The sequence below is a fragment of the Heterocephalus glaber genome, unplaced genomic scaffold (genome assembly GCF_053883595.1).
Source record: "Heterocephalus glaber isolate CG9 unplaced genomic scaffold, H.glaber_assembly_v1.0 deba00000331, whole genome shotgun sequence".
NCBI classification, from domain to species: Eukaryota; Metazoa; Chordata; class Mammalia; order Rodentia; family Bathyergidae; genus Heterocephalus; species Heterocephalus glaber.
The window spans coordinates 50,516,842-50,588,930 of NW_028258142.1; the positions used below are offsets into that span (position 1 = coordinate 50,516,842).

General features: G+C 33.3%; 1 pseudogene; it reads left to right on the forward strand.

The window, feature by feature from the left end:
• Positions 1-5,939: 5,939 nt before the first annotated feature.
• Positions 5,940-34,104, forward strand: LOC101705552 (ribosome biogenesis protein BRX1 homolog pseudogene; annotated as a pseudogene).
• The last annotated feature ends 37,985 nt before the right edge of the window (positions 34,105-72,089 follow it).

Here is a 72,089-nt window from a genome sequence, read left to right on the forward strand (position 1 = left end):
CTTTTAGTTTTATCTAAAATTTAGAGATTACATTAAAAGAGTAAAGACAAAAACACATTAGAGTTAGAGGGAAAGAAGAAATATTATGTCTGCTCTGTCATTACTCAAGAACAAATTAGACAATGATAGTTTAGTGAAATATCAATCTTAAATTTTAGAATAATAACATTTGTTCTGATCTGATATATGATCTCATAACATTAGTTTCCTACCTTTATGACTTTAAAAGGCATTACAGTCCACCTACAAGAGCCACATAGCACTCTGAATTCTCAGGATGCTGTTTTCAAAACATAAAAATAAATATATTTCTTAAAAGAAACTAATCATTTCTTGAAAATTTAACGACATTGTCTTTTGACAAGTCATTTTCAGTGGTGTGACTGCAGATTTCACTCAGGGGGCTGAAAAGCACTGTAATTGGAGGCTTTACATGGGACATCTTCATACACTTGGTGTTAATGAGACATTATGTTGCTAATTCATCACTAATCCCCTTACTGAAATATGTAAAGGAATTTGGATGGATGACAGAAAGCTAACAAAGGGTTTGTACGTAGACTTGAAATCCAGAAATAAGACCAATTTAGAAATGAGACAATTTAGAAAAATCGAACAGATTAAATAGAATCATTCAAATGGAAAATTATGAGAGAACAGGAAAATTACAATGGAGGAGTCTGAAGTCACTTGTTGAGAAAATTTTTAGAAATAGAATATCCATTTTGCAAAAAATGAATCTTAGGAGAATTATTTCAGTCATAAAATATTCACATAAGAGTATATGTTCACATTGAACATATATTCTGTGTGGTATCCTGAACTTTTAATAATTGAGGGAATACTGTGAGTGGCAAATATACGGGTGACTATTTTTTTAGCTCAGATTTGTTAAAAAATCAGAGTCATTCTGTTCATAAAATATATAAATGTAGTACATCTAGGCATGCCTTTAGTCTACAAGTAAAACTAATTTATCATTGAATAATGCAAAATGCTGACTAAGTGAAGTTTAAGAAATGTATTTAGGCTTTGAATAGTAGATAATGTTTTCATAATATCTAAGAATTCATCCAGGTGAAAAAGCTAACAAATAAAAGGAAGTCCTTCTGCATTGCTCCTGAGTTACTCAGTGTCAGGGAGGTTGCAATGGTCAGAGATCTGAGGGAATGCAGCAACGGATGAGGAAGAGTTCCTATCTTGCTAGGTATCCCATGAGCTATGCTGGAGAGAAGCCTCTCAGATGGGAGCACTGTGGTTATTAGGAAGGAAATTCAAGGAATCTGAAAGAAAAATTCTCTTATAATTCAATAATTACATTTCATTGACGAAATCACTCCAGTGAAAAACTGTTAAGTGAATGCAGTGGTTCTTCCAAATTCCTTTTTATTTTTTTAAGCAAGTGACCTTTAACTCTCTGCCTTGAACTCCAAAGCAATTGTCTTTCATCATCCTTTTGAGGGCTGGGATTATAGGAATAAGCCACCTTTTGGTTATCAAATATTAATCTATAATCTTCCCTATGAATTAAAGCTCAGTAGAAAGGAAGGCTTTTCTTTTTATTGTTGGCTAACAGAGCAACCTGAAAAAAAAACCCCACAACAACAGAGAAACATCTCACAAACAAATTCTCATGGAATGTTTTTATCAAAGGTACTTACCTTTCTCAATAAGAGCACTTTTATCATCTTTTGCCAATGGAAAAAAATATATATGTGACAGTAACTCAGTACATTTCACTATTTCTAAAATTCATTCTGTCAGTTACATACAGCACTGTCAGAGCTCACATTTCTTACTTTCTTCAGTGGACATTTGAATGTACCCTGATTAATGTCAACAATTTTTTTGTCACATCACATCTTCCATAGTTCTTTCCTGTCTCATCTTTTCTTTTTCTTGACTTGATATGTCTATAATTCTGTTAATTGAATTTTGACTATAACTGCTTTGCACTTTTGATTAAACACCTATGACTATTTCTGGGTTATACTATAAATATTATTTTAGAAGTTAAACTTTTAAATAAATACACCACTATTCATTTAAAAGGAAGGTATGTGTGTTCCCCTTTACTCTTCTTCTTGCTTGGCATTTTAAAAATCAGTCTGTTGAAGCATTAACTTGCATATAACAAATTGCATAATTCTAAAGGTACAAATCAAGAATTTATGACAAAGACATGCAATCACATAAGGATTACTATGGTCATTAGATAGAACTTTTCTGACACCTTGAAAAGAGCTCATCCTTTCTCAGTCTGTGTCCTATCACTCTTAACTCAAGCAATCACAAATATAGTCTGTCATTAAATCTCTGCTTTATCTAGATTTACTTATAAATGGAACAAAAATATAGTTTTTCTTAGCTTCTTTTATTAGCTTTTCTCACTTAGCATTTTTACTTTGTTTTGTTTTTAATGTTCCCATTTGATTTTGCATGTATCACCAGTTGTTCTATAATACTGAGTAGTACTCTATTTTGAGGTGACAGCATTTTCAAAATGCACTGACCAGTTGATGGATATTTGTATTCATTCCACATGTTAGTAGTTGCAAATAAAGCAGCCATAAACAATTGGTGCAAGTTTTGATTGGTATATATTTTTATTTCTGTTTGGTAAATATCTAGAAAATGTATTTCTGTTTTGTATGGAAAGTGGATGTGCACCTTTGTAAAAAATGCCAATTGTTTCCCCCACAGTATATCCACCTCTTCAGATACATCACAAGGTGGTATAACTCTACTGTATGTTAGGTTGCATTGACCCACTTATTTGTAATGATATCTCACGCATGTGAATTTGCATGTCACCTTTAAGGACTAATACTGAGTGTCTACTATAGTTTGGATATCAAGTGTCTCTCAGATGCCCATGTGTTAAACTTTGATTATCAAGATGGCACTTTTGAGTAGTGGTGGAATCTTTTAAGAGTTGTGGCCAAGTAGGAGGTCTTTTGGGTACTGGATATGTACTCTTAAAGGAGGCAATGTACACTGGACCCTCCTCACCCTAGCTTCCCTCCTGGCCATGAGGTGAGCAGTTTTGCTTTGGCATGGGTTCCCAACCATGATTAACTGCCTCACCATAGTTCTAAAAGCAACAAGGCTAATCAGTCATGAAGTGGAACTTCTAAAACTAGGAACCAAAATCAACCTTTTCTCTTTATAAGATGACTCCATCAGATATTTGTAATAGTAATGGGAAACTGGCTGATACACCATCAATTCAAATGTGCATTTTTCATCTATAGTTTTTCAAGTGCTCAAATTTTAGCACAATTTTTTAACCAGTTTCATTATTTTTTATCATTTAGTTATGAACTCTACTTCTTCTATTCAGGATATATATATATATATATATATATATATATATATATATATAAATGTATATATATTCAGGGTTTATATATAGAGAGAGAGAGAAAGAGAGAGGAGAGAGGGGAGTATATATAGAGGGGAGGAGTCAGAAAATGCATACATCAGAGAAAGAGAATAAATATTTTAATACTAAATTTATTGAGACATTTTGAGATTCTAATTGATCTCTACAATTACAAGAGGTACTCAAAGTGATAGACATTGGCTTCCAGACATTTGTTAGTATGGCAAGTTGTTGAAGTGTGTATACAATTTGGGGGGGATTATATATATATATATATATATCCTTTTAACTTTTTAGTTTGAAATATGAAAAGACAAATACTTGCAAAAACAGTAAAAAAATTCCCATATCTCTCATTTAATCTCCTGGTACCTTACTCAACTATACAGTAATTACAAAAAACACAAAATTCACCTTGATAGAATAATAGTAACTAATCTTCACTGGACCTTTGTCAGTTTTTCAATTAATGCATTTTTGATGTAGATAATTGTTCTAGTTTTTGTCCTAACAGTGTTCATGATATATTATTTTCCTCTTTTTCACTTTTAACCTATCTGTATTTCTATTTTTAACATAGGTTCCTTTTTAAATATAAAATGGGTCATAGTTTTGTTTTTTTTTTTTTCATCCAGTCTGTCAGGTATTGCCTCTTATTTACAGTGTTCATAATAGCTACCTTATATTAAATATAAATATTTATATGTTTAGGTTTAAATAGATCATTTTTCATTTTGTGATTTTTCATTTATGGAAAGACTCATTTTTTCTTGCTCGTCCTTTCTTGAATTGTTTCTTTTTGTGATTATATATGTCATCTTCACTATGGACTACTTTATCATGTTTTAGAGGTTGTTCTAGGACTTTCAATATATATCTTCAACATATCACCTTCTATTTTTCAGTAATATTAAGCCAATCTACATATCATTTAATGGTCTTAAAACAGGATATTCCTATTTCTTGCCTCACATATTTGTGCTGTCATTATCTTCTTTGACAGTAAGGTTTAATTCTGTTTACTTAATTAATTAATTTTTGGTACCTGAAGATAACTCAGGATTTTCACATTGTGGAAAATCACAGCCCTTTTTAACTATATATATATGTATATATATTTTAAATTTTAAGATAGACTAAATCCCTAAGTTGCCCAGCCTAGGCTGGCATTTGTAATTCTCTCAGAATGCTGGAATTAGAAGTGCATGCCACCATGTTTAGCTAAATATGTTTGCTTTAATACAGATATTTTAAAATGACAAAACTTTAAAAGTAACTTATGTATGAATGACAAATAGCTGTGCATATTTGAGGTATACAACTTGGTAAGTTAAGAGTAAGTTTATATAAATAAAACCATCACTATCAAATTCATAAACATTTCTCAATTCCCCCAATTTCCTCCCACCTGTTTTACATTTTTTTGATTAAGAATATAATATAAAGTCTACCTTTTACCAAGTTTAAAATGTATTATGCATTAGTTAGCCACACTCACTATGCTGTATATTCATAGATCAAGCATTTATTTATTTTGCATGACTAAAATTTTCAGCCATTCATTATCATCTCTCCATTTCCTCTCCTTTACATTCCCTGGCAAACACCACTCTACTCCATTTATATAAATCTGTTTATTTCACAGGAAAATCTATTTTAATTTTATCTACCTGTTTCTCCTTACCAGTTCTATTCATGCCTTTGTTTAAATTCAAATTTCTATGTTGTCTTTTTTCCCAACTGTTCAAATTATTATTTTAATAATTCTTATAATGGAAATGCTTTTTGTACTAATTTTTTGTATTATAACTATTTTAAACATAAGAAAATTGAAGTTTAATTGGATCAAGTAATTTCCTTGACATCCATAGTTGCTGAGCAATGTTCTCTTACTCAGAAACTATGGTTGTTAAGGATATTAAATGACAAAGAGGAAGGAGGAGGAGGAGGAAGATGTGAAAGAGGAGGAGGCTATGTTGCAAAGTATTGTCTGAAAATATTTCTTTGTTTGGGATTTGTTTTTTATCGCTTTTGCAAGGCTTATATTATGAATCTTTTCCATAAGGAATATGAATGATGCCAACAGTGGTGAAACTGTCTCCAATTTTGAATTGAATCGGGAAGAAAAACAAAGACATTTTTGGTAATAATATTCACATTAGCTATTATGTTGCTGTATTCCAGATTGCTAGAAAAGCTAAAAATTGAAATCTATATATAAAGAAAGTAGATTACTCAAATAGCTTTATAAAGAACACAATAAAGAACATTGAGTTATAACATTATGTTATTGACCCAGCCAGTGTTAAAAATATTCAGTTTTCTTTAAGAAGGAAAATTTAATAAACTTGTTACTCATTCCACTTTTTAACTTTGCATATATTTGTATTTTTATTTTGAATTAGTCATATAAGCAACTTTTAAAAATTCTGTCAAGAGGGTTAGTGATAATATGATTTAATATCACCTATAATTTTCAAGCTGGTGCCATCAGCAAAGGCATGCTTGTGGGTCAGGGAGAAATTTTCATTCATAAAAAAGCTTGTAAGGCAAGATGGTGGCAACCAAGAAGAAGCGGCATGGGGACTTGGAAGTTTCAGCAAAGAAGCCAAAAAGAAACAAAAAAGATGCCGAGCCTCCAGCCATGTCTTCAGCTGTGCCAGAGGAGATGGAGGAAGCAGAGATGGACCATATCCCAGGTCCCATTTACAAGGGCAAGTGAAAAAATATGGAACGGATTCTTATCTTTTCTTCCAGAGGAATAAATTTCAAAACAAGACATTTAATGCAAGACTTGAGAACGTTGATGCCTCATTCTAAAGCAGATACTAAAATGGATCTTAAAGATAAATTATTGGTGATTAATGAGGTCTGTGCAATGAAAAACTGCAATAAATGCATCTACTTTGAGGCTAAGAAAAAACAAGATCTTTATATGTGGATTTCGAATTCACCGCATGGGCCCTCTGCCAAATTCCTTGTTCAAAATATTCATACTCTAGCAGAACTGAAGATGACTGGAAACTATTTGAAAGGTTCTCGGCCAATTTTGTCTTTTGACCCTGCTTTTGATGAATTGTCACATTATGCTTTGTTAAAAGAACTCTTAATTCAGATTTTTAGTACTCCACGATATCATCCCAAAAGCCAGCCATTTGTGGACCATGTATTTACTTTCACCATTTTGGATAATAGAATATGGTTTCGGAACTTTCAGGTCATAGATGAAGATGCTCAACTTGTAGAAATAGGACCTCGTTTTGTCTTAAATCTGATAAAGATTTTTCAGGGAGGTTTTGGAGGACCAACTTTATATGAAAATCCTCACTACCAGTCACCAAACATGCATCGGCATATCATAAGATCCATCGCAGCTGCAAAATACAAAGAGAAACATCAAGTAAAAGATGTGCAGAAACTGAGAAAGAAAGAGCCAAAGACTGTTCTTCCACAGGATCCCACTGATGATGTTTTTGTTACGCCAGCTGAGGAAAAACCAATAGAAACACCGTGGGTAAAACCAGAGCCAAAAGTTGATTTGAAAGCAAGGAAAAAAAGGATTTACAAAAGGCAAAGAAAATTGAAACAGAAGATGAACAATGGAAATGGCAAAATGAATCAATGGATAACTAAGTTTTCCAAATATTGTATATTTATTTTGTATTCAGTGTGTAAATATATCTATTATCCTGGACTACTTTGTCTAATTAAAGTGCCATTTCAAAGAAAAAAATATCTTAAAATCAGTGGTGTTTATCTTTTTCTAAATAAAGCACTGTATCACCTAAAAAAAACGAAAAAAATCTTGTAGCTAGGCAGGGTGGTGCATGACTGTAATCCCCACACTCAGGAGGATGAGGCAGGAGATTGCTGTGAGTTGGAGACCAGCCTAGACTACCCAGTGAGTTCAAGGCTGGCCTGAACTACATAGTGAGTCTCTCTCAAAAAAAGATTTAAAATTTAAAAAAGATTAATGAATTACACCACGTAGGAGAGTTCTTTAGGCTTTAAGCAGCGTTTTATATAAATGTCTAAGTAGAGCTTAAAAGTGTACTATTGTACAGCTTATAGATAGTATAGTAAATTTGAGACCAGGCAACAAGAAACTGAAGTATATAGGATAATTTTCAGAGACATATAAGAACAATCAATTTAGCACCCTGGGGCAGCATGGGAATAAACAGTATCCAGAATAAAAATAGATGACATTGGATAAGCATTAATTTACTCAGAAATTAAACTTGGTGTTACAGAAAAATCAAACATAGCTAACACTAGCCAAGTCCTTATCATTACACAGTCACTGAATCATTACATCAGGGCCACACCATCCAAACTCATGAGGGGAAAATCATTATTACTGTATTTGAAAAGTGAATAAACTGAAACTAATATTAGTAAACTTGACTAAGACACTCACATAATAGTGGCATTCTTAGTATTGGAGTGTCATTGATCAAACACCAGAGACAGACTAACAGAAGTTCTAGGCCACGAAACAATGTAGTCCAGTTTCAAAGTTTCACAGTCAAACAGGTCCTGAGTGTTTAAATGAAGGCTGAGCATGGTGGTTCAAACCTGTAATCCCAGGATTTAGGAGAATAAGGCAGGAGGATTACAGTGAGTTCAAGGCCAGCATTGGCTACATAATGAGTCCAAGGCCAGCCTGAACTACATAGGGAGACCCTATCTCAAATAACCAAAAAAAAGAATAAAGAAAAACAAAGTAAATTAATTGTACCAATTAGGCCATTTGTTTAGGTTTTAAGCAGCACTTGATATAAATGTCTAAGTACTAGTTTAAAAGTGTACCATTATTAATGTTACTTAAATTAGTATTGATTTTATTATGAGCTACATATACATTCATCCTAAATATAAAATTATACATTTAAATAGAATATCTAAATAAATATAATTATATATTACATATTTATATTATAAAATATAAACACATGATATTATAAATATACAATTATAGTTATAAATATAATTATATGATATAAATATGTTATAATTAAATAAATTATATTTAAACATATGAGTCGATATATAGAATTGGTACATATTTGAATATATAATCCAGTTCTTTATTCAGATTTTGATCCATTAATGAGATGTACAAGTGGATAAATGGTTGACTTTGAAATTTTGATAGATTATAATAAATTCTAGTACTAGTTAGAATTGAGATTACCTAAGTTATTATTTCATGAGTATTTGCATACTAACTTTTAAACGTAGAATTGTTGAGAAATACAAAAATTTCAAAATAAGATCTAAAGCTTATTATAATTTGATTTCTCTAACACTTTTACATTTGGCTGGATAGTTACTCAAAGGATTTCAAGAGTCTTTCTGAGTTGTTAAAATAGAAAATTATAATTTGAAATTTGATAACTTAGTGTTTAAGGAATTTCTGTTTATAAAAGTTGAGTATTTAAAATTTGTCATAATGTTATGAATTATAGACATTATTTATCCCAATATGTTCTGTATTTCAGAATTATTTTCACCAACTAGAATGGTGTGGCTATTTATGATCCTTCACTACCTACCCAGCATGTTATACTTAGCTTATTGCTGAGCAGCATCTTGCAGTCTGTTTTAATACTGGATGTGGTCAAATGAACCAGATGCCTTAGAGATCTCTAGTTCTGCTTACTAACCAAGCCAAATAAACATTCACTGGCTCAGCATACTCCTATTGTGGTGTTTTTCGTAATTTTTCACATTCTTAAAGTTCTAGTTGAATGATGGTTTCTGAACATCCTTGATTTCAGTGTCATAGCTCCTATGTTAAAAAACAAAACTTGGTTTTGTACCACATAAGTTCTCAAACTAATAAGCTTGCAGACTTCACTAAGGAGTGTGATTTTAACCAAAATATAATCTGAATAAATTTATATAACCAATTGTTTGAATACAAATTGATTCTACATTTTTCTAAAAGACAATAGAGCATCTCATTATTTTTCAGCATTTAGTAGAACAAGTGTAATGTAGATTTATGTTAATTGAAATGATTTTCTATCAAGGAGTTGAACAGTTTTCAATATATGATGCACCAGTCTTTCATTAGTAATTAGTCTGTATGAGTTGTTCAAATGAACTACTTCCTAAAAAAGTAGAAACAATGAAACTTTTCTCTGATCATATAAACTGGAAGAGAGTACAGTGTATTGTTTGCTGGTAATGGCAGTTTCCAGAGGAAGTTGTTAGCTCCCAATACGAATGTTGCACTATTGTGCTTAGACAAGATGACCTCAGACTCTTACTAGAATGTGCCTGAGGGAATTCACTATTGTACAATATAGTAGCAAAATCTTTTCAGGCTTGTCATGAAATACCTTCTGTGTATACTGCAAGTTACATAACAAACTAAAACCCATGTCTTATTCAGGTGAAATCAAAGGCAGTCAGATGGTCAGGAGAATACAAGACATGTTTTATCACCCATGGAAGATATATCTTTTTAGAACATTTTTGTTTGATACAAAATGGAATCTTATAGTGAATAACTCAATTTAAAGAGGAATCAGTCATTACAAAAGGAACAACCCATCCATCTGTTATTAGAATATGATAGAAGTGATTCCTGGAAATGACTTACTTCTTGTTTAGAGAAAGGTTATTTAATTTCCTAGCTGGAGTATATTCATTTTTGAAGACAGTATGTCTGTGATGTCAATTTGCTATACTTTGGCTTTTAACCAACAACATACATTTTTTTTTGTCATTTTAATGTTCAAAAACTTTGATTCTTTTAAACCAGTATTATAGGAGACCAGAACATATTGATCAGAATCTGCATTTTCTCCCTGCTCACAGATGGAGTATCTAAACTTCTCTACTAAGTACCCATGGGCAATGCAGAATGGACTCCTCACAGTTTGATACACCACCCAGTAGCTTTTGGTCAGGAAAAGGTAATGATTTTCTGTGCTACAGTGGAACTTATTTAACAAGATATAAGCAGTAGATACAAATTCTCTATAATGAGCAGAGAAAGAGAAAATAAAATCATGTCATCATTTCAAAGGAAATGAAACTAACAATTTGGTACTGCTTTTTGAATATGTTAAATAGCAAAGGATAAAGGGGTAAAATGAGTGATAAACTCAAGTATGAAGAAAACTGTTTCTGTCACTAGAAACTATTTCACCCTTTCCAAGTGTAGTTTTATTATACCTACCCCATAGTGAGAAAAATTCTAGTAGTAGTTAAATATACAGTGATTATGCACACAACTAGTGCATAACTGAACCAGAGGTTAAACATGGGAAACCCACACATATTGAACCTTGTCACTACCCCTGTAGTAGAGTGCCCAATCTGAGTATTGGTATCATTTGCCATAAAGGAGATTTACTCCAGTGTATGAAAACAGGAATATCAAACATGAGATAAGTATCTCTCTATACATCAGTATCATACCAATTCTGTCATAAATGTGAGGGGAGAGTAACATGACTAGGACAGTGATCAGCAGACAAGAGAGCATTATGAGGTTGAATGACCAGGAAAGTAAGCCCTGCCTGGCATGACCCCAGAAAGTAGCCTACTTCCTTCCTCCCAGGACTCTGAGTCTGCCTTCGTGGCACTGCTGACAATTATAAACATTTGTAAAGCTATGTGTGTAATAATACCGAATCGTACGACAAATTTTACTTCCAGGTAGAAAACGATGGCTTCAATGTCAGTATTTGATAAATATTTTTAACAAAACTATAAGTTGAATATTCAGGAAAAAGGATTTTATAAGAAACCTAAACAACTACACAAACTCACTAGAAAGATGTTTTTCCTAAGAAAGTTTCAAATCTTAATGAGGACATCTTATCTGATAAACTTTCACTATGATTTATAATCTAGTCGAGGTCAGTAGTCTGTAAGTGATATTCATAAAGGAATCATTCTCTTTTCGAAGTAAACTTCAAGTTAGCTTTCCCTTAGTATCCATGGGAGATCGGTTCCAGGAACACTTTACTTACCAGAATGTGCAGATGCTCATTTCCCTTCTTTATAATTTGCATATAACATATTTGCATATGAAATTTGCATAATCTATTCACAACCTTTAAATCTTTAGATCATTTATATCTATTACAATGTCATGCCATGTAGCTATTTGTGAAACTGTATTGTTATGGAATAATGACAAGAGTAAGAATTCTGTACATGTTCATATGGAAGGAATTTTTTTTCCAAATATTTTCAGTTCACATTTTATTGAATCAACAAATGTATAACTCAGGGATGTGGAGGGCTTGTTTTGAGTCTTTAGAGTACCTTTAACTTTAATTAGAAACTCATTACTCTACTTTATATTATGAATAAACTGTGAACACCCAGATTAAATATGTAATGGTTTATTTAACCAAATCATTAAATTATTCAAAAACTACTGTTTTGGGGAAAACACTTTCCTCTTCTTTAAGAATTTAATTTTATTTATTAATAAATGAATGAATAGATAAAATCTCACTATGTTACTTAGTGATGAAAAAGAAAATATTCTGACGTGCTAAAATATGAATGAAACTTAAAGACATTATGCTAAATGAACAAGTGCATAATAAAAGAAACAATGGTGAATGATACCACTTATATAAGGCATCTTAAAAATCAAATTCATAACAAGAGAGCAAAAGTATAGTTGCTTGGGGCTGCGGAAAGAATGAATAGGGAAATAATATTTACTGGATAGAGTTTCATTTGGGGAAATTGAAAAAGTTCTGGACACAGATGGTGAACACAGTTGCCCATTAAATATATAACTATACTCAGTGTCACAAAAATGTACATTGAAAAATAACTGAAATAGTAAACTTTCTCTATACTTTTTCACAATAAAAGTAAAGGAATAAAAACAGTTTCACTCAACATCTTATCAGAAATTTTGATCATCTATTCATGTTCATTACTGAGTCAGAAAATTTGAGATTTTCTCTTATAAAGGCAATCTCACTTGAGATTTAATACAAATATTAACACAATTTAATATAAGTCACACATGCATTTCTATTTGAAACTAATTTATCAAGTATTTGAGATAACAACTCTAATTTATTTTTTATGAACATCAATGTTATGTCATCCACATAAAATAAATTTTAATAACAAAATGAGGAAACTTCTGTCTTTCCAAACTGTAAGTACTTGGCATATACGTCAACTCCCCCAGCTTCAGTTTTCATTTTTATAATACAGAAAAGGAATAATTTTTCCTCATATATATGCTTAAGTAAGTTGTGTATGTTAAATACCTATATACTCACCTTATACATACTTAAACCAAAGTAAATGATAGATACAGTATTATCATTCAGATGCATATTTGACATCATACTGAAATTATAAAGTTCAAAGCTTTTTTAAATAAATGCATATTATTGAGTCATGTAGCAGTTCCCAGCCATCTTCAGTTTTACCTAATAGAAATAATTTCAAACAATTCACATTTTTAAGATGATAATGATAGTTTCAGAGTAATGTCCTTTAAGCCACTCAAAAGCACCATGATGAAGTGGGAGGGGTAGGGGAAAGGAAAGAAGGGAAAGGAATAAATATGAGAAAAGGAAAAATTGGAAACAAAGTCTTTGTAAATAAGGAAGGGTGGAGGGGTTGAAAGGAAGGGCAGGTGAATGGGGAAAACTAAGAGCCAAGATACATCATATAAAGGTATAAATTCCCAGTGATGAATGTCATCATATTGTATACCTAAAATGTACCAATAAACTTAATGAATAAAAAATAAAAAAGCACTATGATATCAAAGAGAGTTATTGAAAAATGGCATTCTCTATTCAACAATGTTACAAACAAATTAATCTCATTTTATGCTGCTGTTTTACCTATAAGAAAAAAGGAGGCCCTATTAGAGTTGACTGACAAAATATTTCACATTTTATGATTCCACCGAGAACAAGGAGAATCAGTCAATTCTACTCTTACTTTACCTGATAGATTCATGAATTATGACCTTTAAAAATCAAATTAAGAAGTTATTAAATAACTAATCATATCAACTTTAAATCTTTCTACCTGTATTCTCAAAAAGAAGATATGCTAATAAGGAAAAAGAAAAACTTTGGATATATCAGAAAAGCAAAGAATGATGTAATTTAACTTTATAGCTTATTATCCCTCTATTTATCTAGCAATAGATTATATAAATAGAGAAAAAGTGGAATGTCAGTAAGACAGTAGTTATATAAAAATATAAGTGAGCATATCCAAGATACTCTGGAGTATGGTACATAGTTAGGACACAGATAGATTGTGCTGATGGCCATTCACAAGACATGTACATTTGAATTCATGGGACGTCAAATTGAAGCTTCTTGTGAGAAAATAATTTAAAAGTAAATTCCAGGAAACATCAACTAATGTTCTTATATATTCCTTAAAAACTTTCTAATATTTTTATTTTTGTGAAGTAAATATGTTGCACTGATAATCAGGAAGCAATTTAAGAAGAAATTTAAACTCAGTGTCAAAATTTAGCTGCTTTAGGGAAAAAATTTTTTATTGAAAATATACTAGATATAATGTAATATTGAGATAATTGTATATAATTATTAAATCAGGTAATTAGCATATCCAGCACATGAAAAAATTTTTATTTTTTGTGTTAAGAACATTTAAATCTGTTATTCTATATCATTTTCAAATATAAAGTAAATTATTGTTATCTGCATTCATCATACTTTATTACAGAAGACAAGAAATTATTTTCCCTGTTAATTTTGTAATCATTTTCAACTTTGTTTTATTTCTATCTCCCTCACCTCCTTCCCAAACTCTGTTTACTATTATTCTACTGTTTTTTTAGCTTCAATGTATAGGTGAGAACATTTGATGTTTGTCCTTGTGTGCTTGTATTTTGCTTAACACAATGTCATTAGGGGAATTTCTATTGTTAAGGAATATTCTTGGTATGGTGTGCAAAACATTAAAATAAATTCTTCTTTCAATAAACTATGAATTTCTGCTTTATTCAAGTCACTGTTAATAACTTTGACTCATATTTTTTAAGTGTTTCAAATATAACCATGGAGCCACTATTTATAACATTAGCATAAAAGAAAGAGAGCAATACAAAACTCACAAAAAAATGTCTAGGCACAAACATACTGCTGTAAAATACTATTTCATGCTCATACATACATAGCAACTGTAAAGATAAATAAAACACAAAGGAGAATGCAAAGAAATTAAATAGCTCTACTAATAAAATGTTTCGAAATACAGGAATGAGTCTTCTCATTTATATGAACCAAACAAATAACACTGGTTTAATCTCAAGATCTAAATGGAAAGAATGATTATTATCTTTAAACTGAAATGAAACCTGGTTAAAATACACTGGAGCATAAAAGTTTATATCTACCTATTTAAATGTAACTTACATGGTGTTCCTTTTTATTCAAGTATTTTCCCTCACTTAAAATTTTTGCCTTACAAAGATGTTACACAATTCTGCAAAGTAAAATAATACAAAAATACAAAAGAGACTGGCTCAGTGGGAAATAATTGAAGGAAAATGAGATAATAAGATTTTGGCAAGTATAAGGATAGGAAGCAAGCCTTAGACAGTGTATTCTGTGCATTGCGAGACTTGGGCACATATTTAGATGCTAAACACAACAACAGAGTCATTACCAGCACTGTCAATGTTTCAGTCACAGATAAATTATCTCTGTGAGTCATCTGAAAGTAGAGAAAATCCATTTTTAAGGCAGTATTTTCTAATGATTTTTATAACAACTTTTTAAAATATTCCACACAGACATACGATCAAAATGGTGTATGATAAACACATCTGGAAAATTTAACATGTCTACCACCCAATTCCATCCTCCAACTTCCAGATACTCATGGCAAGTGTGGGCATATTAAAACATATTCATTTCAAACTAACTTCATGTTTTCCAAACTGGTTTAATCAAAATTATTTTTAAAACCCATTTTCCCTGCATCTCAAAGTTTGTCCCGAGTCTTACCATTTTGTGTGTAGTAGAGTTTAGAGAGAGTGTGAAGGCAATTCCCACGAGTATAAGGAAAAGCATCCCATGCAGTCGCATTGAAATACGCTGGTAGAGCTTTGTTACTTCCATTATCATCCGCTGTGGTTTTCCAGGGGTCAGCTCTAGGACTCCGGAGTCAGCAAGACAGGTAATGCTAATACAGCTTTTGCAAAGACTCAGGTCATACATAGAAATCAAGTCCACTGTGCAGTGAAGGGACTCAGTTATGTTTGCTATTAAAAGGAAGTGGTCACAAAGTAAAACCAATGCACAGGGGTCTATAGGTTCCTTGTTGGGGCTTGCTGATAGGAGTGTTTAGCAATCTGATATCACAAGCTGTATATACTTCTCTTGGGCCCCTTCCAGTGGATTTTCTCATTGTGAGCCCATAATCTGGTTCTGTCACATCAACTATCTCTCCTCTCATCTCAGCCTAGTGAACTCCTTAAGATTGTGGAGAAAAAGAGCCATTTTTTCTCCTATATATTTAATCCTCTCGCTTTGCTGGTTGAGCCAGGATCTTTCCTGTACTTCCAAAAAATATTACAAGGAAAGTTGGGGCATTTTTTCTTTAAAGAAACTGAAAAAATGCTTCATGAAGACCTGCAGAGAATATTTTTCTCTGATGGAATTATTAGCAGTAGTGGTAACAATCTTGGTTTTGTGTTTCATACATATACCATAAAACATAAATATGAATATGTAGTAGACTATGTACTAGTAGATCCACAGAGTTTATGGCATGGTGCTTCCATCCTAATTGACACTTGGTAAAGTATTACTGTATTTCTCTACCATAGTTTTCCATTTGGATAAGGATTTTATCCCTAAAAATCATAACATTATTTGCTTTCTGCTAAGTTATAACCTAACTTTGTAGGATGTAAGAGCCTAATTGTCTTGGAATTTAAATAGAAAGAGAAAATAGTTAAAAGGAAAAAATGAAATAACTCATAATGTGAGAGAGGCATAGATACAAATTGTGGATAATGTCAAAAAATAATTTGGGTCATATATAATAATTTGGAATTATTCCTCATATGTCTGCTCAACAAAATTAAATTCATTGTAACTTTTTGATAATGTCCTTTAATATATGCTTTCCCCATTGAGCCACAATTTTAAAAAAATAGCTCAGGAATATGAACATCATCTGGCCATATAGACCTTTGTTAGTGAGACAGGAAAAGATAATTTTTCTAGAATATTAATGAATAAATTGATTTTATATGTTCTAGGTAGCGTTCCACATGCAGAAGTAAATGAAGACAATTATCAAAATATGGTAAATATATTTCTTATTCATTTAATTTTGCTTTATGTGGTTATGTATTTAATTATTATTTTATCTCTTTACTTCATTGATATATCTGTCTTTATGTAGGAGGAATTTGATGTATTATAAAATGGTATCACGCTGCCTAACATCTTCTCTAATCTTACATTAACAAAAACAAAAATGAACATTTTACTTTTCATAAAATCTGATATGATGTGACTCAATTTTCCATCTCAAATATTCTTATAAGACATGTAATTTTTGCCATTAAAAATGTCTTCAACTTGAGCCATTTGTTAAGCAGAAATCCAGATATTTCCATAAATTAAAAGAAAGAAAAGTATTATTCATGGGAGTTGGTAAGACTTCACATTAACTTTAGTATGACCTTAAAATGAAATGCTCTTTTCTTACCACACTGAATTAAAATAATTTAAAGGTTTGATTGATAACATCTTTCCAGAAATATAATAGTTATTAAACTTCATAGATTAATAATCTTGGTTTTAGGTCTCTATTCTTCATCTCATTTTTTTTCAAAATTATTAAATTAAATCATTAAGATATTAAGCATTAATTTCAAAAGTATTTTGGTTTTCTTTTTCAATTTAGTACAAGAGTTTTATAAGCATTTTCTCATATGGTAACTTTAATGTCTGCTTATTAAATAAAGAATATAAGTTGAAAAATATCATACATAGAGATGTATAATGTTTCTAATGAACCAAGTACAGCAAACAACAAGCTAAAGGGGGAGAATGTTAAAAATTAGGGTAGAATACATACAAAATATGAAGCTACAGGTCATTGAGCAATGGTAGAGATGAGAGAAATTGTTGCAGAAAATAAATGATATAAAGAAGGGACTTTAAAGTCTCTTGAGAAAAACTCAGTGGATTTTTTCTTAGTAAAGTGGTAAAATTCATTAGTATTACACAGAAGTTTCAATTCCTTGAATTTGTTCAAATTTAGAATAGCATCAGAGCTGTTAACTAATCAGAAGGTAGTATTTCCACAGTGACACTTGATAAGATCTATTTTATTCTTTGCTACTCCTAAAAATTAGATTACACACATTTAGCAACTTTCTAAGTGATTTAAAAATATCATCTTCTCAGCTTGTTATTTGAAATTTTATTTTTCACAATGCACAAAAAGTTAAGAGAAGAGAGAAGTAACGTGAAAGAGAAAAGATACTAGAAATGAGATTTTATTGTGCTATAAGATTAATAGTAATAAAATGAGACCTCTGTTTTAGTTTAGTCTAAATTTGTTTTATTTCTTTTTTTGTTGTTATACTATAATACTGATTTGCCTCAGATTCATTCTAGAGAATCCAGAAAGGAATATTTAAGGAGAAAATTGATTTTCTTGTTTTGCTTTGGTATTAATGGAAGGCTAAACACTTACCAGAAGATTTGAGCCTTCATACTCTCCAGATTTGCAGTCCTGGAGGCTTCCTGTCAGTCTTAGTTTAAAGCAGTGCTATCTAAAGAGTTATTCCTCAAGAAATTGTTTATCAGGCCCGGGGATTTAACTCAGTGGTTCCACCCCCTGGCCCGCAAGTGCAAGGACCTGAATTCAACCCCTGGTACCAAAAAAATAAATAAATAAACAAAAAGAAAGAAAAGAAAGAAAGAAATTGTTTACCTGAGAATGAAATACGAACTACTTCTTCCTTCCTTAAGAAATATTTTCCTAATAAATTTTCAGTTGAGTAACATAGGAATTGAGATAGTTGATTTGCACTGTAATTACTTCGCATCTTTACTACTTAAGTATTTTAGGGATAGATGGTCAATCTGAAAAGGACATGTTGAGTAGCAAAGCACTGCATAGACCACATATTGATCCTAAAAGCATCTGTTTGGTTGAATTATAGAACATATACAGTGATGACTAAAAGACTCAGGTTCTCATAGGAAACATAGAAAGTAAAACCAGTTATTAAAACCTGTTTCAATAGTCCATATAAGAAATATTGATGGAGGTTGTACTTGAAGAGATTAAACAGGGGACATGACATTCTTGATCAATAAAAAGCCAAAAACAAGTTGTAATACTTTATGTGACCAAGAATAAACTGGTTGTTGAAGGACTGGAGACAAAGGTAAAAGTGATTACAAAGTCAAGAAGTGGTAAGAAGTTTTGATGATGGAGGAAAGGGACTCAAGAATAAATGAAGTTGTAGAAGTAGATAAGAACAAGAAAAACAGTGCCAAAGAAACATTCAGTATTCACGTCTGAGGCATTTAGAAGACTCTATTATGAAAACTCTAAAATTTTAGTAATTGTACAATAATTGATGTGCAGTTATGCTACTTTACCATTGGTTTTATCTTTGAATTGGAGAAAAAATCACCACAACCCCATACCTACACACACAAACACAAGCCCATACATGCACATGCATGGCTTCTACTGCAACCCATTGTAGTAACAAGACCCAACATTACTTTCCCAACTGAACAACCACTTGGACTTCTAGTTTCATCCCTAACATAAAAAACCCTGGAAGCCTTCACACCCATCTTCACCAAAAGAAAAAAAAATCAAAATCAAATCAAAACAAAGAACTCAACAGAGGGAAACAATGACATTTCATGAACCAATTAAAAAAACCTGAGGTAACAGGGACACTGTAGCTGTATATGAATTCAGAGAGTCACAGCTGAGATTGACTTACCTGGAGCCGAAATCACTGGGACTATACATGTAGATGACCACTTAAAGGTAATTCTGGTAAGTTGCTAGAATGTGAGTATGGCCTACAATGAGAATGAGAAATTCCTGGGTGCTGCATTCTTAGTTTCCTAAAAGTCTCCTACCTTTAAAGTTGTTTCCTCAGAGGTACTACGATATTCTCATGGGATCATACAAGAAATTTTCTTCTCTGGTTCTAATCAAGTGTGGGGAAGAGTAATCACTGTGTGGTACTGCTGGAACATTCTCCATTATAGGACTAGTCTCCAGGGGAAATATAACCAAAACAAATTCTCAAAAAATAATCTACGGAGATCAACAAGATGATACTAAAGTTGATATGGTCAGACAAGGACCAAAAATAGCTCACACGATATTAAGAGGGAATAAAGGAGAAGGTTTGACTGACATTAAAAAACTCTAAAACTTACTCTAAAGACAGTGCAATTAGGACAACATTATGTTAATAAAAAATAGACATGTAGATTAATGGACTAGAAGAAAACTCATATATAGATCAATGCAAGTATAGTTGGGTGACTTTTGACAAAAGAGAGAAGGCAATTCAGTGGAAAAGGATATTATCTTTAACAAATGATGCTCAATATTTGGACATTAATTTTTTTTAAAATGAGGAAAAAAAATACCTAGAGGGACGGGAGTTTAGGTCCATGGCAGGGAGTCTACCTCGCAAGCCCAAGGTCCTGAGTTCCATTCCCGGTACCAAACAAACAAACAAAAAAGTAAACAAAACTACCTACACCTAGACCTCACATATTTTGTGAAATTAACCCCAAAATGAACCACAGAGCTCCAGACAAAACACAAAACAACAAATTTCTGGAGAAAATTTCTATAACCTTGGGATTGGCAATGAGGTTTTATACACCACACCAAAAACAATCTATGGGAGGAAAAAAAAATGAGTAATGAAGGTTGGCCATCATTAAAATTTTAAAAGCTGCTCTGTGAAGGATGCATTAAGAAAATGGAAAGACCAACCAGAAAAATGTAAGAAAATATTCTCAAAATAAATATTTGACAATTATACCCAATATCCAAGAAACTCAAAATCAATAATAAGAAAAATAGCATAAATTCAGTGCTTCCATTTTTGCAGGCTGAGAATTCCAAGATGAAGTTAGGAGAAGATTCGTGGTCTGGTGAGGCCTCTGCTTGGCAGGTGGCACCTTGAAGCCACATCTTCATTTGGCGGAAATGGCAAACAGACAAATAATCAAACACTTCCTAAGGAGATGAACTCCATTCATGAATGAAGACAGAGCCCCCATGACCTAGTCACTTCCTAAAAGATCTTATCTGTGAACTTTGGAGTTTGACCATTTAGACAATAGCATATACTTTTTTTACACAGCTGAAAATAGTCTTACTATATGACCTATATAAGTTATACCCCTAGTTATTTATTCATCTGGTACGAAAGCATTGTCCACATAAAAAGTTGTAAGTGAATGTTAGTAGTTTCCTTCTTAATTTATAAGGACGACTAATTTTAATATTTATTCATATTGTTGATATTCTGAGTGAATATTCACAGTTTATTTAATTGTACTCTAAATTAGATCCAACAAATTGGTTACTCATAGGTGCAAATAAATGTGGATACATTATGCAATGTAACATTAGTGAAAAAAAGGAATGAGCTCATGATTCATAACAAGTAATAAATTTTAAATGTATATGACTAAGTAAAGGAACCAATGCAAATAAGTTACATAGTGTATAATTATATTTTACAGTAATCTATAAAAGGCAAAATGTGAAGACAGTAGTACATAATTATACTTGCATACTAATGTATAAAAGGGAAAAGTATGACAGCAGTAAAAATACATCCATAGTTGCCAGAGGTGTGAAGGTGGGATACAGAGGTTGAGTAGGTGAACATAGGGAGATTTCATGAGTGCAAACCTATTTGTATTATACTGTAACTTTGGATACAGTTTTTCGTTTGACAAAACTAACTGATCTTTACTCATGACATAAAAATTAATTTGTCATAAAAAGTCATATATATATATGTATATATATATTTTTAATAAGACTTACTCAGGTAGCCAGGAGACTCTCATGATGGAATGCAATAGGTGACTATGCAGTCTAACTGTGGTACAAATGGTAGAAATGACCTCAATGAAGGGGATGGGGAAATATGGTGACTTGAGCAAGTTTAGTAATGAGTCTGGAAGACTAAAAGTAAAAGAGTACGGTACATTAATCATTGTACTATATTGCTAAAACTGTTTCACCGAGGGTTAAAGTTAAGCAATTTGGATGCTGCTACACAAATATACTGAAGTGGAACAACTAAGCAAACAGATGGTGGATGGTAGGAGCCAGATATACTCTCATTGGAGAAGGGACTTACAGATAAGCAAAAGGCAAAGGCTAGAATGATGCATGTGGTAATGCAACACGGTTGGCAACATCTACATGTACTCATAATGAACTCACACACACACACACACACACACACACACATATATATATATATATACATAGCTGAGTACATACACATATACTTCTTTGATTTTTGGTTGAGAGGGCTTAGAAGCAACCTTAAAAAAATAGTAATCAGCACACCTAGGGCCCAGTCACCAGTTTCTAGTAGTACTGAAAAGAAATAGTTTCCTTGGAGAAACGCCTGATTGTAAGACTGGGGCAGAAAATAGATGAGCTGAGCTTGGAATACTTTGTAGTTATAGAAAATAAGGATCTTTAAAAAAAACTCCATGGTGATAAAGTTATAAAAATAGGGGGAAAGAAAACAACAGAACAAGGCACCAGTGAAGTGATGAAAGCTGAGACAATATCACCAAGAAAATAAAGAATGTAGTGCTGGATAACAACTCAAATCATAAAATAAATGCACATGAGTTCATATATTGTAAATAACTCAATAAGGTAACAAAGAAATAGATTCCATTTGAAAATGCTGAGAACTTTATGCGTAAAAGGGCAAATGAGTTGCCCAAGAACACATGGGAAACCTTTAAATAATTTTGGCTTAGAGGGTTCAAGGCAACAGTAAAAATTGTCCCATTTATTTCTTCCTCTTACAAGATACATTTTTACTTTTTGTATGAATGAATGAATGAATGCCAACCAAGAATGTATGTTTCAATGTCTGGTAACCCAGTGATTTTTTGCTAAGTGATTCCATATGGCATTGATAGCATGATGCAGACACAGAGACCCAGATAAAGAGCATAGAGAATGAAAGAGGACAAGATTTTACTCATTTCTGTATGTAAAACATGACAGTTGAGCACCAGCCTAGATTACTCTGGCCACGTAAATTGAAGAAACAAGAGAATCACATTCTGAAAAATAGCAAATTGATTTTTTCATCTTAAATGACAGCAAAATGGTTTGACTTTAGAGGAGAAGATGAATAAGAATTAGATAGAAGGGCCGGCGATTTACCTCAGTGGCACCGCACCTGCCTCACAAGCTCATGGTCCTGAATTCAATCCCCAGTACCAAAAAAAAAAAAAAAAGAAGAAAGAATTAGATAGAAATCAGAAGTCTCCAGAATTTTATTCTAGAGAAAACTAAAATATAAAAATGGGGAAATTGATAATTTCAAATGTGCATGTATTTTATTTTGGCAATAAATTGTATTATATATCTGTCACATGTTGATGTAGGTTACTATTTTATAAAGCCTTATAACCATTTAATTGCAAATATTTAATCTGAAGCCTATTGCATTTAGCTGTTAATTTTGTGGGGGAAAATTAAACTGTACGTTCAATTAAATAAAAAGTAAAACAGTTAGTAAATGATAACTGATGGAAATATAGTACCTATAGCTCCTTTATCCTTTGTAGTTTTTTTGATTTTGTACTCTTTTGATAACTCATTCTTTGTCTAATAGATTCTGCCTCAAATCTATTATTTTTGAAAAGCTGTGTTCTTGAAATTTATATATTTTTAAAGATCTTACCTGGTTGAATGTCTGTGGCCATGTTTGATAAAGAGTTTACTTCCAATTCTTGGTTAAATTAAGTGCAAGAAATCTTGATTTATATAGAACATGAGATGAGATAGAGAACATCAGTAAAAGTCACAGCGATACCATATCTGAACACCAAATCTGCCAAAGAGGATGGAAAATTAACAGGTTTTATCAACTTAGAAAATTTGAATATTTCAAATCAAAATTTAAAACCTCTTTGGATTATCTTCTGTGTTTTATATTGTATGGGATGAAATACTTAAAGAAATAGTAAAAATATTTTACCTAAAAACCTAAATGAAATATCTGACAGAGAGGAAAGTGAAAAAGATACAGGCACACACATTGTGTTAAGTTACCATTACTGAAGAGTCTTACAAAGAGAAAAAGGTTATCGTGGCAAATCCTTTTGGAGATTTCAGTTCATATCAATTGCTTTGGGGCATTAGAAAGGCTGCATCATGGTGGGAGCACATGCAAGAGGAAACTGCTTGCTTCATGGAGGCCAGGAAGCCAGGGACAGAGAAAGAGCACCTTGTGTTCCATAGCCCTTCTTTGAGGTGTTATTCTCAGGGCCCTAAGAGCCCCACTAGGCCCCAACTCCACAAGGCTCGGTCACCTCCAGATAGTGCCCAGCAGGGATGAACGCATTAACAGGTGGGCCTTTGAGGGACATTTCAGATCTAAACTAAAGATATCTTAAAAGAAATAAAATTGGACTAACTTAAGTATCATTTTATGTATTTATTTGATTTAATCTTAAATTAGTTATCATGAGAAATTTGATGGGAAGCCATATGAAGAATTTCAATGCTAGTAAAAAATTAATAAGTAGCATGATTGTAAAAGAAATTTTAATTCATCATTAAGTACAGAATAATAGCTGACCCATGTTGAACTTTTCCTTAACCGTCAATTTAAATTGTAAAAATATTCACCACCATCAGGCAAAATAATCTTTGGTAGTATTTTCCTTAGAAAATCACCTCTGTGTAGATAGTATGTGAACTCTACTTTACTTTTATGCATATTGTCAGTTTCTTGCTTTTAAAAGCTCACTGGGTTTGTTTCTGTTTTGTTTTGTTTTTTATATTTTTTGAGACAGGGACTTGCATGTAGCCCAAGCTGGCTTCAAACTCATGATGATCCTCCTGCCTCACCCTCCCAAGGGCTGTGACTACAGGCATGTGCCACCACCCCTTGATAAAGCTCCTCAGTTTTATACTCTGATCCAATAAGTCAGACATTAGCCAAGGATTATAGGCACATTAAATTTAGAAAATAACAGCTCTTACATTTCACGAAGGGGAAGTATTACATTTGGAAATTTCAGGACTGTCCAGGTCACAACTGTCTAAAAAATACATAATGTGATAACTGGGTCTAATATTAAATATTCTAACACCTACTCTTAGAAAGAGTGAACAGGAAATATGAAATAATTTTAATAATATATTTTATTTACCTTATTTCATAAGAAATCATTTGTGCATGTGAGGATATTCTAAATAACTTTATAAATTTCTGTTCTAAAATTCTACAAAGTCCCTTATCTACTCTACATTTAAAGTACAATTAATTTTTGATGATACATTTCATCAAAAAACTTGATCTGAATTTCGCTTTTATAACATTCAGAAAGTAGAGTTATACTTATTCTAAATATATTTAAAATTTTCCACTAAAAACTGAAATGTGGTTTTCAAACGTTAAATAATGGCAAATAAACACTATGAAGGTGTCTGTTTCTCAGTTGCACCAACCACATCACAGTCACTCGGAGGCCGACTCTAACACTACTTATGCTTCCAGAGAAGCTTCTACACCAAGGCAGGGAAGAAAGTCAGCATATAAGGTGATTTATTTTGGAATTAAGTGGAAGAATCAGACAAGAAAATAACCAAGTACTCATGCTGTGAACAGCGTCCAGGATTGTGTTCACACTGGGTACTGTGAGAGAATGGGAAATCAGATCGGAGGCAATGGCACTTAAAGAATAATGACAGAGAAGTGATGTCAGACAGATGACATAATCAGAAGTTGCAGGCTCTATTCTCAAATGGAAACATTAAATAATCAGCTAGTAGCTGACTAATATAATTTTGTGAGGTTTCCAGAAATTACTCAAAAACTGCAGCAACTAAGTGAGTATACAATGAAGAAGAAGCCACATTTTAAAACATAGGACATTACCTGACACTTTTACTCACCTTTGATCTCACCTTCTTTGTCATGGTTTCCTGACCTTTGAACAGTGCAGTAGCCAAGCCCTTATTCCCTCCAGCAAAGGCAAGAAAGCAGAAAGGGATGGATTAGTATTGTTCCAGCCTGTAAACAGACTGCTTGAGAGCCTGGTCTTTGGCAAGCCTCAGTCAGAGCTGAGAGGGCCCGGAGAGGGAAGCCAGGGAAATCACCTTAGCCTGGCTTATGAAAACTGAAGGGGATCACAGAACCACTTATATTTGGCACAGTACATTTCTGATCGAGAAATACAAAGAACAGAGGCCTCGAAAAGCAGTGGTAAGACTTGGGAAATTAAGACTCCTAAAAGCAGGCATAATTCAAGAGAATGACACACATACATATGGAAGATATGCATTCAGAAAGGGCCTGAAAATACCTTAGACATGACACAAGAATGACTAAGATTCAAGATAGTAGACCTTTGTCTGAGGAACAGCAGGTGGAGATTTTTTTCCCACATTGTGGGTTGTCTCTTCACACTGCTGGTGGTTTCTCTTGCTATGCAGAAGCTTTTCAGTAAGAAGAGATCCCACTTGTTGATTGTTTGTGCTAGTTCACGGGCAACTGAGGTTTTGTTCATAAATCTTTTCCTACACCAATGTCTTCAAGAATTCTACTAACCTCTATCCCAGCTGATTCAGTGTTTCCATTTTAATATTTAGATCCTTAATCTATTTCAATTTTAGTTTCATCCATGGTGAGAGAGACAGGTCTAGTTTTAATCTTTGGCAAGATGAAACCCAGTTTTTCCAGCACCATTTATTAAAGAGGCTCTCTTTCCTCCAGTGAGGGTGTTTGGCTCCTTTATCGAAGATGTGGTGACTGTGTCTGGAGTTGTTTCTGCATCTTCTAATCAGTTCCACTGGTCCTCAGGTCTGTTTCTTTGCCAGGACCATGCTGTTTTTATCACAGTAGCTTTGTAGTATAATTTCAAGTTGGGGATTATGATACCCCCTACCATGTCTCTGTTGTCTAGAATTGCTTTTGCTACTCTGGGTCTCTTCTCATCCCAAATGAATTTTTGGATTGTTTTCTCAAGGTCCATGAAGTATGCTGCTGGGATTTCAATTGGGATTGCATTGAATCTATGTAGCAGTTTTGGAAGTATGGCCATTTTCACTATATTAATCCTTCCTACCAGGAGCATGGGATCTCTTTCCATTTTCTGATATCATCTTCAATCTGTCTTTTCAGAGTGCTATAGTTTGCAAAGAAGAGGTCTTTGATTTCTTTTGTTAGGTTGATTCCTAGGTATTTGTTTTTTGAATGCTATTGTGAAAGGAATTGCTTGCCCTCTTTCTGTCTCAGTGAGTCTATTTTTCATGTAAAGGAGAGCTATTCATTTTTTGTGTTGACCTGTATGCAGCTACTGAGCTAAATTTGGTTATTAAGTCTAGAAGACTTTTGGTGGAATTCTTGGGGTCTTCTATATAGAGTAACATGTCATCTGCAAATAATGACAATTTGACTTCTTCATTTCCTATCTTTATTCCTTTTATTTCTTTCTCTTGTCTAATTGTTCTGACTAATTTTTCCAGACTATATTGAACAGGAGTGGTAATAGTGGACATCCTTCTCTTGTTCCTGAGTTTAGTGTGAAAGATTTCAGTTTTTGACCATTTAGTATGATATTGGCTATTGGTTTTTCATAGATGAGTTTTATCAGATTGAGGTAGAGACCATCTATTCCAATTTTTTTTAGTGTTTTTATCATAAAAGCATGTTGGATTTTGTCAAATGCTTTTTCTGCTTCTATGGAGATAATCATATGTTTTTTGTCCTTGGCTCTATTGATATAGTGTAATACATTGATTGATTTGCATATGTTAAACCATTCCTGTATCCCTAGGATGAATCCCACTTGGTCAGGGTATATGATCTTGATGATCTTCTGCATTCTATTTGCCAGTATCTTTTTAAGGATTTTTGCATCTATGTTCATTAGTGAGATTGCCCTGTAGTTCTCTTAAAAAAATCAGGCCTCCCAAATTTAAAGACCCAGTCTGAAATGGGCATCTGAAATGAACACATATTTCTCATACAAAGAAGTAGGAATAGCAAATAAACATATGAAAAAGTGTTCAACATCACTGGTCATTCAAGATATGCAAATGAAAACAGCACTGAGATTCTACCTCACTCCAGAAAGAATGGCTGCTATCATGAAATCAACCAGTAACAAATGCTGCTAGGGCTGTGGGGAAAGAGGAACCCTGCTCCACTGCTGGTGGGAGTGTAGACTGGTGCAACCACTGTAGAAATCAGTATGGGGATATCTCAAAGAACTAGGACTGGAAGTCCCATTTGACCCTGCTTTTCCACTGCTAGGGATCTTCCCCAAAGAACTAAATCACACCACAGTGATATATGTGTACCCATGTTCATAGCAGCACAATTTGTAATAGCTAAAACTTGGAAGCAGTCCAAATGCCCATCAACTGCAGACTGGATAAAGAAAATGTGTGTGTGTTTTTTTTTAAATAAAATAGAGTACTATTCAGCCATAAAAATTAGAAATTAGAGACATATATAGCTAGGTGGATGCACATTGAGGGGGATACTCTTCAGTGAAATAAACAGGACACACATGTGTGACTACTGAGTAGATTCTCTAGTGTGAGAAACTGAAAGTGTAAATAAGGACTAAAAGGTATAACAGATAATATGAAATAGGAAGAAAAGGGACAAAGGGGAAAGGGAAGTGGGAGGGGTAAAGGAAAGGAAAGAATGGAATGGAATTAATATGAGAAAATGAAAAAATGGAAACAAAGTCTTTTTAAATAGATAGGGATGGAGGAGTTGAAGGGAGGGCAGGGGAAGGGGAAAAAATAAGAACCAAGAGAGATTATGTAAAGATGCAAGTTTCCAATGATGAATGTCATTATATTATATACCTAAAATGTACCAATATATATAATTTTAAAAAATGAATGAATGAATGGATAGGAGATAAAAAAAATTTACCTTATAATTGCAAAAAAAAAAAAAAAGAATGACTAAGAAATTTGCTGGAGAATTTAGTAAATTTAAAAAGGAAATAAAATCAATCTTTCACAAATTCTTTCAAAAATGGAGGCTCATGATACAAGGTCAACATTACTCTCATAACCAAATGTTGTCAAAGACACATTTATGGAATTAAGGGAAACTTATGATTTTATGAACTGATGCAGATAAAGCATTTGACAAAGTGTGTATACTTTTGTGATAAAAACACTGAGCAACCTAGGAAAAGAAGGAAACTATCACAAAAAAATAGAATCCACGCATCAAATCCTCAGTGCTAACATCAGACTCAGTGGTGAAAAACTGAAAGATTTTAAGATAATGAAGAAATTATGATGTATAGTTTTGTTACTAATTTAGACCTAATATATTCACCAAGATTTTAAGATAGAAAATTTACATGCAAAAATCAATTGTATGTCTACAAGTTGTAAATAAATAAAATGGAGAGTAAATTTAGAAAACATTTCTGGTAAAAATAGTATGAAACAAAGTAAAATAACTATGAGTAAAATTAACCAAAGAAGTGAAAGAATGGTACATTGAAAACTACTAATATTTGCTAAAAGATTACAGAGTAGAAAGACATACGTGAAAAGACATCCCATGTCATGATTTGGAAAACAGTATAATTCCTTGATACTACACAAAGCAATCTGCATATTTAGTGAAATCTCTATTAAAATACAATAATTTTTATAGCAATAGAAAAATTTATCCTAAAACTCACATACAACATCAGATGAGTCTGAAGAGCCAATATATTCTTTTTTTTTTTTTTGTACGAGGGATCAAACTCAGGAAATTGTGCTTTCGAGGCAGGCTGCAGAACCACTGAGCTAAATCCCTAGCCCAGCCAATACATTCTTAAAATGAGGAAAAACATGAGATTTTACATTTGTAGATTTTTAAAATGTACTATAATGTGGTTCTGGCATTAAGATAGATATATACAACTCAAAGATCTTAAAACATATGGACATAAAATAGAATAAGGGGTCCTAAAATAAGCCCTTATAGATGTTGACAAATGGTTTTTGTCAAGAGTGTCATTATCATTCATTGGAAAAAGGACAGGTAATTTTTTAATGGTCTTTTTTTTTAGCAAACTATAATGGAAAAACTTGGATATCTACATTCAAAGAGAGCTCTTGGTCCTTTACGCTGTACAAAAAATTATTTGTATAATGTATCAAAGACTTAAAAGTAGAAATACTGTAAAGCTCTAAGACTTTTAGGAGAAAACATAGGAAAAAGTTTCACAACATTTGATTTTACAGCTATTTCTTGGGTACAACATCAAAAGCCCAAGCAATAAAAGGAGACTGATTCATTTGACTATATCTAAATTAAAAATTTTAGTAATGACATTGTCATCAACAGAGTGAAAAAATCCACAGAATTACATATTTTCAAGTTGTATTTCTGTTGAGGATTTTATACACAGAATATGTAAAACCCTACAACTCAATATGAGAGACAAGTTTTTTTTTTTAAAAAGAGTCAAAGATCCATTGAACAAAATGTTCTTAGATGCAATACAAAAATAGACAACAAGTATTAAAATATGTTCAACATCATACAACATTAAATGCAAATCAAAGCCACAATGGCATACCACTTCATACTATTATACTAAAGATATCTATTATTAGAAATTAAAGAAATGACAAGTATTGGTGATGATATGGAGAAATAGGAACTTTCTTTGTTCCTAGTAGGAATATAAAATGGTGCAGGCACAAAAGGAAAGCACTATATATAGCAGTTCTTTCACAGTTAAAAAAGGAATTATTGTATGATCCAGACTCCTACCTCTGGGTATAAACCCAAAAGGACTGAAAGAAAAAACTCAGATACTTTTTACATTGTTGCCTACTGTATTATTGGAAGCCAGATACCAGAAGAAAATCAAGTGTTGGTCAATAGATGAGCAGACAAACAAAAAGTAGATATATGCATGCCATGGAGTGTAAATTAACCATAACAAGGAAAGAAATTCTGACAAATCCTACATGCTACACAGAATCACCTTGAGAACATCATGCTGAGTGAAATAACTTAGTCACTAAAAGGACAAATATTGTGTGAGTACACGTAGGTGATGTGCCCAAAGTAGTCAAATTCACAAAAACAAAAATCAAAATGTTATGGTAGTTGCCAAGGCGTATGGGAAGGAAGATAAGGAAATTATTGTGAAGTGGGACATAGATTTGATGGGTTCAATGCAAGTATTTTGGAGATTAGGTGCCCAATAAAGTGAACGTACTTAATATTTCTGGACTGAATGCTTAAAATGATTAAATTGGAAAATTTAATACTATGTAAATTTTATCACAATAAAACTTAAAATTAGGACAGAGAGGAAGTAATGTAAAATCACTCACTTTATCAAAAGAGAAATGATTTACTCATTCAACCATTTTTTCACTTAAGTACACGATTAAAAGTAACTTTTATGTACTATCTTTAAACAATCAGGGAATTATTTTGCCCTTGTGCCTTTATCCTCAGAAATTTACTTTTCATTAGTACATGTTAGCACCAGAAATTTAAACAAGCCTAAGTATGCTATTACATTATGTTTGAGTTTGTATCTGAATGTTTGTGCTGGGAATGGGGTATTGGCCAGGCCTTAGGGAAGAGGGCAGATACTTTACTTCCACTTCATGTATACTCTCATTTTTATGGCACATTTTTCGAGAAATATTTGTTGAATATAATGCCTATTTAGAGTAATATGATATTATGTTTTTTAGTATTAAAATTATTGATATTTCCAATTGACTGTGAATTTTTCTCCTTTGTCTATATCTCTTCCCTCCATCCTTTTCCCTTCCTTCCCCCTTCTTTTCCCTCTTTGTCTCTTTAATTTTTGCTGCTGTAGAGTAAAAAAAACTTAGGATACTCATTTATTGTCCAAAGTTGATATAAACTCTTGGTTATGAATCTTAAATAAAACATGACTGAATAGAAGTACAATTACAAAACAAATTATTTTAGTCATTTTGTCTTCTAACAATAACCTCTCAATTGGATAGAGACCTGTATTTTATCTTAATGTTTTAAAAAAATGGATAATAATAAAGTTTGATTTCCTGTATTACCCTCCTAAATCATTTGTTATTAGTACAGAAATATACCAGCGTTTTCTGTGCAGTGTCTAGCTAACACAATTTCAATAGAATAGCATATATTATGATTTTAGCATGAAGTTTAGTACCATGTTGCTTGTTTTCTCACAGTGAATTAGAAATGAGGAACACTTCAAGAAATTGAAACCTAGATTAGCATTTCAGGCTTCAGGTAATCTCTAGTTTTTCATTTCATGCAACATTAGAAATATTACTCCCTCCCACCTCTCTTTATTTCTTCTTTCTTACCAAGTTTGATTTTTTTGCTCTGATGGTATGTGCTCTTGCTTCTGAATTTAAATTCATAGACAAAGAAATATTATTTCATCTTCTTACTCTGTGTATAATATGCTTCTAACATTACTTACAACTCAAGCACCAAGAAGAAAAATGACAGTTTTAGTGAGGAAGAAGAATAGATTTCAGATTAACTCCAAGATACCAATACAAATTCAACAAAAATTGAAGGAATAAGATTTTTTTTCACATGAACAGATATTTTCTTACAGAATAAATACAGGTTTGCTTGAGCAGAAAAAGCACTGATTGGCAAAAGACAGGAGACAGGCTGCCCTATTTTACATATAAATGAAGCCATTAAAATATGTGTATTGAAGTTGTAGGAATAATTTAAACTCTTAGACATAAGCCCTGAACCCCGAAACTCCTAAAACTCTATGAATCTAATTAACCTGAGTATATTTTCTACTTATTTGTGGAAATACTTAAAAATAAATTTAGGCCTTGTCCTTCTTGCAAAAATAAGATATATTTATAAATTCAGGCCTAATATTATTATTTTAATACTTTTGGTATCTAAATTACATAACAGTTAATGTGTCAAATCGATGTATTCTATTGTAGTTTTTCAAAATAGATAAAAATCATTTAATGTATTTAATAAAAAATGATCATAATATCTGTTATCTAAACATCCCTCTGAAGCCTCATAGGGTCATAGGTGGGGCTTTGGGGAGGTGGTTGGATCTAGGGTGTGTGATGTTGGGATTAAGGGTGTGATGCTAGTGTTGATTCATGGTGTGATGTTAGGATTAATGATGCCCCACTCTGGGTGCCCTAAGAGTGGGTAACTTGGATAGAATATGAATGACAGAAAGAGGGCTGTTATTGTTGCTTTATTCTTCCTGCTTGCTGCCTTCTGCCTGCTCTGCTTTACCATGAACTATTTCTCCTCTGCGATTCCCCTCTGCCATGCCACCTGTCTTGAAGTCAGCCGATCATAGACTGAAACCTCCGCAAACTGTGAACCAAAATAGACCTTTTCTCCTTTAACTATGGGTGTTGGATATTTGGTCTCAGCAACAAGAACAGTAAGTACAACAGTATCCTTCTATTATATACTGGTGTACAAGTAGGCATCAGTACTATTTCTCATCTTCCAAGGTCTATTGATAAATTTCAAATTTGAATTGTATTTAATGTATATAATGTAAATATCCAGAATCAGCAATTGTGCAGATTTTAAGAAGATTGATGGAATTTCACAATTTTATTACTAAAAAAGCCTGGACAATTTCTCATTTTTAGTAGCTGCATTTTATAAAAATAACTTTACTCACTCATGCATTGTACTATCCCAAGTGTTGCTTGGGCAGATGTCATTTCAACCAGTTGATTCTTATATTCAATAAATTGGATAAAAATGTCGTTTGTATGCTTCCTGTTATATTACCTTATAAAATTAACTTGAAAATACACAATTTTTGGCCACCCTGTATTTAAATAGTAGGGCTGGTAAGTAGTTAAATATATTTGTAATCAAAAGTCTACAGTGAGTAATGTTTATTTTAAATAAATGTTGAGTTCAACTAATGCAATCAGGGGGAATATGAATTTTATTTGTTTTTGTTTTCTGTTTCTTTAGACAAGGTCTTGCTGTATATTCTAGATTGGACTTGAACTCACTATACAGTTTAGGCTGCCCTCGAATTTGCAGTGATCCTCCTGCCTCAGCCTCCCAAGTGCTGGGGATACAGCTGTGTACCAGCACACCTGGTTAATAGAAGTTTCAAATTTGGCAATTTTCTGAATAAAGAATTATTTTTGGAATTAGTGCAGTTGTTTATGTTTTAGTGAATGGTATATGTATAGAGAGATGGAAAATGCCTTTGTCTGGGTTGCTATGACACACATACTGGAAACCGCATCATGTATAAACAATAAACTTTTATTTTTCCACTCTAGAGACTGTGAAGACCAAACTCAAGGCACTGGCAGATTTGATTTCTAGTGTGGACCTGTACCTCCCAGGGGATGCTTTCTTCATGCATGTTCATATGGTAGAAGGGGCAAGGAGCTCGCTGGAGGCTCTTTTATAAGGACACTAATACTACTATCCAGGCATTGGCTCCTGTGATCTAATCACCTCTCAGATGCTTCACTTTCTATCACCATCACTTTTGCAGTTAGGTTTTCAACATATAAATTTAAGATGGATACAAACTTTCAAAGAAGAACAAATAGAATGTATATGTAGATAGATGATAATGATAAGAAAGGTAGAGATATGTATGATGGAATCACCGTTCTGTCAAAATACCAGTATATTCTATTCACCAAATTATTGGTTATTCTGTGAAGGTTCTTGATGTAATAATGAAAGAAAGACATTGCTTTTTAATTTATTTAGGTAGGTTATAGAGTAGTAATTGGTAATATCCACTGCTGTAAGGCCAAACTTAAAAAAAAAATATCTACAGAGCAAACCTAAATAGATTCCTGCTAGGATGAATAAATATGATTTTTAAGTATATTACTTAGCATGCTCATTTTAAATATTGTTGAATCATAATATATTAAATTATTTAATATTTTCCATATTCATTATTATTTTTAGCTTAAAAACTAATTTAAATATAGTAATTTTCTCATGTCAAAGATTAAATGTTGGTTTCAAATATTGCATAATAATGACACCAGAAACATTGATGTATGACATGTGACATGAGATGTAGAACACTCAAGTGAGAATTTCATGCATAGAATCAAACAAATGGAGGATTTTAGAAGATATTATGTAGTGGTTAATTTCATCTGTCATCTTAGCTGGAGCATTTCTTTGGTTAAACAGCAGTCTAAATGTTTCCATGGATGTGCTTTTAAAATATGGATAATAATTACAATCAGTTAGTTCAAATTAAGAAGATTATACTCCTTAATGTGTCTTGGTTTCACACAATCATTTGAAGGTCTTATAGCAAAGACAGATTTACTTTAAAAATGAGAATCTGCTTCAGGATTGCAACATAGAACTCCTGCATGAGTTTTTAGAATCCTGCCTGTATTTTTCCTGCAGATTTTAGATTCAAAAATATAACAACATTTATTTGAATTCTCAACCACTAGTCAGTTCTACAGATCTGTCACTTTCCAGACACAAAATCACATGTCTGTTCCTTAAAATATATCTATCCACCCATCATTGGCATTTACCTATTGAGTGTGTGTGTGTGTGTGTGTGCTTAAAAACTACAGGTTTTGTTTCTCTAGAAGCTTGATAAATATAAACCATTTATCATTTTATCTTCCTCATCTAACAATATTATTGTGAAGCACAATAAAATGACATGCCTAACTATAAATAACTTTAGCACAGTAAAGTAATGATTATTTAAATTGAATTATTTCAAGCTCAAATACTGAATAATACATTTTAGATAGGAGATATTCTAGAAGAGATTCTTTAACGGCATATGACCAAGATCATTTCAGAAAGATCAAGATGTAAGTGCTCTTCCTGTTGACTGGTGCAACACTTTCACTGTCATCTTTACACAAGGCACTGCTTTATGTAAAGCAGAAGTTTTAATGTCGTTAACAAAGCACTGAAAAATAAGCAGCTGGAAAGATAAAATACTTTTAACTATTGTGTATAACTAAGTGTCTAGGTCTATTGTACTAGAGCTACTGATCATGGGAGCTTGACATAAATAATTTGAGACAAACATTAAATGATTCCAAGTAACCTTAAGACTCTACTGTCTCTTGTTGCAATAACTCTTTGATTTACTTTCTGGAAGCACTAACTTTCATTTTTTAACTTATGTTTTTTGTTTCTAAAACTAGTTTTTATGTTTTAATTTTATTTACTTTTGACTTTAGGTTTTTCGTGTCCTAATTATATTAATTCTCTAATTGCTATTATAATCCATGGCAAATAAAGAGCAAAGAATTTGATAGGAAAATAAAAATTGGTCATTAAAATTAAGACTGACTTCTTAATAAATGATGCTTGAAGATATTCAGTTTTCCCATTTAGATGTGTTCATTTTTAAAAGCAACTTCAGCCAAGATCATTGTATCAGTCAATGCGTACTAGAGAAACAGATTTTTTTTTTGTACCGGGGATCGAAATGAAGACCTTGCGCGTTCCAGCCAGGTGGCGGCACCACTGAGCTAAAAGTCCGGTCCTAGAGAAACAGATTTAATGCAAGATCTACAAATATATAGGAATGTACAAGATTATCTTACCATGGCCGCCCACAGAGTCAGAGGTGGAAGAGTGCGAAAGGGCTGTCTGTGCACAGGAGATCCGAAGGATCCCGTAGAAGGCCTGGAGCTCACTGTAGCGTCCCATGCAGTCCATAACAGGAGCCTGAAGGGTTTGCCCTGGAACCTAAAGAGTCTGCGCTGAAAAGCTGAAGAAAACGTCCAAGGTGAAGGTGAAGGAAGACTGGAGCTCCTCTGAAAAACGGAACCGAGCCTTTTTTGTTTCCTTCTCGTGCCATTTAAGAGTCAAGCCCATTGGTTGCTGTCACTTACATCCAGTAAATCGCAGCAAATCTTCAGTAAATCCCCTCGGGCACACCCCGAACTTGCTGAGCCAATTTAGTTGGGTGATTCTTACTCAAGTTGACACAGTTAACTATCACAATCAACCATGAAACTTTTTATCTAAACAGATAGCTAAATGTTCACGTAAATGGATATGTGATGAATCAAGGTTACACTTCATATCTCATTTTTATGAAATTGATCAGAGTAGTGTGGAAAGTATCTACTTTTATGAAGTATCCATAAACTTAAGGATTTGTTAGTACATGGTGTGTCAACGAGGCTTCTCTCATCCTAAAATAATTCAAATTAAATTGAGCAAAAAGGAAACTAACTTAAGAAAAGGGAAATCATTTGGAGGTCTTTGTGGGAGCATGTAAACTAAATGCAAGGTTTAGGAAACTGGTAGCTCCTAAAGATCTCCAAGGCCCAAATTGTTTGAGCTGGATCACAAAGCTGGAAACTTCCAGGTTCAACAGCTAGAATGGGTCCTTTCCTAATTGTATTTGTAGTAATACTGTCTGTATCTTAGATGTGACGTTTTCATCTTATTATCTCAGGAAAAATGCAAGCACCAAGACCATTCTTATAGAAAAAGTGCAACATTTCAGTATGAAAAAGAAGGTGAAATAATAATAAATAATGTGGCTACTTTGAAAAGATCTTAAATTCTGTATCAATGGTGAGTATGCTTTGTTAACATTTGATACTTCTCTGTGAATCATCAATTTTAACTATGTACCTGCATACATAGATTGTTTTATGTTTACAAGATATTTTATTGTGGTAGTGTGTGTGTGTGTGTGTGTGTGTGTGTGTAAACATAACATTTACCATTTCAGTCATTTTAAGTCTATAGTTAAGTATCTTTACATTGTGCATATTTACAAGATTTTATACTTAGCTTAATTTATACCATCTAAAGGTTGAGACAATTTAGACATGTTTTCTTTTCTCATCAAATTTTTCAGGGTTAATTACCCAGCTGCTACAGAAATAAGACAGTATGACTTTGCACCCTTTTCTTTTCTTTTCTTTTCTTTTCTTTTCTTTTCTTTTCTTTTCTTTTCTTTTCTTTTCCTTTTGGCTTTTAAAGACAGGATCTCTTTACTTAGGCTAAGCTGGCCTTAAACTTAGGATACTCCTGGCTTCACTTCCTGAGTGCTGGAATTACAGGTATGTGCAGTCACACCTGGCCTTTACACTATTTTTTCTATTGTGTTTAATTAATATGAAATAAATTACAATTCTCTGTTCTATCTTAAATGCTTTTCTACTATGAGTTCAGTGGATTTTGGTTATATAATCTTTCTGAATATGAGAAAGCTGCAAATATCCTTTATACAATGTAAAAATTTCAGAATTTATTATATAAAGTTTACTGAATAAAAAGAATTGCATTTATGATGAATTTAATTTAAATCCTAAATAACATGTTACAGTTTCTGAGACTTTTGAATGGAGCAGAATAAAGACAGAAATTAAGCTTTAAAAAGCACAATTAGTTTTATTTAAATCATTGCATATTTCTTTAAAGTACATGGAAGCAATTATGGTACCTAGGCTGTGCAGAGTGCATTTGATTGATGAAAAAGGGCAGCTACCTGAAAAGGCATAGAAAGGATACACAGAGCAGCAGAGGTGTCACAGCCTACAGTTTAGATAGCATTTATCCCTCTGAAAAAGATATTCTTATCTCAGTTGAAAAGCATAATTATAGAAACACATTTAGATTCTCTGATTGTGTTCATTTAATACATTCTGATTTTAAGAAGGAACATTCAATTATTTATAATACCTAAAACAGCCATCAAATAAAGCATTAAAAAGAAACTGTCATCAGTTTCCATTTCCTCACAAAGTGGACCAAACATCAAGGCTTATTAGTCTACTACCAAATGGGTTTCCTATTTATTTCCTTCTGAATTGACAAGTTACAAGTAGCAAGAAAGGTGAAGATACAATCTAGTTGGTACTTTTCCTGAGAGTCCTGACATTGCTCTAATATTCAGTAACTTAAATCACAAGGATGTTATTGAAAAAAGCATAATCTTGAAGGCATCATGTTTACTTCTTTTGAGGATATGTAGTCACAGAAGTTTCAACATTTACTCTTCAAAGAACTTTTTTCAATATGCACATCATGACACGTTTGGCTTCTTCCTTTTCAAAACTTATAAATTCATGATTATTAACATTCATTACCTTTAAATTTTGTTCAGTGATAAATGAAATGATAACTCCCTATATTTTCCTGTTCCTGAAACCATTTCAGCACGGAGTATTTTGTTTCTTGTAGGGTTTTCTTTTTGTTATTGACAGATAACTGCACATCTTTATATAATATAGTGTTATATTTTGGTATGTTTATACTTTTATGTACTGATTAATTCAAAATAGGCACATTATCCATAATCTAAAATATTTATTTTCTTTTGAGAACATACAAAATCTTCTCTTCTAGATTTCTGAACAAACAAAACAGTATTGTTAACTATAATTATCCTTTGAAGTAACAGAAAATCCATACATATTTGTCCTGTCAGGTTGTGAGCTTTCAATTGTTAATCTCTCCTTATTTTTCCCTTGTCCAGCTTTTCTAACTACTATTCTGTTCTCTAACTCCAAAAGCTCAATTTTGTAGATTCCAAAGCAGAGTAAACCTACATGGTATTTTTTATAGCTGGTAACTTCACTGTACATTGCAAGCTCTGGGCCCATTATAAACTCTGGATCATGTTGGAAATTATAAGATTTTGGATTTTTGCAGCTTAATAGTATTTCATTATGTTTTCAGACTATTTTAGACATTTACCTGTCAATGGACCTGTTGGTTCATTCCATATCCTGGATATTATGAACAGTACTATACCCAACCCTGGAATGCATGGAACATACCTTGATATATTGTCCCCAGAATGGTCAAGTTAGAAAAGAGTCATCAAGAATGTATGTGTTAATTTGCTGAAGTGACATTGGCTGTGAGCCTTTCCTCAGGGAGGTTACTTCCTGGGAAAGAAATTTATAGAGATAATTGTTAACACACAAAGTACTGATCACTCCCAGACCTAGCTAAGCCTGGGAGTGGTTCCTGTTGGCACCAAGTCATTTTTGTCTGAACATAGTACTTAAGGAACTGAGAAACTGAGTGTGGTGTGGCATTTTCTCTCTCACCTGGGAAAAGTTCCATCTCAGGCAAAATCCTTCCTGAGAAGATCCCCTTCATCTTTGGTGCTGTCCCTTGCTTTATTGTATGGTAATCCATTAATTTACTATGCTCATATCTACTGTATTTTTATAATAAACTTACTTTCAACTTTTTAAAATCATTTTGTGACTCTTCTCGATTCATGCAGATCTGGACCTCAAATTTCTGTTGCCACATATATATGACTTCTTGCATTTTCTTTGTATATGTCTAGTAGAAAGACTTCTGTTTCACACAGTACTAGGTTTTAATACTCTATCAATTGACATAAGTTTAATGATAATTTACAATGGTATTTGTTTGAAAATTTCTTTACATTTCTTTATATTTATCTGCTAATAGGTACTGTATCTCAAAAATAAAACATTCTTGATCTTGATGTTTTTCTATTTTAATACTACCATATGTAGTTTGCTAAAATAATTTTTAATATTTGACTTTTGCTCATGGGAGAGATGGACACTAACTTGCTTTTTAATTTTCTTCCTATGTGTCATAGAAAATTTCCTTCAAATTATTTGGGATATATTTCTTCTTTTTGAGATCCTTAAAATTTTTGTAATATTAGAGTTATTTTCCCTTCATATTTAACTATAGCCCCCTCAAACCTCTCTTAACATAATGTTAGTGAAAAGATTTTAACTTAAAATTTAATTTATAATTGTTATAGTTTAATGAAAATAATTAGCTTTCATCTGCTTTCTGATATTAAGCTCCGAAAGCTGATGTGAAGGTGTTTATCCTTTCCAATGATTCATGGATGTAGAAGCTTTCCATTGCCCTCTTGAATTATTGCCTCTCACTTATTATTTGCACCAACAAAGGAAATTTAGTTTATACTTCATAAAATAGTAAATGAAAAAACTGAAAAATTCTTTTAAAGTCAAAAACAACAAAAACCACAAAGTTCCTCCATACAGCCTCCAGATGTTATATTGATGATCTTATTCTCGCTTTTTGTACTTTCTTTTCTTAGTCCTTTTCTTCCTTAGCTTGATGCAAATAGATTCACAACATGTCCTTCTCAACCCCATGCTCCACGTGCTTCTGAAGCATCACCAAAGTTGGAAAGACCTGGCAGCAACCCAGGCACTGGAAGCCAATATACAGGTTCACCTGCCCTTCATGTGTTTGGTGCTGAGAACATCCTTCTGAGCCAGTGTTGCTGATGACTTGGCCTCTTCCCTTTTCTCTTAGGTTTCACTGTCCAACCTATTTTCATTCTCCTGTAGGATGTTCTGTATACACACATAAGAGAGCCTGATTTTTGGAGGGATCCTCAAGGAAAAGTAATTTGCAGTATTTTTATCTTTATTTTTTTTGGGGGGGGTCAATTATTCTATATCCTCAAGACAGCCACATCTGTTTACTTTGAGACTTTCCACAGAGTAAAGACTCATGACTCCTTTTCAATAGATTGAGAGTATGTAGATGAGTTATTGGTCAAAGAAGATGGTATATTGGTAGTTGAATTTAAGGAGAAATTCTCCCTTTATATCAAATCTCGATTTAGAAACTTCTTAGAAATTTTCAGACCTAGAATATATTGAGAGATTTTATTGGTTTCTAAGAAAGAATTTTTTTTAGAAATAGGAAATAATCAAGCCATGGGAATATCTGTGGGTGTGGACATGTAGAAAAAAAGTGTAATGTCCCTGATATGATAAAATTCTCTGTGTGCTATATATTATATAATATGTGTATTTGGGATGCCTACATGAAAAATGAGTGTGTGGTGTGTCTTCTACTAGCAGTAAAAATTTCTGCTCCTGACTAAGGCAGAAAATGATGAGCGTACATGTGTGGGGGACTGTATTAGGTTCCATGATAGCGTGTGTGATCCAATGTATGTGTGGTGAATGTTAGACTATGTGGCAGTAAGGCTTGCATTTTAGAGGAAGTGTTGAAGACTTCTGAGCATGCAGCTGTATGAATGGCTGAATGCATGTTGGAAAAAGTGACATCTGTATGGGAAAATATACATATCAATGGGCACTTGATTTTTGTAATGTTTATTGTAGTATTATGGTGTTAAAACAGGTTATCCGTGTGAGGGGACGTAAGATTATTTGTGGAATTTGCATGTAAAGTGCTGAATCTGAGGATTGTAGGTTGGAATGAGAGTGTAAGGCTGTAATGCTGACAAAGAATAGGGCAGACAATGAATAGAGAGGAAATATTCTGAGGGGAAGGAGGAGAACTGGCAGATACTTAGTATAAAGGAGTGTGACATAGTATGACTGTGTGAGGTTAAGTTTATGCTGATCACAGGGGAAGGTTCTGATCAGTTTCCCTACACATCTCAGTATGGTACACTGCCTCACCCACAGCTGATTCAGTGCTCATACAGAGAGTTGTGCTGAAAAATTTGTCCTGTCCTTGAATGTCTATTTCCTTTTTGTCCCTCCCCAAAGGATTCTTAGTTGCTTTTTCCTGAGGCCTTCTCCTGTTTGTGAAGAAAAAGTGAAGTGAAAAGAGGTTGGGCAGTAACTCAGCTGTACCTCTTGCCCAAGCTCAGGTCACCTTTGCATGTCTTACCACCCAGTCCCCAGGAATGAGCTCAGTTGAAGAAGAGATGCAGAAGAAATATTCAGAATATGAAAAATTTCCTGTTGCTTCCTGAATTGAGGTTGTAAGAACCTCAGGTGTCTCAGGAGCATCCTCTGGAGAGTCTTACAGTTCTGGAGAATGTAAAAACAACAGCAACAACAAAAAATTATGCATATATAGTCTTAGGTCTGTGTCATTCCAAAACACATACTTGGTAGACATTTTGTTTCAGTCATTATTACTAGCCATGGTAAGTCCTCTTATACAAAATAAAAGAAAATGGTTACTAAAATTATGTATGTTGTGGATGTCACTAGGATTAGGCATCTTATAAATATGTTTGGAGTTGTACATAGGCTATTTGTAAGTCCATAATGGGTAAATGTGAAACACATTTACTAATGGTTAAATGTTATTATTATTACTACTCACTTGATTTCCTTGTAAGAAGTTGTGCAAAGAAGGCTATGGAGTAGAAATTTTCTGAAGAAATTTTATGTCAACCTATTTATTTTGAGAAATGATGTACAAATGGATAGATGATGACTAAGTACATATAAAGATAAAAACTGATAGATGATTCTCTAGGAAATGGGCATGGTTATGTTTAGCACTCAGATGAAGACTTCTCATACTTTATCCTAATTGTCTTCCTGAAATATGGTTCCCCATTTTTCTTGGGTTTTTAGTTCTTCCTATGCATATTCATTAAAAGCTTCTTGCAAATCAGATAGATAAATGCACATGGTAAATTTTGGAAACAGATCCAGAATGGTTTTGGATAGCAGCAGTTATTTATTCAGTTGTTGAACAAAGAGGCTTTGTTCCAATCTAAGCCATCATGCTGTTCCTTCTTATCTTCTGATTCCTCCTAGTAGCACCTCTCTTCCACCCCAGGCATTTGAGAATGAGTTTGTCTATAAAAGAGGGGCAGTGTAATCAAAAGATTATAGCTGAAATATCTGATTCCATTCTGCTCAGCTCCTGCCATTCTTGTCCCCAACCAGATTATCCAGCACCATCTCCAGTATTCTTACTGTGTGTGAAAACAGTGATCTCTCCTTTGAGAAATAACTATTGTATTTCTGTTGTTTGTGCTTCTACAGGGATCCTGTCCTTGAGCCACTCCATGTTCCCATAACTTGTTGATATATTTCATATTGTCTAACTTCTCCTATATTTTTCACCTTTTATTTTCTGCATAATACCTACTAGAGATTCACATTTTTTACCTTTTGTCTTTTGGATATTACCTACTAGAGATTCAACTTCAAATGAAAGTTTTGGTAAATATTTATGTTTGAAGACATGAAACAAGTAAATACAGTAGGCAAGCTTAGCAGGACTTTTGAGTGGTTGTAGCTAGTCCTAGTTCTGTGAAAATGTGAATGACCATTTTTAATATAGTATCTCTTGCCATATGGAAGGAATCATGAAATGCTTTTATAGCTTTCCATTGTATTACTTAGGAAAGACCAATTTGTTTCCTGCATACTACCAGAGTCTCTTTTAATTTCTTCTTGTCCTGAGACCTATCGATTTTCCTGTGGTGTACAGACTGGTTTTAATGGTTCCTGAGGAACTGGAAATAAGGCTACAGTCTTAAGGGGATGTAAGGCTGCCATTTTCACCCTTTGATTTCCCAAGAGGATTTCAGATGTGTCTTTCCAGTGTCCATTATAGTTCATGATGATGGCCTGCCTGGGAAGATGGACTGCCTCTAGGAATTGTAGAATTTCCTGTCTGTATTTTACGGATGATTGTCTGTAATCCTCTTTCCTTCCAAATTGCTACATGGAAATGTAGCACCAGAAAGGCATATCTGGTGTCTGTATAGAAGTTTAACCTTTTGTCTGTTCCTATAATCAATGACTGAATAAGAGCTACCATCTCTGTCTTTTGAGCACAGGTTCCTGGAGGAAGAGGTTTAGATTCAGTGAGATGTTGTGAGCTGATACCTGAATAACTTGCCTTTCCATGTACTTCTCAGACAAAGCTACTTCCATCAATGAACCATACTTCCTTAGAGTTTTGGAGGGGCAGGTCACTGATGTCCTGTATGCTCACATAGATCTGGGAGGTTACTTGTTCCTAATAGTGTTTATCCTTTGGGCCTGTGTAAAGGCTGTGCATTCACAGGGACACCTGGCAAGGGGTTTATTTAGTCAATATAGTCTTTTATACCATGAGTGAGTCAATTCCCCAATAAAGAAAAGGAAGCAAAGATGAGATCTGTGAAAGCAGTAGCAGGTGAGCCAGAGCTCCAGAGCTCAAAAGCTGCTTGTCTTTATTCTTTCATCAAAAACAGATATATAGCTCTTTATTTCACAGCAATTACAGTGCCTCATCACATATTGAGGAATGCAGACAAACACCAGCTGTGTGACCTTGACCATACTGCACATCCATGGTACAGTATGTAAAGTTACTCTTATATAACTGTGGCCAATTATACACATACCCTGACAGCAGAGTTGTGACCTTAGATGTCCTCAGGTGAATCTATGTTTCCCAGGCTTTGAGTTTAATCAGGCTTTGAATATAATCAGAAGTGGTACCCCACAGCCTATAGGGTTAATAGTAGTGTGAGTTTTTATAATAACTTCAGGGGTATCTAAGAGCTTAGCCATATACTTAGTGAGCCATTTCCCTGTTAACCATAAATAACCTTTTGTCTCCAGTATAACTCTGACCTGATGGGGAGTCAGAACTTCTAGTTTCTGTCACTTTGTAGCTTCTTCTGTTAGTACAGATTTAGCTACTATTGCTCTCAAGAAGGATGGGCATCCAGCAGCCACCACATCTAATTTCTTTAAAAAGGGAAGAGTTCTTGTCCTAGTCTTTGGATCAAGACCTCAAAGCAATTCCTCCCTTCTCTGACACATAGATAAAGAAGGGTCTTTTAAAGTCAGGTATTCCCAGTGCTAAAGCCTAAGGAAGGGCATACTTTATTTTTCTAAAGGCACTGTCAGTCACTTTTGTCCATTTGAGAGGCACATATTCAGAGCCTTTTACTGACTCATATAAAGACTTTGCCATTACTCCAAAATTAGGTTAGCTAGATTCTACAAAAGCCTATCATTCTTGGGAAGGAACAAAACTGTTGTTTGATGGCAGGAGGCCCAAGATCACATATAGCCTGGATCTTGTACCTAGACAGCTGTCATTTTCTTCCTGTAAGAATATATCACTCATACTGAATTTTTTGGAGATATATCCAAGACTTTTCATTGGCGACTTTATATCCCTTCTTAGCTAGAAAGTTAAGAGTTTGTGCATTGTTCTGGCTAGATAGTTCCTGAGTGAGGTTGTAAACTAAATTATCATCTACATAGTGTAGTATGGTTCCTTGTTCTAGCTTTAAGTTTCTCAAATATTTTTCTAGTGCCTACACAAAAAAGTGAGAACTATCTTTAAACCCCTGTGGGATAAATGTCCTAGTATATTGTTTCTTTCTTCCTGTAATGGGATTTTTCTCATTCAAAGGCAGACAGAAACTGAGTGTCAGATATAGGGAGAGGGACAAGAAAGCATGTTTTATAGCTAAGACTGGGAACCAATCAGTATCCCCTGAAATTTGAGAGAATTGTGTATGTATCTTGTCTACCACTAGAGTATGGATTGGAATGATAGCCTCCTTAATGAGGAACAGGTGAGCTGCTTTTCCTTCATTAGAAATAAAAGGGGCAACACTCCTTTGTACTGCACACCTGCGACCTCAAGATTGTGCCCTTTTGCAAAAGTAAAAAGCCTTATCAAGATCTCTTGGTGTCTGAGTGCTTCATTACTTGCACCAGCAAATTGGCTCTGGGGGCTTATTTCTAACAAATTTTGGCACCCAATGTGGGGCCCCAGCCCATTAGAGCACAAAGAATTACACAGAGAGGAGACCTGCCATGCTGCCTAGATGGGGTGGCCTCTGGGCATAAAAACCCTTCCCTACGGGCTAAGGACCCAATGAAGACTTGTTGTCAATGCAAAAAGGCCCCAGAAGGGATGTAAAAAGAACCATGAAGAGCAGGCAATTTCATGCACAAAACAAAGTAAGGAAAGTCAAGGAAGTTGTGACTGAGCATTGCTTTGGTGATCGAGTTATTCTGTCCCTGTCCCAGGATGAACTCAGGTGAGGTCAGGATGATCTCAGGTGAGGTTAAGAGGGTCTCAGGTGAGACTGGTGACTTTGGGTGAAATCAGAAGTAACTGATGGTAAGATACCTCTGCATACACCAGAGATTGAGCCTCAGGCTTTGAGACAAGTAGTTTGACAAATAAATGTGCCTCCCAGGCAGGAGAGTGAGGAATGATTTTAGGGTAGAAAATACCCCCTGATAGTCCCTTCAGCCTGATGTTAAGGACCTAGGATGCTACAGACACCTATAGTCAACCCATCCGTCTTCTGGCCAAAGTTCAGATCATATGTGGACTGAGTATATCAACTGATTAAATTTGTTAATAACAAAGACAGGGGTCTCAGGAGGAGATAGATTATATTCTGCGTTGGCAACAAAAGCCAAGTGTCCTCTTTTCTCTGAAAAATTTGGGAACATAATTAAAAAACAAAAGGATTTATTTCCAGTCTTCTCTTCCACATGGGACCTTCTGGTGTCCCTGCTCCACCCCACCAAGACTGTGATACTCAACACCCCAGACTGACAGATTCACCTCAACAGGAGCCTATGCCAGCCAAGGAAGACTCAGTCCCTGGCATGGCAGCTGCAGCCACACAAGGAGAGAAAGACAAACTTTATCCTCAATTTTAAAAAAAATTAAAAGGTACCAAAAAGATATTTAGATTCTTCCATTTCCCCAAAGACTGCAATGGGTACTCAGTCCCTCTTTCCTTGAGAGAAATTCCTTTAGGAAAAGGAGAAATAGGGTTACAAATCTTAGATAATTGATAAATTTATTTCTGTCTTCCAATTTAAGTTGGAATTTTTGTTTAATCAATTTACTTACAACATTTCTCATGGATTATAAATTCTTAAACTACAATTACAGGGTTAACTTGCTCTACTCTGTTTTCTGCTGATGATAAGAATACTGATTCAAATTTACTCAAAAGTCTACTGGCATCCAGTTAAGTTTCAAGCAGCTGCAGCCAAGTTTGTTATGAAAAGTTTATGATAAGTAGAAAAAAATATACATAAAGAAGGCTATATTTATAGGAGATATACTTTTGATATGAGAGAATTTTATAAGATAAAAGTTTTGGCCTGCTAGAAATACAGAGAGAGAGAATGGCAAAGCTGAAAGACTCAAGTACTATATATCAAAGAAAAGTTTGAGAAGGATGACCAGGGAGATCAGGAGCTCTTATATTACTCCTATGGTTCCTATGCAGAGTCCTTAATAAATTTAGATGTAGGACCATTCAAACAATTAGGGTTTTCCTAATTAACTCAGGCACATCTCCATCTTCAATTTGTTATCTGCCTAGGGAAATTTATATTTACAAGAATAAATAAAAGGGGAGGGATTTTCAGCTAATATTCAGAAAAAAAAAGCTAAGGTATGTTTCCAGGGCCAACAAGGTCAAATACAATTTTTTTTTTGTCTTCCTGGAAACAAATACAAATCTACGTGGAAGAGACTTGATGGCTGAATTGAGATGGGGCCTACAAGTCATCAGAAGGACTCTACAAGTAAGATTGAATCTTCTGACCCCAGCAGTGGAAAAAGAGATCCAATCTTCTATATGAGCCTTGGGGAACCTGAGGAAGACTCAGGGTGACCCCAATTTTTATCCAGCTAAAAGCCCTTGAGAAAATAAGAAAAGACAATACCTTATTCCTTTGGAGGGAAGAATGGAACTTAAGTCAGTGGTAAAGGGCTAATACAGGAAGGTCTTGGAAGTCCTTACACATGAACACAGAGGAAGCCACCAGCCAGTGGCCTTCCTCTTTCCCCACTTGGACACTGTCACCAGTGGATGGACTGAGTGCATCTAGGTGGTAGCCACCACTACCACTTGTTACTAAAGAAAGTAAAAAGCTCACATTTGGGAAAAGTTAAACATGAATATCCCACATTAGGTGCAAGCCATCGTAAATCAAAGGGTGAGAAGATGGCTCATTGTCTCTCAAATTCTAAAATACAAAGCAATATTGCTAGAGAGAGATGACTTGACCTAAATCACTGATGAAGCACTGAACTCTGCTTCCTTCTCACTTGAGAGCCCTCAACACCAATCGAACACTGTCGTCTAGATTTAATAGAATACCAAACTAAAACTAGACCCATTCTTTGAGAGACTCCCTTTTGCTCAGAAAGTCATCTTAAATTTATAGGTGGATCTTCCAGAGTCTTTCAAAGAAAAAGTGATGCAATGGCTATTCAATTATTGATGGGAGAGCTGGATTGATAGTTTAATCCAGGACACTCCCAAAGGCTTGATCAGCCCACACTTGTGAGCTTTTTACCTTGAACTAGGTCCTAAAGTATCTTAAGGGAAAGGAAAGAACAATTTATACATGTTCCAAGTACACTTTCAGGGCGGTACATACATTTGAAAAAATCTGCTTGAAAGGTGGCTTATTAATAACAAAAGACAAGAGCTAATCCACCAAAAATTGATCAAACAGGTACTTGGCAATCTCCAATTTCCAAAGGAAATAGTGATGGAACATGTGCTGGAACAACACACAGGAATCTCTTTTGAGGCTTAGGAAAATTCCCTGGCAGATGAGGAAGTCCCCCAAAAGTGGCATTAGAGTTTAAGTCTCCTTGGACTTAGTCTTCCATATCACCCCCTCCCTTCCTAAAATGACAGTACCTCCCTTGTTCTCAGAAAAAGAATTATTACAAGGCCCTCATGCAAGACGTCTCAACTCATGTACATGTGGAAAGCTGTTGGGATCCCCGGGCTATATGTGATAACATTTCAAAGGTTTGTAGATGCACAGGCATCCATACAGTAGCTAAACAGACAACAAAAGGTTGCTTAATCTATAGAAAAACTAACAAATGCTAAGAAAATCTGTTGCTGGAGGAAGGACTCTGGGATTAAGCCCCTTCCAAAGTATTCAAATGGATTATACTGAGATGCCCAGAATAGGATAGCTTAAGTATTTACTGGTCATGTAGACTACTTGACACATTGAGTAGAAGCTGCTCCTCTACCTAGTGCAACAACAGGTAATGTAATAAAAATCCTGTTGAAACAGGTAGTTCTGAGCTTTGAAATAACTGAAAAATGTACTCAGATAATGGGAAGCACTTCAGGGATCAGATAATGAAGGGGCTCATCAGGGAGCTAGGTATAAACTGGAAATGCCACACCCCATGGCATGTACCCCCCCTCTGGCTGAATAAAAAGGTTAAAGCAAACTCAACCAAACTGTTATTAGAAACTCAGTTTCCATAGACCAAATGTCTTCCCATTGTTGCTCAGGATCAGAATGGTTCCCAGAAAAGATCTTGGATTGTCTCCATATCAACTGCTTTATGAGCCTCCTTACTGTGGTGGCAAGCCCTCAGGCCTGCCCACTTTAAAACAAAAAACCAACTTTAAAAAAATTGTTTGCTGATTTCTCTTCCATCCTTCATTCCCTCAGGTAAAAAAGACTTGGCTTAGACCCCATCCCTTGATTTTCTAGTTCACTTACACCAGCCTGGTGACTATGTATTGATGAAGTCATGGAGAGAGGACAAACTTGGACTGAATTGGGAAGGACCTTTCCTTGTGCTTCTGACAACTCAGACAACTGTTCAGCTAGCTAGTTACCATAACTGAGTCAGAGGAACACGGGCACCACTACAGGACAGCAGTGGACAGTCTGTCCCAGTGATACTGATACCTGGTTAGTCCAAAAGCATGTCTTACTGTTGTTTCCCTCTCCTTACTCCTCCCTATCTCATGCTATTTTACCATCAATGTCACCCAGAGACCGCATCCTCTATCTTTAAACTTTTGAAGCATGTCAAATCATCCCATGCAGAGATATGGCTGCCTAAAGACAATTAAGTAAAAAATAAAGTGGCTTTCGGGACCAGAATACACTATATTTTTTATCACACCTTATAAAAAGATATGTCCTTTTATTTAAACATTGCATAAATAGTCAATTCTGAACTTATTTCTTGAAAAATTATCTCTGTGAAACTATCAAAATTTAGTCACTTGACTTCCACTTAGAGGATAGTCCCCTGATCTCACTGCTACTTTGAAATTGTTATAATCAAAAGAGACATTCTTCCTCTTGACCTTCTTAGCATGTTTTTATAATAATTTATCTAACCACATTTTCAATCCTGGAAAGGCTGAGATATTATGTTGTGTTGATTCTTTATAAGAATTGCTTCAAGTATGCTGAAGCTATACCTGTTATTATTTGGAAATTAAGTAAAATACATGTGGCTGTTGACTCAATTGTATCAGTCAATAATGGTGATACAGATTAATATCTTCTGCTAACTGTAACTGCTACAAAGACAATTGGACAGCTGAGTTCCCTAGGAAGTATTATTTGCAAAAAAAAATTTTGTAAACTATGAGTGTAATAACAGTAATTATATTTGATAACACTTTCTACCTCTCCACTAGTAAATAATGAACAGTGAATACTGCTCTGGTTCTTTTTGTTATGCAAAGATTTTTTATTTAGTTTGCTGTTTTTTACTTTCTTTACTGAATTACTGTAAAATAAAAAAAGACAGCTCTTGCATACCCAGATCAGTATATTGGACACTAGCTACAGATTGAAGACAAAACTTTCCCTATACATTCATTGCAAGAAAATTCATTATCAACTGCTTAGCAGACTTTATATTTCCAAATTGATTTTGTAGATTTGTCCACATCTTTAGGTACATAATTAAGTTTAGGGGATCCAGCAAAGTATTAAACAACAAAGTACCCGGATAAGCTGTCAATTTAAAATAGCACTTGGGATGATGGACCAGATTTCAAAATTTGTACCTTGAAAGATGAAAATCCTGCCAAATAATCTCCAAAAGCTTTCAAAACCATTATTTCTCCACAGTACACTAATAAGTTCAACATATATTTGTTGATGAAATTGAAGTACCTTATTCACTCATCAAAGAAATAAAAATGTTGGATCGTATATTCATTCTTAAAATTTACTCAGACTTTGACTATATATATTATTTTAAATATTTAAAAAATTATATATACTATTAAATATCTATATAAGAAATTTATACTTTTTTTGTAAGTAAATTTATCTATAGTTGTGATCTCACCAAGAAGCTGAAGAGCAGGAGGTGGTTTCTGCTTTTCATATAGGCAAGATGACACATTCTTGACCAGACATATTATATAACATCGAAATTTTTGTCATATTTACTCTGCTCATTTTTGAAGGTCTGTTTTTCGCCTATTTGTTTATAGTTTATCTCTCCATATCAGAAGATACTCAATAATTTTACAAAGCTCATAATTCCTTGCATAATTATTTGAATGATGATTTTTAAGATAAGTGATATTTGAAAATTCTTAAATATATTATTTATAACACTGTATGCCATTCCTTAAATATATCTTACTAATGTGTTCCCTTTATTTTCTTAATATAAGTTGTTTGCCATTGATCATTTAAACTCAAGCACCATGTTATTTAGTTACTCATGAACCCTGTATTTCTGCTATTTACTTTAGACTCATTCACAAATTTTAGCCCAGTTGATATGTTTACAATATAAATATAGCTATTATTTGAATGATTATATACATTATGAAATAAGGTATAGATGAACAAGACTTCTGACTAAATCACTTTTGTGGCTTTCTTTTCTTGAAAAGTAATTAAATTTCATCTTTTATGATAAACAGTATATCATACAAAGTATTATAGTTTTTATTTTCACCTAAGTTCACTTATTTTTATTTCAAATGATGTCCACTGAACCATTAGCATCTGTTAGTGAAGGAATAATAGCTTATTTTCTATGCTAATTAGTCAGTGTCCACCTTCCTAAATAAATAAATGAACAAAACAATTACACTAATCCTACTCTAAGTTGAATTTGACTTATTTCAAACTAGGAGCTTACTATGAACATTTATGTCTCCAATTAGAACACAAGGGAAAACACGGTAGTACATTCAAGCTTTTCGAGTCAGTCAATCTGTCATCATTGTAAGCATGACTGTCTGTTCTGCTATTTTCCAGTGCCAGTGTGAATATCACACACCATCTGCCGACTTCCATTTATTGCTATTCAGGCTCCATTGCTCGCTATTCATTTCTCCTTTTGGTCATCATAAGTCAGCATGTTTGTAAAAATCCAGTACTGCTGGCCTAATGAATACATGTACAACTGCTGTTGAATTTAGGCTTTGGGACTTAGATCGCTGCTCTGGTAATTTTCTCTAGATTCATCTTCTACAAAATTCATGGGCTAACATATTGTGCTCAAAGCATGCAGTAATATAAAAGATTCAGTTTTTAATAGGAAATAATATGAGAAATCATTAGTCATATTAGATTATTTCACTTAAAGTTCTTTGGACATTATCATTTACTTGCATAACCTATATTATTTGCATTTTGCCTTGTAAAAATAGATATAAGACTTTTGGTTTCCCAAAAACCAGTGTGAAGTATCTCAACTCCTGCTGAAATTATTGGCTCTCAACATAAAACAAAAATGCCCTACTTCAGAATTGTTGTTGATGGTTAATCATTCTGTATCATCATGCACAATGCCTCCTACAAGTGTTTTTTCTCTTAAATTCAGATTGATACATTTCATAATACATGTTTGAATTACCTATCAATCCTTTTTATGTCTCCATATGGTAGGTCATGTTTCAAGTACTCTTTTCTCCCAAATCCAGAGCCATTTAATTCTTCGTTTTGAACTGTGATTCTAAAGTTGACTTGTGCTCTTTAGATTCTGGTGTTTATTCCTTGCTTAGTTTTCCTTTACTCCTTTATACTTTCTCCTTTTATCAATAGCCATGAGGAAAAGTACTAGAATCTTGCCTAATCGAGTGGTATGGAGAAAGACTAAGAGTTCTATATGCTCCTTGGGAGCTCACCTCACCTTCCTTCTGTGACTACACTTGCACACATTCCTTGGAAGTCCATTCTGCTTTTCCTAACTCACCACCACTGTGTGCCTTGTGGTCATCAGTATTAACCCATGTGTCCTCTAATCTTCATTTCTAGGGAACCATCAAAAGCCAGTTCATCCCTATTCCCCTAGAATTCATACTCCTATGTAAGTGTGTATGTCCTCCTTTGAGCACCCTCCGATTCTTTCCACATTTGTGAAACAATTTTCCCACTAATCTTCCCATACACACAGTCTTCATACTTTCAGTCTGATGCCTGACCTTCCCTGGAGACGCCTGCCATGTTCAGGGCTGATAGCTGCTTTCTTTCTCATTCTGTGTATCACTGCTTGTGGAAGTGTTGCTTTTGCTGCTGTGAGAAATTATTGTAAATTTTATAGTTTTAAACAACACATTTATTATCTTATGTAACAAGATACTATATCTCCTTTGGGGAGGTCATAATTCTGCAATGGCCTAGCAGTGCTGAGTTTCTTCTTGACATTGAAGGGGAGAAGCAAGTCCTCTTCTGTCCCAGATTCTAGAGGCTACTCCCATTCATGGTTCTTAGCATCATCATTCTGATTTCTGCTTCTCTTGTCATATCTGCTTCATAGACAACTGACCCTCCCATATCTCTGTTATAAGGACTCTTATGATTTGGCCTATCACAATAATCATGGATAATTTACCCATTTCAAGATTTTTAGCTTGATTTCATCTACAAAGTCATCTCTTTCATCTCAGATAATGTGTTCACAGGTTCCAGAGGTAGGGCCTGGATATCTATTATTTTTGGGGAGGTGCAAAATTCTGAAACCATTTCCTCATGCTACTATAGCAGCATATATTTTCTTTCCTTCTAATTGTAGCTTTAGAATATTATGCTTCTGTTATCTTAAAAATCAGTTTGAGTCTCATGTCATTAGATGCCTCTACTCACAATTCCTGTTTACATGGATTCTTGAGTTCTACTCAATTTACCAAGGAATTAATGACCTGTTTCACTCTCACCCATTAATATGTTATACATTCTTGGTGATTTGGATTTCAAACGTGATGATGTTAAAAATAATTTGACTAGTTAGATACGTCATCTCCTCTGTTTGAAAGGTCCTGTTTTCATTTTCATTCTAATCATTCTCTTCCATGCAAATGTCTGAGACATTCCCCTTACCAAAACCAGAGGCCTCTCTGGAGTCTCAATTTACACATCTCATTCTTAAACTTCTGCTACCTGTCAATCATACTTATTTTGCTAACTCAAAACTAAAAATTATTTAACTGTCCTTGAGTTATACTCCATCAATCCTATTATTTTTCTTTTTTTTTATTGGTACATTTTAGGTATACAATATAATGCCATTCATCATTGGAAATTTGCACCTTTACATACTCTCCCTTGGTTCTTGTTTTTTCCCCCTTCCCCTGCTCTCCCTTCAACCCCTCCATCCCTCCCTATTTAAAAAGACTTTGTTTCCATTTTTTCATTCTCTCATATTAATTCCATTCCCTTCTTTCCTTTCACTACCCCTCCCAATTCCCCTTCCCCTTCCCCTTTGCCCCTTTTCTTCCTATTTCACATTATCTATTATACCTTTTAGTCCTCATTTACACTTTCAGTTTCTGACACCAGAGAAACTATTCAGTATTTACACATGTGTGTCCTATTTATTTCACTTAAAAGTATTGCCTCAATGTGCATCCATTTAGCTATAAATGTCTCTAATATTTTTCAATGTTGTCCATCCCATGTTATCATTTCTTTTTTAGTTTAAATATCAATGCCCTCTACTCATGCAATAATAATATTTATTAATACAAGTCTGGTCAAATAGGAAGTTATATTTATCTCTTATCAAAAAATGTTCAATAAACTTATATTTTATAATTCTTTAAAAGTTTAGTAGCCATTTTAGTTATTATGTTACTGTGCATTTAGGAAAATAATTAAAAGTACTTTAAAACTAAAATCAATTACATGATCAAGTTGATAAAATTAATATATTCTCAACACTAAATTTTCCATTATCATCTGCAGATATGTGTATGCACCTATTCCCCAAAATGAATGTACATTATTTATTATGTATCACAAGCATATACTAATAAAAAAAGGAAAAGTCCCATGTAAGAAATTTGTGTGCTTTTGGCTGGAGATTTAGTTCAGTGGTTCTGGTGCCTGCCTCGCAAGCACAAGGAACCAAGTTCCATCCCCAGTCAAAAAAAAAAAAAAAAGAGAGAAATTGTACAGTTTTATAATAGGAGACCTTGATAACATTTCCTATACATAAATGTGTTTTGACAAGCAAAAAGTGCAAATATTGAAATATTATGTACATTTAAAGGCTACTTTCCCAGATACTTGCTGTTAATCAGAAATCAAGTAGATTTTTCTCTGTAAACTGTTCTGAGGTGTAATAGGTAAAACAAGTTGTTACACTGAAGTCATCAATATTGCCCCTGTTCTATGGATCCCTAATAAATCTGTATTTGACATGACCAATACTCAAATTTCTGACCTAATTCTCTATACAATGCAGATTTTCATTCTGTAACTACGCAGCTTGGCTGTCTTGGCTGTCCATTTATTTTGAAATCTATGCCTTTCCAGATGGTCACTGTCCAAATCACTTTAGTGAAGTCATTGGTTTCCCAGTGACAATACTGCTGCTATCCTTCAGCTAAAAGAATTTTTCAAAGGCTATAGATGCCTGAGTTATGTCATTAGTCTACAAAAATAATTTCTTTTACTTTAAACAGAGCATTTCCTTACTACACTGATGGAAAGGTTGGCAAAAAGGATCTAACACCAAGCAGGTTGGGTCTCTGAATTAGTTGTGAATGAGAACTGACTGAAACAAAGCTGAGTAACTTGTACAGTAGGATTTTATATGAGTAGAGTTGTAGATGTATACATTTAGATATGTAACCAAAAGGTCAAGTAAAAGGAACAAAAATCCCATGCATGTAGATAATTGAGTCATAGTGAAACAATTATAAGCATTGTTATATACAATTAGTTTCAAAAAGTAAAATAACTATCTGCTAGGATTCAATTGCTATGTAGGAGTGGGTGGAAGTTGATTGACTTTGGGAGAAATCTTCAATACAATAGGATCTTTAGTATTTTATGTATTTACAGGAAGAGACAAAAGTATGCTGTTTCAGAAGAAAAACTGCAAAATATGAATTATTTGTGTACCAACCAATGATTGTTTCAATTTAAAGATGGCATTCAAAACACAAGAGAAAATTCAAATTTAATGTTATGTTATCATTGATTAATTCCAATAATTACCGAAACCGTATTCATTTTATTATTTATAGGCCATGTGAGAAAAATTCAATAGCTTCTTTGTTTTATGTTGTTCCATTATAACACAATTCTTGGCTAGCTAATGATTAAGAAATAACTACTAAAAATTTACTGCAAGTAATTATCACAATTAGGTGAATAGACTACTTTCTGAGTAATTTCTGAGATTATTGGGCAGGGATTTTAACTATATTCTTTCCAGCACTCCACAGTAAGAAAAAAAAAAAAAACCTCAATAAAAAATTTTTACAACTTCAATTATGAAATTATAGAAAAGATGATAAATTACTGAAACCTCATCTTGTTGAAATGCTTTTAAATTTCAGCAGATGTTGCTTCTTTTTTCTCTTTCACTCCACTCCACAGTTTTAGCATGATCTTTCCACTTAAATTAGCTTTCACTGAGACTATTTCAGAAAAGAATTTGAAGCTGTTATATCCAGAGTAAAATTACCATTTTCCCTAGACTGACTTTGTTGCTATTTCAAAATACAGCTTGTGATATATTAGAATTTATTATTGCTCTTGAGAAAAACTATCCAATTTTTCAAAGTTTGCTTTCACTTCCAAGAATGCTTACGGAATTCTTGCTATGTATTCAACACTTTAGAGTAGTTTCTTCAGATAAACTGGAAAGCAGCTTAAAAATCACAATTCATGTGCTTCTTTAAATATTTTTAAATAATTTTGATGAATTTTAAAATTTCAAAATACATATTTTATTGCATGTATAATCATGCTTAAAAATTACATTAGCACTCCTTATACCTGTGAACTTATGATTTTTTTACCTAGAATTTGAAATGTATGTTAACAATTTCTGGTTTTGAAAAGATAGGTTTTTGGTGAAAAACATCAGTTAACAAGAACTCCATAAGTGATTCCATTGTTAATACAGAATCGCATAAATGCACAATCTTTTTATTTCTCTCAAATCATAATGTAGGAATTATATGCATAGTATAATATATAAAATAAAATATAATTATTTAAATATTCCCAAGTCCAAAGGCAAATATAAGAAGACATATTATTCAACAAAATGTCACCACATTTTATAAAATAATAGTTTTTATTTTCCACTTTAATGGAAAAAATATTTTATGTTTTCTTTTTTAAGACAATTGAAGTTGTGTTCCTGAAGTTAGGACAGAAAATTTAAGCAAAGTAGTCAAGCTTACATATCTAAAATGCAAATAGGACTACCCACCTGCACCACCCACCAAAAAACATGTTCAATTATGTTTTACTTTTGATTTGATTTTTGTTGTTGAATTATAAATGCCAGATTATACACATCTAGTACTCAGGTTTACTGCTACATAGAAATATAACTCACATAGATGGCAGTTTTTAAGGCATAAAAACAAGATACATGAACATAGGTATAGTTGGATTTGCAGCTGTGATATTTGGAACAACTTTAAGGAGAATTCTTTCATTTGTATGACCTTTATGTCTATTTCAGCAGTCTGATTATTCTTCCATTCATGAATGCAGCTTAAAGAGAGTGTTCAATAATTTTATAGATCAAAAACTTTGTAAATAACCTGGAAAAATCTTAAAATCCTGAACAAAGATAGCTACTAAAGTCCACTAAGTATGTAGTAAAATAACTTTGTGTTTCTTGTACAAGTATGTACATTGGTTACCGTTATATATCATTATGTACAACATTCTGTAGCATAGATTATGGAAAAGCTTGTAACTTTTCGCATAGTAATATTTAAATGATTTGCTGCAAGAACGAACATTCTTAAGAGAAAAAATTTATAATGAAATAGTTCAAGAAACAGTAATTCAAAAAAGTTAAGAGTAATAGATACATAAATTTAGCATCTCTTCAGTGCAACATTGATAAGAAACATTAACAATCATAACCCATAGGCACTCAAAAACCTTAGTTTAATTTTCTTTGTTTTTATTTTTTCTTTGTTGTAATGGGAATCAAATTCACACAGCAGAAGGATAATGAATCCAGAATGTCACATGATGTACTGAGAATATGTTATTACATTTCTAGTGATATGCTTTTCAAAGCTGTCATTATTATGCAATGGAGAATCTTGCCCTCAGAGAATGCAGCTGTTAGAGTAGGTAGGTCATTCTAATAGCCTTCAAAGTTTAGTTTCACAGATTCTAGCTAGCATCTCCTTTATCAAGGTAAAACCAACAGTGAACAAAATCTAACTGGATTTAAAATATAATTAATAATTTTTCTCTTCTGTCTGTTTTGTCTCTGTCTCTCTGGCTTTTCATCTGTCAACAGTTTTTACTTGAAAATACATGTCAGCTTGGTGCCCTGGCTCAGTGGTAGAAGGACTCTCGTTCCACACACCAGTACTGTGAAAGAAAACAAGACCAACAAGAAACAAGTGTCATTTGAATGCAAAGTACTTCAAATTTTTGAATGGTATGTTTTAATCAGTATATTTTATACTCATATATATATATGTATATATTCTGGTGGTATATACCTACTTTAAAATAGTACAAGTACTCTTGTGCTGATTGATAAAGTATTATTTCTCTGTGTTATACCCATCTTCCAATACTTTTATGGTACTGGAATGGTGATTCTACATTTCATCTTTCTGTTTTAGCTGCACATTACAGTTTAGATTAAAAATGCCCTTCAAAGCCTCATGTACTCATAGGTGGGGCTTCTGGAAGGTGAAGGGATTGTGAGGTTTGTAGCTGCCTTGGAGGTGGGATCAGTTGAAGAAGTGGGTTGCTGGGGGGTGGCCTTAATGGATTTAGCTGGTTCCTGCTCTTCCCTTCACTCTCCGCTTCTTGCCTCCTTGCTAGGAGCTGCTTCTTGTCTGCCATGCCACCCTGCCTTGGAGCCACCCAACCGTATTGACTACACCTCTGCAAACTGTGAGCCAAAATAAAACTTTCTTCCTTTAAGTGGTGAGTACTGGCTATTGTTTCTCAGCGATAAGAAAAGTAAGGAAGACTCTGCATTACTGAAACATTCAGGGAATAATAGCGAGCACTAGAGAGAAAGAGAGAGAAAATTTGGAGGTGTTTCAGTGGCCAATAAATTCTCAGTATGCCCCCCATTCTTGTCAGCATCACTCTAGCAGTTCTTCACTCCTTGTGAAGAGACCTACAGTCCCTTTACATGGCATTTAGAAACCTACAGTCATTTTCAGACACCTTCTTGATTTTTTTCTCCTGTACTGTACTTTTAGCCAGCCTCACTGGAGCCATTCCATGCCCCTGTCCAGCTGTGCCACCAGCCAGTACTCCATAAGGGCATCTCTCTGAGCTCCTCAGACAGCAGTCCCTGCCCAGCAAGGTCTCACCCCGAAGTCAGAGCTCTAAACCAGTAGGATTGGTTTCCCAAAGCTCTAGGTTCTGATAAGCGTGACCTCTTCCTTGCTTCCTCTCATTCTGGATGTGGTAGCCATTTTCTCAAGTTACTGCCTTTGTGTTATCTTGGTTCTTGAGGTCGTTCTTTTTAGTTCACTTTTAAAATCAACACATTATTTCCCACTTGTTAAAAATTGCTAGCATTTTCCAGGTTTGGTGGCACAAGCACCTGTAATTCCAACACATGAGAGGTCGAGGCAGGAAGATCAACTGAGCTCAAGAGTTGGAGACTAGCCTGGGAAACATAGCAATACCCCATCTTAATACAAATGTTCTTGTCAGATTAAAGAGCTAGAAAGAAAGTCTTTTCCATGCCTGTAGGAAGGCAATGTTTGCATAAGCTGAAAAACACTTTTTTGAACATTTGAAAGACTTCATAATTTAGAACAAATAGAGTAACTAAATTGAAATCTGTGGAAAGACTGGTGCCTGTTGGGTAAAACAGATCAGAACAAGGATGACCTAGAACAAATGCAGCCAAACACCATATAAATTAATTGGAAGGTTCAGGTAGAGATATTTAAAAATAGCTAAATATTAAATAAGATTAATGCGAGTGCATTAATTCCCAGGAGCTGTATTCACAGGGGATTGATAACATACAGGGTCAGAAATACCAACTACCCTCATGTCTGCTCCAGCACCACATCCCATGTTATTCCACAATAACAGGAAAGAAGAGAGAGCAGTACTGATCCCACTCAAGAAAGAGTAGGGGAATACAATGACTCCCTGCTCATAAATCTGAGAACCTGGATGAAATATGGCAATATTCGGACACATATGCCACCGAAAGACACTCAAGAAAGAAGAGAAAATCCCAATTGGCCTATACAATTAAATATATGAATGTTCATACATCTTGAATAGCAACAATGAACATCTTTAACAAAATATTAGCACAACAAATTCATCAAAATATAAACTGAATAACATTACAAAAAAGTGGAGTTCATCCCTAGAATGGAAAGCTACTTCAGTATTTGTTTACATTTTTTTTCTGTCTGGGGATGAAACTCAGAACCTTGCACATGCTAGGTGAGCACAACTTCAATATTTGAAAATCAAATAGCATAGTTCATCATTTTAATAGACCACAAGTAATTAAAATCATTTCAATTGGTTCAAAACAAGCATTTGACAAAATTTAATGCTCATTTTTGGTTTTTAAAATCTCAAATTATGAAGAGAAAAATCTTAGTTTAACAAAGAACAGCTAATCAAAACAAATAAAGATAAAATTAAAAAGGTATCTCAAACTATATATCTCACTCTTTATACAAAAATTGACTGAAAACAAATCATAGACATAAACATAAATCTATATAACTTCTAGACTAGAACAAAAATAAATATCCACAAGTACATACTGATATGAATAATGTATTGAATGAATGAAAAAACGGGGAGAAAAAAACCAAGTATTTCTTAAAGTAATTCCAAGAAAATATTGAAAAATTCGGCAAATGGAAAGTTGTCTTCAGAAAACCACTCTAATGATAGCTGTATCGAAGATACCACTTAGTTAACAACTGTGATTGTTCTGACATATTTTTACAACTTCTTTAATTATCCTGTAATAGGTGAAATTTAATTTCCTTCCAGTCAAATCTTAATTGAATTGCCTCCTTTATAAACTAACAGATTATGGAAGGGGAGAAACGGATAAACATAACCTAACCAAGCGATCACACTGTGTTGATGCCCCGTGTCACTGATGAGCCCATGAGAAGGCCTCAAATCACTTCTAGTATTTTTCCAGACATCTTGACCCCAGTCTCCTCATTAAGAAGCATTAGCAAACCCAAATTGAAAGACATTTTACGCAAAAAACTAACCAGTACACCTAAAAAATGTCAAGGTCATGAAAACAAGGAAAGAAGAAAATGTTAGAATTTGGAAGATGTGAAGAGCTACATAACAATCTGCATGGGCTCATAGAAGAGAAAAAAGACATTGTGCACAAAAAGGAAGGACATTAGGTACCAAAACAACAATGAACTAATGAAATCCAAATGTAGTCTGCAAACATTTTTCCTGATAGGTGTAATTTGGAAATATTAGTTCCTTTGTTATGAGCAATGTATGTCTCAATATCAATTTCTTAGTTTTATCAGTTACATAGATGTTAACCTTAGGCAAACTAGGTGAAGAATGCACAGGAAATCTTGTGTTATCATTACTTTTTTATATAATGCAAATTTTTTCAATATGAAACAAAATGTTGAATCACACTATTTCTAATTACTTATAATAAGTAATAACTTATTGTGAGGGAGTAAGGAAAGAAATGAATACTTGGCTAGGATTAGCAGTAATGAGTAGCTATTAATCTAGCCAAAAATACTGGGACATCCCAAAGATGAAATGAAGTATAACTAAAAGGGGAAAAAGGAGGAAAAGAAGGAGGAATGGAAAAAAATTAGAATGATTTAAGCATATACTCAATAGGCATGCTTGACAAAAAGAAATAAAACATCATCAAGAGAAGATAAAGACCAGGGCTGGGGATTTAGCTCAGTGGTTCCTCACCTGCCTCGCAAGTGCAAGGTCCAGAGTTCAATCCCTGGTACTCCTCCCAAAAAAGAAGATAAAGACTGATGTTTCTTCCACTCCTTACTAATATTCAGTAATATGTCAGCATGACTGACTCGAGAAAGTTATAAAGGAAAGATGCAGGTCTGTATTCAACTTGAATATGATTTGGAAGTGCAAATGCTACACTAAAACTTGAACAAAAATTTATAGCAAATGAAAATAAGGAATGAATATTTTTTAAAAGAGGGAAAATTTTTAGAACTGTAAAACTATGAGAAATCATCAAAAGCTGAAATAGCCATGCTCAAGGGAGATATTTATAACTCGAGATGTGAAAAAGACTTACAACTTAATGCATAAATAAACACATTACAGTTAGTGTCGGATAACATAAAAAGGAGGCATTTGATGAGATGATTTGTGAGAGACTTTACCAATCGTCTGTGGGTGATCATGTTTTCCTCTAGGAACTGATAATCCAGAGCATTGCCCTCCATTTCAGTCTTTCTCTAAGTACTAAAATCTATTTAAAAAGTTATTCTCTTTACTAAGATATTTATAAGCACACTTTAGCAAGATCAAGGAATCTATGAGTCAGATAGGAAAGTAGTTAAATAGTTTGTTCTTTCACTGAAATATATGAAAGCATTCATTCCTATAAACTAGATTCAGTTCAAATACTGGCTCTGCAACTGTGGATTAGTTTCTACTGTAGTGTATTAAATAGCCCTGCTTTTAGGCAACAGGAATGTTTTAATGTCATTGAGGTATTCAAGTAATTAAACCCTAACCCCATGCTGTTCCATCTATTGTTATCCAAATAGCAACTTGATTTTACCTAATCCCAATTATTAAATACTAAAATTGCCTATACAATATATTCATAAATATGATAGTCTTCTTCATTTATTACTAGGGTCAACATAAATTGATCAGTATATGCAATCTGGTATTTAGAATTGTTTACATTTAGGCAATTCATTTATTTTAACAATCCTTTGATCATAGTCATGCAATCTAAAATAATAAGTCAATTCTATATAACACTTGTTATTACCAATGTAGCATTTTCTTTTTTTTTTTTGGAACTGGGAATCGAACTTGGGACCTTGCGCTTGCAGGGCAGGCGGCAGCACCACTGAGCTAAATCCAGGCCAACTGCAATTCTTGTATTCTGTACATAAAACCTATAGTTTGATATCAGTAATTTTGACATTAATTTATATTATTTTTCAAAGGAATAGTATAGCCATATCAATTACTCTTTAGAATAATTGCTGCATTTCTAAAATAATTTCATTTATAATTACATATTTAATTTTAAGATATGATTAAATATCTAGTTAAGTTTGTAAGTGAATATTTAAAATAGTTGTGATAAATATATAATCATTTTATATTTATAATTTATTTTAAAGTTTAATATTTCCACATTTTACACATTCTTAATTAAAAATTAAAAGACAAGTCATAGATATATAATAGTATTTAAGTCAAATAATAATCACATTAACCTTTTAAAGATGATTCTTAAAAATTGAATATATTTAAGAATACCTATACACACGTATTTCCTAAACATATTGAATTGTACTTGTTAGTATGCTCTTAAAATTCATATCCTTTTGATAAAGTTAACTTTGATTTATTGATAATAAATAACAATTTGCTAGTCTATTGCCATCTAATAGTTTCTTTTGTAATTTTATAATGTAACTAAGTAAGAAAATGTAAGAATTATTTCCTTACATGTCCAGAATAATTCCTACCTTTTCTAAGTGTTTATATCATTTGGTATTTCAAACTAATTCTATATAAATATTAATATGTCATGATACAAAGCCATCATTGTGTCAGAAAAATAGGTCAGAAAGAGAAAAATTATATCCATTTTTAAAATGATTCATAATATCTAGAGTATTTATGCATATTGTGTTGCTGGGATACTTGCAATAAACTGTGCATGATCAGAAGGCAGCAACTTCAATTCTTATTTTATTCATGGAGAAGTTTAGCATCCTTGAATTTAGTGCTTTCAGGTAGAGCATTGGCTGTTAGGCAATAATATTGAAACTCAAAAAAAAAAAAAATTTGCTGAACAAACAGAGAATCCCCTTCTTCTTTCCAGGTCTGACTTGAACCACATGTATGTGAGTACAAAATAAGAAGTGATTTTATACTTTTGCTCACCTTAGAGTAGGTAAAAAGAATTCAAATATGGACTAAATTCATGATGCATACTGTCAGTTTTGAATAATACAGTAAAGAACTTTGCATATTAAAATTTCATATGATAGACTCATTACTATTTTGATAAATTATAAATCACACATTAATTTGAAATAATTTTTTCATGGTTAAACTATATAAAATATTATTACTTTATGAGGTTAAAAACATGGGACTTGGGATGCTATAAATTGACTTAAAAAGGCTGACAATTTAAACACATTTATAATTCTACATAGAATTATTCTACATAAGTATATATATAACAGTGCACTATTTCTGAAATGTGCAAAAATGAAACTTCACAAACTTTGGATATCTTTTATAACAGGTTTTAGACATTTAAAGAAAAGATAAAAATAAGACATGATAATGAATAAAAGTTCTGTAGAAACATATTCATTTATACTTGATACTCTGCAATTTCAGTGTGATGTAAAAGAAGTATTTCCTTTTTCTAATATTGAAACATACTTTTAAATGAAGAGAGCCTATTGATAACATTTTCAGTCCTTCTAATTGTTATCAACCTTCATTATAACTGCTTCTAGTTACATCAACTAGAAAGATTCACTTACTCATTTTGTGCTACCAGATTTTTGTCATGAAGTTTATCTCAACTGACAAAAGATATTTTACTGTTACTCACTGTCAAAAAATAAAATTATATAAAAGTAACAGTCTAATACACTGAATTACCAAGAAAGTACTAGTTGAAGAAAAATATGCCACTTAGAAAAGACAGTTTTATGTTTTATAATAACGTGTGAAGAACATTTAAAACTGACAATACTTTGTCAATTGTCTAGTGGTGTATATTTTCATAAAACTAAGGAAAAAATAAGAAAATTTGATCATGTTTGTGCAACTGGATAGTATATAAAGATCTAACACCAAAATCGTATTTGTTTCTTTTTTATGTCACCATTTTACATTACCTACATACATTTGAGAATATTTTTACTCCTGCAATTTTCCAGTAATCCTTCCAAAATACATAACTAACTAGTTACTTACATAATGATTATAAATGTTTTTCTTTTGTTAGATTATTTACCATAGCTTAATGGATTCAATGGAAATATAAGATTACCTAATGCTACTACACCTTGTGGTCTGAGTTTACTTTTCCCTCTCCTTTTTTTTTTTTTGCATTTCTCTCCCATTTATATTACCACATCCTAATCAATCCAAATGATGTCCAGTTCCTGGACATTCATGCTCTTTTAAAAATTTTGATCCCTTTGTGGCCACACTTCACAGTTCTCCTTATCTTTTGAGGCTTACTTCACCCCACAGGCCTTTTGTAATCAACTCAATTCAGTTTGCATTTTCTCTTGGTTCTGTTCTATCTGTCCATGACTCTATATTGACACATACTTCAGTACTTCGTATGTATCTTTCTATTCATCTGTGTCCATCAAAAAACTGGGAAAATCCACAGTGTTTTAGTTATTTTTCTCTTGTTGCTGAGACAAAGTACCTGACCCCCAAAGTTAAAGGGGGAAAGGTTTATTTGGCTTACAGTTCATAGAGGTTTCAGTCCATAATCGACTGGCTTCAAAGTAGGGTGGCAGAGGGGTCACAGTTCATGGTGGTGGAAGACAGCAAAATCAACAAGAGACATAAGCAGCATCTTTCTGCCTCTTTTATCCCACCCAGACTGCTGTGATAAGGGCAGTGCTAAACCATTCACTCACTAAGGATGTTAGTAATCACATGCTCTAAATCCCAGCATCACACATTCCAGATTCAACCACCTCTGAAAAAGAAAGTCCCACCTCATCCGCATGAGGCTTTGAGGGACATCTGTACCCATAACTCTCCATATTATAACATTTCTTCCATTCATTCTCACAACTATGTTCCTCTATTTTTTACCTATACTTAAGAATTTTATCTCATGCCTTCTTTTATATGAGAAACCCAAAATATAAATAAACAGCAGGATTGAAGATGGACAGTTGGGAAAGGGAGCTGGTCTTTTGCAGGTGCAAGAGGGCTGAAAGTTGTAGGCAGGTGAGAGGGAGGGGATGGGTGAGGATGATCAGTGGAATTCAGGTGCATTGTGTACATGTATCTACTCCTCTCCTGGCAAGGAGGATAATCACTGTGTACTGCAAACACTTACCGATGAAAGGATAAAAACTGAAAAAATGGAGAGTAAATGTAGGAAACTAAAATAGAGTGATGAAAATTTTAGACTTCACAGTCTATACGAAGAATTTTTAAATGAAGAAGATTGGACTGAGAAGAGTTGGTCTACTAAAATAAGCCTATAGATTTTTTTTAAAAGTGAATGTCCATTTTTAGAGAGCTGAAAGCTAATTCTTACATGTTTAAAATCTTCTATTTCAGGGCCGGGGATTTAGCTCAATGGTTTCCCCGCTTGCTGAGCAAGCGCAAAAACCCGAGTTCGATCCCCGGTACCAAAAAAAAAAAAAAAAAAAAAAAAAATCTTCTATTTCAAGTGAGTAACATCATAAATATTCTACCCTGAATGCTGAATCACTTTTCTTAACTAAACATTTAGCTTAAATCATCAGATTGGTCAGGCACTAAGGGTAAGTTTAATGGGAGGTTGAGCAGAGCATAATTGCCAGGCAAAGAGCATTTGGTGTATGACTATATGTTTACTGATGATTTATAAAAGAGTGTTCCAAAAGTGGCAGGGAGGTATACTTTTAGGAAAGCATTATAGGAAAAGGAAACAGATTTAGCAAATATAGTCTGTTGCATCATGAAGTAAAATCATTTAAAAACTTAAATAGATTTATTGATTCTTCAAATATATTAATGGTTCAAATATATTAATAGTTATTAATTCAAATATGTTAATTCATTAACACCTATTTAACTTTGTTGTGTTTATAGTCTCTTTAAAAATCTTTCATTTATTATAATATATGCTTAGGGAGACAGGTGTGTTTACTCTGATTTGAACATTGTACAGTGCATATATCTCTGGAAACACTGAATGGTACTCCATAATTAAGTACAATTTTATATGTCAATTTAAAAGAAAAAAGTTAAAAAATCTGGACTGAAACTTCAGTATTAAAAAATAAGTATATGTAGCTTTTGACAGGAAAGATAGAGAAGTCAGATTTCATTCATGCATTTCTCTAAGCACTTCACAGCAAACTACAATAGACAATTGGGAGACAGCCAGATCTGCAAGACATTGGACAGCAAAATTGTAACTCCAACTAGGCGAGCAAGAGCAAGAAAGAGCCCTCTCATTACAATGGTGTCCTTTTTCTTTCTAGTTTTTTAGATAATCTTTTGGACTCCAATGTATATTATCACACTCTGCAATCAGTTCACAACTTAAAATGCAACAACCAATAGTGACTTTAAATCAAAAAGTGCTTGGGATAGAAATGTTACTTGATTGAATCTCTTGTGATTATTCATTCCATAGTGATCTCTATGTACAATGTATAGGCAAATTGATGTGAGTTTAATGGGTCAGGGTCTCCTTGATTAATTTGACATTAATCTACTCTCTTGTAATATTTAATCAGTAGTATTGTCTGTTCAGTCAGTCACTACTTAGTAATACTTGAAGGCTTGCCAGAATTTGTTATTATTTGATTTCTTGATGATGTCCATTCATCCTGGTATAAGATGGAATCTCAGTGTTATTTTAATTTTCATTTATCTTAAGGCCAGTGATATTAAACATTTCTTAATGTATTTATTGGCCATTTGTACTTCTTCTGTAAAGTGTCTATTCATTTCAGTTGTCCATTTTTTGACTGGGTCACTTATATTGGAAAGGTCTAATTTTTTGAGTTCTTAATACATCATAGATATTAGCTCTCTGTCTGAGAAATAGTTGACAATTTTTTCCCATTCTGTAGGTTATCTTTTCACTGTTGGTTTTTTTCTGTTAAGCAGAAATTTTTAAATTTTAAATGGTCCCTTTTGTTGATTCTCAGTACTATTTTCTGTGTAATGAGGAATGCGTCTAAAAAGTCCTTGCCTATGCCTATAACTTCAAGAGTTTTATATTCCAGCAGTTTAAGGGTTTCTGTTTTATCATTTAATTCTTTGATCCATTTTTATTTTAATTTAATACATGGTGAGAGATATGAGTGTCAATTCTTTCTTCCTCATGTGGACAGCCATTTACCCAGCACTATTTATTAAAGAAGCTATCTTTTAGACTAGGGCATGTTTTTGACTCCCTTGTCAAAGATCAGACATATGCATATGCCTGGGTTGTTTCTGGATCCTTTCTTCTGTCTTATTGATTTACATGTCCATTATGTGCTATTTGAATCACTGTATCTTTCTAATATAATTTATAGTCCAGAATTGTAATGTGCCCTGCTTTCCCCTGGTTGTCTAGACACCATACTTGCAAAAGGCATCAGTATCAAACAGAATCAGTCACTTAATTATGTGGTGGTGGGATGGAGTTTTAAAATAACTATCAGCAATAACAAAGCTGTGAGATCTATTGCAAATACCTTTACTATCCATCAGGAAAGAAATTTTATCATGGGAGAGTATTTGAAGAAAATGAAATAATTTCAATGAACTACATACAAAGCCATAGTCTTTCTCTGTTCTAGTTCTTCACTTGCCTCCTTCAGTTGGGTATTGATTTCTATAACCTACACACTTCCTTAAAGGGTCAAGAACACATTGCTACTCGATTTTAGACTATATTAATTTTTCATACAGTTTCTGAGTTTAAATAAAAAACTGTACATTTTAAAACATAAAAACTCATGATAATTATATTCCTTTGTAACAAGTAAAGTACTATTTTAACCATTTGTATTTCAAAGCAAGTTAGGTACATCTGGCAGTTATTATTATCATCCTCATTTAAGAAGGAAAACCAGTATTAGAGAAAGGCAAAGTTACCTTCACCTAGTAACATAATTTTCAAATAGTCCATGTAATCCACAATTATTAAGAAGATACTTCCATGCCAGGTGCTTTTGTTGTGTCTTCCTAAAAGTGGTCAACTCTATGAGCCAGATCCATGCCTTCATTGAATATTCATTTGCTAAAAATGGATAGTATAAACAACGTCAGATAAATGTTATTTTGTCATTTCCAGATATATGTAAATAAAACATTAGTAGGTTGGTATGATGAATAACATTAAGATTTATGTTATACTTCATTAATTCAAGAGCTTCTCTTTGGAAATAGCTCCCTTTATCCTTTTAGCTACAATCTGAATGAAATGTAAAGACCAAGAGAAGATACCTGTCAGCACAGTTTACTTGGCAGAAAAAAATATATCTGGCATGTTCAATGGAAAAGTAGAGCAAATCTTTGGCTGGAGAAAATTGAGCAAGCTAATGAGAGAACTAAGAAGACTGAACATTGATATACCAAGTATCCCAGTTTATGAGATTCCATCATCCTAACCTCTCCCCCTCTCTATTAGAAGTGTGCATGAATTAATTGTATCTTTCATCATTTAAAAAAAAACAAAGCATGAATTCCAATCCTCTGTGGTGAACTTTTTGTTGTTGTTGTTGTTCTCATGATTATTATCTTTTCTTTGTTTACATTAAACTATTCCATTCTAATTGCTGCAATCAAATACTCAAAGGATTCTCTGTTTATCTCAATTAAATAAGAGACCAAAAGGCAAAGAGGAATAAAGAGCAACTCAGGAAACAAAAGCATTGACAATTAAATTGTAAAACAGGAATGCATGACCTTGAATTGTCTATTTAGCTGGGATGTAGATATTTTGACAAAATAAATGGAAGTTATCCTATTTATAAGGAATGTGTACTTTTTGTAATCATATAAAAGAGAGCTATAATGCAAAATTATAGACAAAATATAGAAAATATTATATTTGATTAGATAGTCAATACATAATTCAACATTAAGATGATAATTTAAAAAATATATAATGAAATCATTTTCAGCATTAAAAGCTTATTGTAAAGTCATATGCGCCACTCTTTGAAACTTTCTCAGTTCCCTGTAAAAGCATAATTTTTAAATAAGGGACAAGTAATTTTGATAAATCACACATACTCATATAGTTTATATTTGCTAAATGTTGACACATGGATGTACTGCTTCCAACAGTGGCAAGCATGATGGGATCAGTATATATGAAATGAAGAAGGGTATTCTGAGAGCGATTAATGACAGAGTCTCTTACTGTAATAATTTTTTCATTTAAACAGTCACTGTATGTTTTGATTAAAACATATATATATATAGTCATACTTCATATGTGTATACATATGTATATAGATACCTACCTACATTAGAGTCTGTGTTCTCTGTTTATCAATAGTTTTAGAGAAATAAAGCACATATATGATAAAAACAGATACATATGCATGCATAATGACCCTATTCATAATAGCATAAATCTAAAAACATCAGAAATAAGTACAGGGGTGGCTCATTTCATGAACATTTTTGTTTGTAAACAATTTGGATTGCAAACAGAAGCATTTGGAAAAATTTTGTTTTTTGTTTACAAACTGCATTGGTGACAAACATGACCATGGCTGTCTTTCCCACACAAATACAGAAGAGGCCATCATTTATAAAATCATAGAACAAATTAAGTTTGTGAACTGAGGTACCACTGTATAAAAAGATGTATACATAAACAAATGATGTATAGTTGAAAATAGAATACCAGTTGATAAAAATGAATATAAATACAGAAAACAATGTGAAAATAAAAATAATTTACTACATCCAATGCAGAAGATGGACAAAACATAGTAAATAAGTAAATAATTAAACATTAGAAAAATAAAATTCTAGTATATGTGAGCAAAGTTTTAATTACATGAAGAGGACCAGTGTTTGCCTTAAACCATGAATGGAGATAAGAATATAATCCTATGAGACATGGAAAACCTTGTGTGGTTGATAAAAATGTTTTGTATTATGGTTACAGAAGTGACTTAGGGATGCATAGGCCTGTCAAATAGCACTGAATCTGACATTTTAAGTGAATGTAGCTTGTACCTAATATAAAAATAAAGTTGATAAGAGAACCCAGAGATATGGAAATTGTGCTTTGGATCTGCTGCAGCATGCTTCCACAGAAAAGACAACATTCATACAGGTAACAACTATAAAATATGAAAAAAATGTAGACACAGAACATAACAAAAATCTACCTCTATGTACTAGAGAGTGAAAAAAATCTAGTAATTGGAAGAAATTCCTATTTTATTTTTTTAAATAAAGGACTAGTCTACAGTCATTTTTATTTTCTACAGTTAAAACTTTAGCAGAAAATTTGTAGTTTTTGTGACTCAAAAATTAT